Here is a 72089-nt window from a genome sequence, read left to right on the forward strand (position 1 = left end):
ATTATTGAAATAGTTTGAGAAAGACTGAAAGAAGCAACTGATGTATAGAAGTGAAGATTATAAAAGTTTTATCACTAACATACTAATGAAAAAACATTTTTTACATCACTAATCATTTAATTATATATATATTCTTTTGATGCTTCATATATTATTGCATCATATCTTATTATACCATATCATATGCTCTATTTATATTATATTTGTATAAAGTAAAAACAAATTTATATTTGTGGGTCTGACCGAGCCTAATATATGAAGCTCAAGGATTTAAAGCTTGTTTCATAAATAAGTTACAATTTAGGCTTAAACTCGGACTTAAACACGCTTAAGCTAGACTGGATTCGACAAATTCTTGAAATGATTGAAGAAACACTCGTATGGGGTACCAAAATATGGGTTTAAATGTTTAATGCCCATAAAAATTTGATGGTTCCTTTAAAAATGGGGTCATTCATGGTTGACATCCATAGACAACAAAACATTTCCTAGTTTCCGGATTTACTAAACTTCTGTCCTTTATAGTTTTATTCGATTTTTTATTTCTATTTTCTTGTTGTCTTGTTGATCAGAATGATCATCTTGGCACATTGTGTCCCATGAGTTCGTAATTTCATGTTCTAATTACATACAATTTTTATAATTTTTTAACGAATAGCGAATTAAAGACCGAGGGATGCTAATTGTTATATTTGAAGATGATAACCTTTCTATGATCACAAATTGAACATTGTTCATCAGCACGGCCATGAAAGGTTTATTAAAAGGCCTGCGCTACATCTCTGAAATATTTGGTATATTTTTTATGTTTTTTTGACCGTTATACGATATGTGTGTCATTTGTATATGTTTTGCGTTATGGCTCATGAATTCTTTGGAATTACAGAGGCAGATAACGATAAGGAACCCGAGATACAAATTGGGGCGCCCACTGATGTAAAACATGTTGCACATATCGGTTGCGATGGACCTTCTTCCAGTGCTCCAACCTGGGTAATACCCTGTGTCTATCATATAAGTTGTGATCGTTCATTTCAATGTTTTTTTTTTCTTTTTGGTACAATACTGTTTCTGTGTGTTTGACAGATGAATGAGTTTCAAGGATCATCAGACGGGACTTCAGGTATATTTACATGGTTAATTGTTTTTAATAAAACTAATTATTTCATAACATGATTATTCGCCTTACATGTTCACTAGTTAGACCATTCTTAAAAACTATATAATGTTACAAATATATAATAATTTTATATAGGTAAATATTCAATATGTTAATTATTTTCACTTGTAAATATATAGACTCGATGAAAACTCCAGATCGTCATGACAAGTCAAAGCAATCCAGGAAACAAGGCTCTAGCATTTCAGTAAATTCTTCAGACTCAGACGCAAAGCCAAAAAAGAAAACCTTGAATGATGAAACTAGCCATGGTAGGAGGGCGAAAAACTCGACCACGGAGTCTGAGTTAGGGTCACAAGAATCAGGGGCGAAAAAGAACCGAAGGAAAAAGAGAACATCAAGCCGAGATCCGTCTATCGCTGATGAAACCAATTGATAAAGTAATGAGATGTAGTTTAAACGACAAACACCCAAAAAAACATCATGTTTACAACATCATAACATGATTTGTAACAAACTTATATTGTGTTATAGGACTGGAAATTGTTTTAAACTTATATTGTGTTATAGGACTGGAAATTGTTTTATGTATAAACCATTAGAAGATGATCGTCATCGAGCTTTATATTTCCCTTTTTTTTGTACGTATGCAACAATGAGAATTGTAGCGTTAATTTTAGTGGTTAAATATTAATGTGTAATTTCCCGTTCACTATTGCAATGGTTAGATCATTAAAAATCGGTCATAAAAAGATACATGTTAGCGACAAACATTATATCTATAATTTACTATTTTTATTAGTAAATTGTCAAAATATATCTATGACTTAGTGGTCTAATGATATTGAATTATTGATACGGTGTTTGTCCCTTTAAAATAGAGATGATGAGTTCAAGTATTTGCAAATACAAAATTTTAAAGATTTCAGAATTACAAAAATGTAATATATTGTTTGAATGTTCCATGCATGTGTAACATTTTTAAAATAATAAATTAATTAAGTTCATATAGTCACGTCAAGTTTTATATTCTATTATTTGTTCTATTGAATATTTGAAAATCAATTTACTTACGTAAGATAAATTTTGTATCCATGTAAAAATGTTTTTTTCTTATGAAACAGAAGTTGTCCTTGTCAAGCTTTACATGATATTATTGTTTAGCTTAACTTATTAGTTTGTCGTCGATATAAACTTTTATCCAACACAAAAAAGAGAGTATACTATCAATCAAATTCCATTTTATAAATATATCATCCACATACTTAAAACTTATCAAAGTTTTAATTATAAAATGAAATGCTTATTAGACTATCATGGGAGAGGTGAAATGTGAATCATGTGGTAAATGTAAAATTTTTGTCCACACTTTCTTCGTATTCGGCATCAGTTGGGGATGATCTTTATTTCCCTTTGTTATTCATTTAGTGAGGATGAACCAGTTCCTGCTCGGTTTCAAACTCGGTTTCAAGCATCTGAGCCACCTTGGATGAGTTATACTCCCCGTATGTTGATGTTTTGGTACGAGCATCTGAGCCACCCGTCAAAAGGATAATCACCCACTTTGTTGATTTCAATACAACCTCCCACACCTGATATTGACTCACAACTCACAACTTTTTTTTATCAACTATTGCATATCTAAAATTAAAACCCAAGATCTGTATGACCCTTGGCCCATGGGCCACACTTCAACGCGTTATAAACGTTCAACGTGTAATAACTTTTGTTCTCAGAGGTGTTTGGAATTGGGATTGCTTAATTTCACCAACTTATAACTTATAAACTTTTTGAGAAGTAATAAGGTGTTTGGGATTGCTTATATTGTGAGATAAAAAGTTTCATAAGTTATACTTTTATAACTTATTAACTTAATAAAAACTTATAAGAAAGTAAAATAAGTAATCTCAAACATCCCTTCAATATTGTTATGCCCATCCAACCCAATTGCTTTGTAATTTGTATGTTGTATAAAAATTAAACAAATATATCTACAAACATATTTATTATCTAAAACTAAAATCTCAAAACATTTAAAATTTCAAAACTTAAAATAACCAACCAATCACGATTCTTCCCAAAGCACAATAGAATTCATTCGTACACTACAAACAGTTTAGTATCTAATATGACAAAATGTCATATGCTCACGATGGTTCCACATAGAAGAAATCATATTCTAGCTTTCAATCTTTCACACTCATCTTTATACTTTCAGTTACATCTTCATTGAACCGTATTATCATGACACCAAAATATAAAGTCATCAATCTCTCATCAAGTGTAACAGGCGACATGTGTCCATTGGGTTTATTTTTCTTTTAACGGGCAACAGACAGATAATTGCCTAGATACTTTATATGAGGTGATCCAATGACAAAAGACCACCGCTAGCTGGCTCAACACAGTCGTACAAAGCCTTTAAAAGACTAAAAGTTATCTGCGGTTAAACCATGCGTAGTCAAAACTAAACACCCAATTAAATTATGTTATGTAACGTCCAGTCAACATTTCAACACTAAAAAAAACAAACAATTATGGTGGTAAACTATCCACAACTTTTCTATAATCATTAATTAGCCCCCTTCCTCATATCTCTCTCACACACAAAGTACCTCATTCATCACGTTGTGTACACAAAGTTCATCACCAAGATGCTAGCCAAAACGCCATTCACAATTTGTCGACTACGCTTGGTCTTACAAGAAAACCCATCAAACTGAAGGTCCACCGGTGGTAAAACTCAGTTGTCCTCAAGAACGAATTAGATATCACAAAGATCTTGTTCTTCCTTCTTTGCGCCACCCATACCCTCTCCAAAATATTATTTATAGGAATCAAACCCGAACGTCTATTGAAAAGAACCATATTTCACCTCATTGAAAAGGACGAAATAATAATAATAATAATTAAAAAAAAGAAAAAGAAAGGAAAGTCACGTGCAACCATATAACACGTCCATGTCCAAATCCATCTAACCGGGTACCCAAAAAGTTCAAAATCCAAAACACATTTCCCGCTTAGAATTAACCTCTTCAAACCCTAAAACAAATAACCACAAAACATCAGTATCCACTCAAACCCTTCGCAAACTCAGCGATAAATTATTATTATTATTATTACTATTATTCAATAAAAACACAATGTCATCATCCGTCGTACGCCGGCCAAAAGATACCGTAACCGGCACCGGCGCCGCCAAGTCCACCTCATCAAAAACATTCAGAAGCACAACTCCGGTATCAGAACGAGTCATCTGCCGTGGTGCAGGATCTGTAAACATGTCCGCCGGAAAGGAAAACATTAACAGTTGCAGAGCCACTTCAAGGACACGTGCTGCCGTGAAGCCGCAGAAACCGATCGTTCCTCCGATGGCTCGAGCCGATAAGGATGGCGCTGAGCCGCGTGCCAGGTGGTCGACTGGTGGCCGTACAGCAGGTAGAAGCTCTAGTCCTTCTGAGTTTAATAAGATTGCTTCTGATATTCGTAAAGTTAGGGTTTCTAGGGTTTTGGGTGACCGAAATGAGAGAAGTGAGAGAAGTGTTAGTGCTGGTAGATCGGTTAGGGTTAGTGATAGGGTAGGTCAGCAGAATAAGGTGTCGTCTAAGTTTCCGAATTCGAAGTATGGGATAGAGAGTAAAGTTGCGAATTTGAAAGGTTCGGTTGCGAGTTTGGATAAAAAGAATGAAAGTTTGAAAGAAATGAAGCCGAAGCTGGTAAAAATTCAAAATGTTAGTGAAAAAGAGATAATATCACATTCAGAGGCTTCGAATACTCAGTCGAATTCGGATTCTGTTATGAAAGTTTCAGAGAGTGTTAAGTTGTTTGAGAAGTTTAAGTCGAAATCGTCTGGTTTAAGGTCTAGTTTTGCAAGTGAAACGGAAGATAATGGTGTTCGTTTGAGTTTTAGTGGCTCTAGTGGGAAGCTCGGTAGTGTGAGTTGTTCTGATGGTCTGAAAGAGAAGGGGACGGGTGAGGATGTTACGAGTTCACAATCGAGTGTTAAGTATCCGAGTAAACTGCATGGGAAGCTTGCGTTTTTGGAAGAGAAAGTTAAGAGGATAGCTTCAGATATTAAGAGGACAAAGGAAATGCTGGATTTGAACAATCCCGATGCTTCAAAAGTGATGCTTTCTGATATTCAAGAAACGGTTACAGGGATCGAGAAGGCAATGGGTGATGTTGTAGGTGGTGAAAGTGGTGAGAAGGAGAAAAAGGGCTTATATAAGGTACATGAAAGTGAAAGTTTGCAGATTACTGAGGAAAAGAAGGATAGTTCAATTAAGGAATCAAGTGATACAAAAAGTTCAGCTAAGGGATTGAATACTGATGAACTAGAAGCGAGGTTCTTTCCTCATCATAAGTTACTCAGAGACCGGTCAACACTAAAGGCACCTTCAGGAAGCAATGAGACTCTTAAAACTGAAGTTTTTTCAGCTGTTACTGAAACAAAACAGGAAGGTAAACTGTTGGGTGCCACTGCTGAGAAATGTATCGCACCCAAAGTTACAATCAAGGGTGATTTGGAGATATGTGAAGTTCAAGAAACGGGTGATACTGTAAATCCAAAAGGGCGTGATTCTTTTAACGCTTTTAGTGGAAAAGGTAATATTGACACAATGCTCACAGCTAATGAAACACTTGAAGATTGTGATGAAGAAGAAAATAAGGCAGTTATGATATATGTAGAGGAGATAGACGATAGTTTCAATAATCAATTGAACGAGATCGGGCACAAGGCTTCTACAGGTGGATGGTTTGTATCAGAGGGAGAGTCGGTTTTGCTTGCTCATGATGATGGTTCATGCACATTTTATGATGTTGCCAACTCTGAGGTACTAAATGTTGATATATTTTATGTGCTAGCATGCTGCATTAGTTGTAGATGACATATTTTAAAGTAACTTCTTTTGATTGTCATTTTCTTACAAATCTGATTATTTTTACATAAATAGTGAAGAGAATGAGAATCATAATAGGTTTTTGCCAAATACTGTCTTCAAGTTTTGATAATCGATTTTAACCCACATGGCATCATCCAAACACCCCCTTAGTTTGTCATGAATATTAGAATAGGCAAAGCAGGGTTGCTATATATTAACTCCAAATCAATTCATATGTTAAAAATCCAAATTGTCCTTTTGGAACCCTAGATAGTAAACTAGAAATTTAATAATGAGTGTTTTAACTTGTCTGCTTACATGGGTATAATATGCTTATTAACACCTTATTCTTTTTCTGTCAGTTATTTACTCTTATTGTTGGAGTAAAATGATGACCAGTTTAATATATATGGTTGATAATTCCAACACATCTACTTATGAATACATCAACTTAGGTAATTTTTCATCTCCAACAATGTCATACGGGTCAAGCTATAAAATTTAGCTAAAAAGAGAACGTGTCATACATTTGAAAGCCATCATCTTTTTATACATTCATCCTTTTAAATTTCTTAAATTTGAAACCTTTATTACCATGGTATATAGACTATAGTTGCTATACTCATACTTAATGCATTGTATGTAAAAGATGTACTAAAACTACCACAACTTGTCTGACCGCTCAATTTGCTATCTCTAGTGTCCACATGTGGGATTTACTGGGTATGGTTGCTGTTGTGGTGTCCTCATGTTACAATAAACTATTTTATATAATATTATTCATCATTTATTCAGGAAAAATCCATATACAAAGCACCAGCTGCAATTTCACCTAACCTATGGAGAGACTGTTGGATAGTTCGTGCACCGGGTGCAGACGGTTGTTCTGGAAGATATGTTGTGGCTGCATCTGCTGGTAACAGCATGGAATCCGGCTTTTGTTCATGGTACTTTTACACCCAAGAAATCAAATAATTTCACATAGAAGAGGGATTCACCAACACAAGAACTGCACTCGCTTCAGTATCCAACAATGTTTTAAATCGAAGACACGATTTATCAAATCTGACACCAGAAAACCGACAATGGTGGTATAAACCTTGTGGTCCACTTATTATTTCAACGGCTAGTAACCAGAAAGGTGTACGGATATATGATGTTCGTGATGGAGAGCATATTATGAAGTGGGATCTGCAGAGTGTTGTTTTGGAAATGGAGAATTCGAGCCCAGTGCAATGGAGGAACCGGGGGAAGGTGGTTTTGGCAGAGTTGGATAGTGTTTGTTTATGGGATGTCGGGTCACTTACGCCTGAACGGTTGCTTTCGGTTTCTGCTAATGGTAAAAAGATTACAGCACTTCATGTGAATAATACTGATGCTGAGCTTGGTGGAGGGGTTCGTCAAAGGTACGTCTTTTACTGATTTTTGGTGTGTTTGAATGCTCGTGTTTCTTTGTTTAACTTTAACCAAACGAACAATCAAACACAAAGATTTAAATTAATTGAGTTTCTTGTTCTTGTTTGTTTATTAAGAAAATGAGTGTGTGTTTGTCTATATTCGTTTGTTAATAGTTTAAACGAACGGTTCACGAATTTAAACGAACACAAGCAACGAACTTAATTGAGCAAAAGAAACATGAACATCAATACGTTGGAACAAAAAGTTGATAAATCTAGACTAATTTTGTAATTGGTGATATATTAATTTTATATAACTAGACTAAATTGTCACCGTTCTTTTTTTTATTGAATATGTAAACAAATAAATATAAACGAACATAAACAGGCAAATATAAACAAACATTCACAAACATAATTAAGTGAAGGAGACGTGTTAATGTTCTTTTGTTTAACTAAATGAACAACAAATTTTTTTCATGTTCGCTCGTTTATTAAATAAGCAGACTTAAACAAACTTCCCACCTAACGGCTCAATATTTGTTCGGTTGGTTTACAGCCTATATTGGGTTGTGTTTTATTTAAACATGCCAACCCTGAACATGACCCATGTTTTAAATGGGTTACATATGCCAACCCAAAACCCGATTTAGTGTCGTATTGGAAATTGCCACTCTTGTATACATGTATGTATATAACTATATATATATGTACATGCAATCATGTGATGACTCAATATTTTGCAATACAGAGTAAGTTCATCAGAAGCAGAAGGCAATGACGGTGTATTCTGCACATCAGATTCCATAAACGTTCTAGATTTCCGTCATCCATCTGGAATCGGGCTCAAGATTCCCAAATACGACATTACTGCCCACTCGGTTTTCTCTCGTGGTGACTCCATCTATATCGGATGCAGCGGCTCCTCCTCATCAACAGCAAGAAAACCACCATCATCCTCCCAAATCCAACAGTTTTCTTTACGCAAACAGAAACCTTTAACCACCTACAACTTACCCGAATCTAACTCACACCCACATTACAAAGCCATAACCCAAGTCTGGGGCAACTCAAATGTAACCATGGGTGTGTGTGGCTCCGGGCTGTTTGTGTTTGATGCATTGAAGGATGATGGAATGAAACCGTCAACGAGTGGTGAAACAGTTAGAGAGACTGTTGGGCCGGATAACTTATACTGTCCTACGTTTGATTATATGGGATCACGAGCTTTGCTTATATCGAGAGATAGCCCTGCGTACTGGAAGTACTTGTGTTAGGTGATGTTAGTGGTATTTAAGTTTGTGTAATATATGTTTGTCACCAAGTGTGTGTTTGTTGCTGTTTGATGAACTGTTTTTTGGTTTTTTTGTTACATTTTGGTATGTAATGTCCAAGACAGTTTAAGTTATCTGTTTCTATAAGTTTGGGCGTTTTGCAGCTTTGTTCTTGCTTCATTTTATTAGTCGAGGTTAAATTATTTACTAGATTTAGTTTGTGTTTTATCTATATATAACATAATAGTATTATTTTTCCTAGATCATTTTGTTTAAAGAATTTGAATGTTATTAATAACAAGCTTTATAATTATACAGGCACCACTAGCTAGTAGTTACCGCCGAGAATAACCTCAACTTTCAAGAGGCAACGGGACTTCGACATTGATGCTACGTTACAATCAAATCCTAACCATAGAATATACGTGAATAAACATGTACAGTTTCAGTACTTCAAAAGTTCAAATCATTTAGATTTACAAATCTAATGGGATAAATAGTTAAATAAAAAGACCGGGTCGGGGTTAGACGATAATGCGTTCTCTCAATTATTTTTTTAGGGCATTCATGTTAGAGTTTAGAGCCTATATATCCATCTTTTCTATACAATATTGTAGCAATTATATGTAGAGGTGGACAACAAAACCGGTTCCAGGAACCGGTTCGGTGGAACCGAACCGGTTCCTACCCGTTTTTCGTAGGAACCGGTTCGGTTCCGTTTCAACCCGACGATCCGGGACCGGTTTGACAAGTTTGGAGGTGGACCGGGTAGGAACCGGAACCGAACCGGAACCGGTTCTGGAACCGGTTCGACCGGAACCGGTTCGGAACCGGTTCTAGCCGTTGGAGTAGTTCTAGCCGTTGGGAAACGGTTTTATGGCCGTTTTTTGACCGTTGGGGTCAAAAATGGCCGTTTTTTGGCTCCCCAAACACCCCACTACTAGTATAAATAGGTATTTGGTGTAATGGGTTCATCACAACACTCAAAACGCAAACCCGAACGCAAAAAAATACAAAAAAACGCTATTACAACGTTCTGAGTTCTCTAATCTCTTGTTTTCTCTTCTTCTATATTCATATTTGTTGTTATGGCTGCCTCACAATCATCGGTTGGTCAAGGTTCCACCGCCGGACCAAGTTTCGTTCGTATTGTACCTCATAATCGTAATCAAGAGATTTGGTGCAATTGGGATTTGGTTGAATTGAGTGACCATTCATTGAAGGCTCGGTGCAAGTTTTGTGGGATTTATTTAAACCCACTTTCGAATTCAAATTTGAAGAAACACATCGAAAGACCGTATTGCAGAGCGTTGAAACAGAACGTCGAGTCGCAACAAACGCAAATGGATAGTGAAGGCGGAATATTTACATACCAAATTGATCGAGTTCAAGATCGTATGGCGAAGTTTGTGATTCAAGAAGATTTGCCGTTTAGCCACTTCGACAACCCTCGCTTAACCGCCATGATTCGAGATACGCTTCAACCACAATACACTCACGTAAGTCGTCATACTCTTAAACGTTATTGTTTAAAATTGTGGAAGAAGGCCAAAGAGGTACTAATTGCATATTTTGAAAATATAAATACGGGAATAAACTTAACTACTGAAGTTTGGTCGGCTCCACATGGTCTACCCGAATCTTATCTTTGTGTCACCGCTCATTGGGTAGACCCGTCATCGTGGGAAATGATGAAACGCACCATTGCTTTCGAACTCTTTGAGTATCCACATACGGGAGATAATTTGTTTGAAATTTTAGATTATGTTATAAAAACTTATAAACTAGAAAATAAAATATTTTCAATTGCATTTGATAACGCGTCGAATAATACATCGGCGGTTGATAAATTAAAATTAAAATATACGCCGATTTGCAATGGTGTATTTTTTCACTCAAGGTGTGTTGCACATATCATTAATTTAATCGTGCAAGACGGACTTGCTTCGGATGAGGTTACATCGGTTATAAACGATTTTAGAGTAATGCTACATGAAGTTTTTAAGAAAAGTAAAAAAAGACAAATGGATTATAGAAAATTTTGTAAAGATACGGGAAGAAAAGCTTTGGGAGCTAATTGGGATGTACCTCATCGATGGAATTCCACTTGCATAATGTTTCAAAGTGCTTTGAAACAAAGAGAAACTTTACAAATGTTTCATTCTAGTCTTGCCGAGAATGATTTGGCAATCCCCTTTTCAAATGAGAAATGGGAAATTATCAATGACTTATCGACTTTTCTTGAAGTTTTTAAAACATCAACTACGAAACTATCGGGAACGTATTATCCGACAAGTCCCTTGGTTCTTTCGGAGTTATTTTTAATCGTTAACAATCTTAAAGAATTTGAAAATAAAAGTCCAATGTTTTCAAACATCATATTACCAATGAAGTTTAAATTAAAAAAATACTTTCTTGAATTGCCACCGATTTTTACTTGCGCCGCCGCTTTAAACCCAATGTTAAATGTTACGGGGGTTGAATGTGTGATAGACGAAATTTTTTCAGCCTTAGATATGCATGAAGTTGACCCAAACTTTTCAACAGAGGCACAAAATGATTTTAACTTGAATTTTAAATTTATGTATGACTTTTATATAAATAAATATGGGTCAAACATACACATGCCTACGCCGGCGGGGTCTTCATCAAGTTCAAGTGCTACTAGAGTACGAGACCCCATGATTAGCCTTATGAACACCGTTCGCAACGTAACGGCTAAAAAACAAAGGGGTAACACCCCTTTAAGCGAACTAGGAAGGTATAGTGCATATGATTTCTCTACCGGTTTATCCGAAGAGGAATATGGCACTTTTGATGTTTTGGCTTGGTGGAAGGTAAAGGAAACCGAGTTTCCGATTCTTGCCACCATGGCCCGTGATTTACTAACCGCCCAAGCTTCTACGGTAGCTTCGGAATCTGCTTTTTCTCTTAGTGGCAGGGTAATATCGGTGAGAAGAACAAGACTGAATTCGGAGTCGGTGGAGATGTGCATTTGCTTGAAGGATCACTTGGACTCAATCGATCGTGTTCAACACGTAACCACTCTGGAAGACGAAACACCACTTGATGTTCGAGTGCACGACGAACAAGAAGGCGTTTCTACAAGTAATTCTGATGAATAAGTCGCCACTCAATAATTACGACGAACAAGAAGGCTTTTCTAGAAATAATATGTCACAACTTTATATTTATAAGTTTAATGTTTTGTTAGTTTGTTTTTGAATATTTTAAAACATGTAACCTTTTTTTTTTGAACTTCTTAAAGTAAATAGAATGAATTTTATGTTAATTGTTTTTTTTATTTAACATGTTATACAAATACGAATCGTATAACACCGCTCTTGATTATAATTCAGCATTTGACTTGCATAAGCCAAAAGACTATAATACATAGCAAACTCAACAAATGTAACACGATACAGATTTAAGTTCACCATTACACGATACACGATACAGACTAATCAATTCAAACACGCTGACACTCATAGCATTAAGTTCAATATGTTGTTTACCATTATTGCTCTGTGGGTGAACAACAAAAGTAGCATGAGCCTCTTTAGAAATCAGAAGAACACAAATCATCACCTACACAAGCAGCGGAAACGAAAAACGAAAAAAAAAATAATATTTTACACTGTAACCGGTTGGAACCGGTTACAGTGTAAGAACCGGTTTAGGAACCGGTCAGAACCGGTTCCACCGGTTCCGGGTCCGAGGGTTGGGGAACCGGTTCGGTTCCCTAACCGGTTCGACCATGGAACCGGTTTAAACAGTGATGTTGACTAATGGAACCGGTTCTGAACCGGTTCCGGTTCCTTTGACTAACCCGATTTGATCATCTATAATTATATGAATCAAATAAATCAAATTTCCTAATATCCGAAATAACTTAAACCTTTGTAACCGAAATATGTTGGTTATGAAATTTTAAATCCCAAACAATGTCATCGCCAAACTTTAGCAAATCCTTCAATTCGTACGATTATTATGTTTATTTTCTTGCATTTGATTTAAACCCAAATAATATTATTTAGTAACTTCTTATAGTTATATATAATGAGGTTGGATCAAATACAAATGAAATTAACGTGTTAAACGTGAGAATCAATTAGAGTAATCATATATACATATATAATTTACTCTATTTGATTCTCACGTTTAGCACGTTAATTTCATTTGTACGTTAACCTTCCTATATATATAATAATATTTAATTCTTTTGATTTATTCCTATATGTGTCATACCCAATACATGCGTGTGGGTAAGTGCATATATTATTACTAGACGGGTGCTCGCGCGATGCAGCGGGTGTTTGACCCTATTAATCACATAACAAATATGAGTGTTTATGGTTTAGTTAAAACCTTGAAACCCTTTAAAGCGTTCATTGGTTTGGCTTCTTTTTTCTTCTTCTTTTTTACTTTCGGTTAGTTGGTCGGTTACAAATATTGCAAAACGTAGTGAACGATTGGTTCGCGGTTTATACCGGCAATCGACCATATGACACCAAACCAGATATGTTTAGTTATATATATATATGATTAGGTTCATTTCAGAAGTATTTTTAGTGCGAGAAGTGCGAAAAATAATAACAACCAATAATATCTTTTCTTTTTATTTTTGCTTTAAATTTAATATGAGGGTGTATTGGTAATCTATTCCTATTCTTACATTTGGTAACTTTTAATTATAGAATTGTTACAAATATTATTTTCTTTGGAAAATATGATATGTTTATCACCAACATTAATCGATCAAAAACAAAAAAGACGACCCTTCTTCACGTTTCCTGATTACTATCAACACAATCGTCCATAAACTTCTACCTAATCCTACCCTTTCCACAATTCCATATTTCAAGCATCACATAGAAGCAAAAATGGCTAATTCCATTCTAATCGTCATCAAAAATCGCTTTTCCTATTTAGATTCTGACTAATTCAGTGTGCCCTAATTTTACCAACATGTTGATATATCGAATCAAACTCTTCAAAATCAGGTTTCATTTACTTAGCTTATATCAATTTCAAATTTGTATTATCCTTCGTTTTTATTTCCCAATTCGTATAAGTATTTAGATATAATTATGATTAAAAAACCTTTGTTGCTTTGTTCGAGTATAACAATTTGAATATTATTGCATTACCTTTACATTGATTCTTATACATGACTAACAATTAGTAGTCATTTAATATGAATTATATTACTTTTCAACTTGATCTCTATTGAATATACTTATGTAACTGCCTAAGGAAACCAGTTTATGGTTCATGAAAGTTATCTAAGCTTGTTGTTCATTGTGTTATTATTAATTATGTTATGTGGTAAATTAACCATGTAGGTGACTTGGATAAGTACGATGGCGGGTGATCCTACTCTAGTGGAGACAACACCCTTCTTCGCCACCTACAACCGTCACATCGTATAAGAATGTGTATGGTGATTTGCATAGGTGTTGTAAGTGTGTGCATATGTTTTTGGATTCAAGCCAACATTGTAAATTTAATAACTATAATCGCAAAAGTAGTTAGCTACAATAAAAGAGAGATGTAAATGGAAATTTTGGGCAATGTAGGTGTTTGATTTGTTGTGTATGTATATGCAGATTATTAACATTTTTATTCAATATGTTTACTGACTTTTTTTTGTTTTAGTCTGGATACAGATTGAAAGAAATTGGGCACTTACAAAATTACACCACAAAAGGGGAGGTTCAGATGATAAAAATATTAAAGTCTAAATTATGACGAGTCTTGCATGAGGCTATATCAACATATGACTTGGTTTTCTTCCTAATTCAATTTATGGATCATCGTTTTTGATATGTTTCGATATGAGAATAGTAAAATTTGTATTGTAGTATATGATATATGTATGTGCACTACATGTAAATATACTATTTTAATTTTTGGGTTAATATACTATTAGTTTTTCTAAAGCATGTTTTGGGTAACCTAGTAAGTTGCATAGTGTGTATGCCCACTTAACACGACGCGACCAGTTTGACATGTTCTATTTTAATCCAATGTTATACGCGAAGACAAATAGTTGAAATAATTATTTGTAGTGTATGTATGAATTAGTGTATAATGTTGCGAATGCATTATTTTATCAATAGACAAATTAGTTATACAAAAAAGCATTAAGAAATTATATAAAGCCATATCATTGATCAGACTCCAACAAATACCAATTAAATAAACGGGTTAAAAACACTCATCAAAACATCACATAAACTATTTAGTATAGGAACATTGATTTATAACTATATAAGGTTTGGTTTTAAAGTTATTAACACATTAAAAAAAAGTATATACACATTTTAAAAAGTAAACATACATTCATTCCAAGTGATTACGTTCCTACAGTTCACTACACATAAAGTAAATACATAATTTTATATTGTATTTACCTGCATAGACTAAGTAGAAAATTAACACAAAGAAAGTACATCACACACACCTAAAATTTTCACCAGTCAACTTTCTTCATTTAGGTCAGTTTGCAAAGTTTATGAACATATTACCATCACTCAACAAAATGGTGGATAACATTGACATGCAAGATAATATTCATGCTGCACTGTGAATAATAGATAGCACAAACAACTAATACATAAGAGATATAAACGTAATTAATACATCTAAACTGTAACTAATTATAATAAGTAATTAGTACAAGTTAATTAACCAACAATAGCTTCCAGCTACCTACATTTCTTACTAATTGTCTTCCATCACTATGTGTAATAATCATCTACACACACACACTTAAATGACTAAAAAGCCCTTTCACTATATTTTCCTTTTCTACATTTGCATCCCCTTGAATAAGTTGTTCTGTTGTAGCAGCAGGGTCAGGATCCCAGCACCTATCTGGAAAGGTTCATGCCTTGACCTTTTAAAAAACAAGCTAGAACCTGGTGCGAAAGCTGACCCATTTATGTTCTGGTTAGTTGTTCTGATACACGGTCTTGTACCTTTATAATTCAGTCAAAGGTGTTACACTCCCAGACTTTTTTTATAATAATCATCAAGAATATCCACCATTCCATTTTGTTTCATTCATTTCTTAAACTTTTTATTTCAACCCTCTGACCAGTTACGATACGCCGTCAACACATCGCCTTGTTTCTGGTATATGTTGCAGGTCTGTAAAATGAAACAACATATACTGTAATTTAGTGAACATTAATTTTGTGTATGATATAATATACAGTGTAGAGAAGTTGTGTTCAGTGTAGGACTTAGTTTATAGCATATAACAACATACTATATTTAGCTACACACAAACTACACACTCTATATTATGGTGGAGATAACCAATTCCCAATTTTCAGATAAACCCTACACAATTTTTGGATTAACCAGGTACCGTTTTGCAGATAACCAAATATACAATTTTTATATAAACCTTACACAACTTACACAATTTTTAGAAAAACCTTACCCAACTTACACTTAACATAAAATATACTTAAATTAACACCTACCGAACCTACACAATATGCATAAAAACCCTACACAATTTTTAGATGAACCCTACACAACCTACACTTAACATAATATATATTTAGATTAGATGAACCCTGCACAATACGCTGAAAAACTAAGTACCAATTTTAAGAAAAACCAACTATTGGTATGCATATAAACCCTACATTGCTTGCACATAACATAACCTAAGGTAACATATATTCAAATTAGAAGAACCCTACACAATTAGCAAAAAAATTGAGAACCAATTTTTAGAAAAATCAACTATCAATTTGCATATAAACCCTACACGGCCTACACATAACATAACCTATTATAAATTCAAATTAGATGAACCCTACACAATTTGCAGAAAATCGAGTACCATTTTCTAGAAAACCAACTACCGATTTGCATATAAACCCTACACACCCTACACATAACACAACATATATTCAAATTAGACGAACCATCAATTTTTAGTTGAACCCTACATAATTAGCAGAAAAATAGAGTACCAATTTTCAGAAAAAACAACTACCAGTCTGCATATAAACCCTATACAACCTACACATAACATGACCTATTATAAATTAAAATTAAATGAACCATGCACAATTTGAAGAATTAGAAAAATCAACTACCAATTAGCATTTAAACCCTACACAACCTACACATAAACATAACGTAACATGTATTCAAATTAACATGCACACCATACACATACATGATATATACTGAATTTGCAGATAATTTTCACCTAGAATATACAATTTACCGATAAAACCTACACCACCAACACATAACAGAATACACATTTGGCAAATAAACCCTACACAAAAAGCCCTAATTTTTCCCCAAATTAATAGTTTCAAGAAGTAAAATTTTAAATGTAGCTACGTCCAATATAAAATCCCGAATGTTTTGTGTTATTCCTAACAAAAACAATACACAAATTAGCCTACATACCTCGCATTCTTGTATCTTGTTTGGTCACCATTAAGATTGAAAGAACCCAAATTATGCTTGACAGGAACACGGGCCTAACACTGATGATCGATTCTTGTACACTTGAAAACACAATCGGTGTAGTCAAACTCGTCAATTTGTTGTATCAATTGCTTGCGGTGGACAGATTTGGGAGTGAAAATAGGGCTTGAAAGATGGGAATGCTAATGTTACAACTTTTAACCCTACATCTTTAGACAACTTTGCCCTTTTTAACATAAATCAATAGATTACATTGTTAAGATAATTACAAAAATACCATCCTTTATTTTAAACCATTGATGTGTTTAATCAATGGATGAGATTCACTTCTCGTGCTTCTCGCTGTAATATCACTTCTCGCATAAACCATCCCCTAGATATATATATCAGATGATATTGGATCATTTCAGAAGTTTTTTTACAGCGAGAAGTGCGAGAAGTAAATATGTAACTCCATTAATCCTTAATTTCACTCCTTTTCTTACCTACACAACATTCAAACCTACCTACACAAATACAAACATACCGAGCCACGTTCAAACCTACATATCTACACACATACAAATATACATACACATATACAAAAATACGTACCTACACAATAAGAAAATGAAGTGAAATTAGGGATTAATGGAGTTACACCTTCACTTCTCGCACTTCTCGATGTAATATCACTTCTCGCAAGATCCATCCCCTATATTAGATATAGTTAAAATGTAATTGAACATAAATCTTTTTATTACAAATAACTTGGCTATACAACTTTAAATTAACCTAATTGCAATATGATTATTTTTGTGATATTTGTTGTTATCATTTCGCGTCCTAGATTTTCCATTAGTATTTACCATTTATGTAGCTAAAATTATCATTTTTATTTATGATCCTCTCAAGTATCATATTATGTTGGTGTTTAGTTATAATTGATGGTACATTTAAATTAATAATTATTTTAAACTAAATTTATTATTAAAGTTTAAACTATGAAATCAAACTGTAACCAAGCCATTGGTAACGATTCGGTTTCAACTTTCAATGGTTGAGCTTGGGTTTGGACGACAAAAAATCAGTATTAATGGTTGGGCTCACAAGTTTAACTTGAAACATCAAAACTGACACTAAACACCCATACGTAACATATTAATTTATTTAAATTGAAAAAATTATAACAATATCATATTCAAATTAAAGAGAATAAAATGCTCGTTTTTATGATGTAATTTTTTTATAAAAATATTAACGTATGAAAAGGCTATAGTCGTTTAAAAATCATAGGTGTGAAGTTAGTTTAAAGTTTAAATTAAAAACATAATATGGTTAAAGATGACAGACCAAACTTGTAAGTTAAATGAATTGTGTTTTAAAGACAAGTTTACCCTTACTAACACATGTACCTTATGCATTAGCAATTGTAAATCCCTTAAAATCAAGTGTCTTAATTTGCTATTGTTTGGTGTATTATATATAGTATAGATTATAGCCATATGTTCACTTTCGTAATGTTTGCATCGCCGCCATGAGGACCAATATTATTATTTAATGCTTTAGACCGTCCATAGTGGCAACGTTGCCACCTGCATTTTAGAGGATAACGCGGGGGTACACCCCCCCTGCGTTTTGTAATTTTTTTTGGCTACGTTATATATACAACACGAGAATTGGCTCCAATATAAAAAAGAGCCGTTATATATTACCTTGCAGTGGGTTATGGCCACGGCGGTTTTCTGGTTGCCATGGTGGTTGTGGTGTTGGACAGAGCATTGGACGGAGTTTGGTTGGTTTTCTGGTTGCCACGGCCGAAGCATTGGACGGAGTTTGGTGGTGGTGTTGCCATGGCTGCTGGTGATATACAGATGGTGTGGTTTTAGGGTTTTGATTGGTATATGTAAGTATGTAATGAATGGTTTTTTATGGGCCGGTTTTTAGTGTGTTAGTTTGGGCTTATATGACCTTGTTTTGTTTGACTCATAGTCTCATAGTACTCACTAGAGGTGTACAAATCGGGTTTTTCAAATATCCGGGTTTGGGTATGATCGGGTTTTGAAAAATTGGCTATTGGCAATATCCGGGTAGGATTAATGTAATTTTTATTTAATAAAATATTATTGTTATTTGATTATTCTTATTAAAAAAATTTAAAAAAAAAACAAAAAATGTAAAAGTGACTGGGCGCCACGTGGCGCATAACGCCTGGGGGTAGAGAGTTATGACTACACCCTGTTTTTGTAAAAAACCATAACTCTGACTGGGCGTCACGTGGCGCATAATGCCTGGAGGTGGAGAGTTATGACTACAAATGGTCTTAGGTATCGCCAGCGGGGTATTTTTAATAAAAGAAACCTAATCATGAACGGATTATTATCTTTGCTAAATTACAATAACATGCCCGTAAATATATACTTTCTTTTGTAAATAAAAAGTAATACAGTTTAAAAAATTAAAATAGTATAAGTTATAAGTGGTTGTCAAATGAAGTATTTCAGAAATAACGGACTCAACATATACTCTTTTTTTAAACAAATATATATATATATATATTTTGTGTTTAGAACAATGTACTCTCCATTATACTCTTAACATATATTGATAAACATATATCTACTTATTCAACAAAAAAATTATAGGGAAAATCACCAAATTGAAAATTGACTATTGTCAAAAGTAAACATTTCCGAACGCATGGATTTCACAGAAAACAAGACAATTCAGTGTATGGCACTCGACGAATTTTTGAGAAAATGTATATGTCGATGCAAGAGAGATGAAAACGTGTAAGTTGACGTTTCCCTCCTACATATACAGGGCCGGCCCTATGGTATTAGTATGTAAAGCTAGGGCTTGAGGCCTCCAAAAATCTAAAGCCTTCGTTAAAAAAATACGTATTTATATATATACAAAATCGATGTTATTATTATAAATAATTGGCAGATTATATAGTCTTGTAACTTGGTCTAGTGGTAATCCCTGTCGTATCATTCCACCCCAATTCCAAGCCACGCTGGTTCGATTTCCAGCCTATTCAAGTGTTTTTTAATTAATTAGATGATCATTTTTTATTTATTTGTTTCTAATTCTTACTTTTTATCTATTTGTTTCTAATTCTTTTTTCAGTTGTATTCAAATCCTTCTTTTATACTTGTAATATATATATATATACATTAAATTCAATTTTTAAAATAAATAATCTAAACTTTATAATTCATATTTGAAAAACGTTGCTCGGTAAATCAAAAATAGAATGAAGAGTGTGTGTATATATTCCTTTGATTTGTGTCATACATAAATTATTTTTTTTTTTAAAACAAAACTGAAAAATATTGTACTTTTATATACAAAACACAGCAAATGCTCGATGAATTTAAAAATCAAATTTATATATTCTACAATTTCATCTTTCTAACTTTTTATAAGGGCTCAAAATTTTCTCTTGGCTTTAGGCCTCCAAAATAGTTGGGCCGGCCCTGTACATATAACTAGAGTGGTGGTGTAATCTCTTAACCGTAGACTTTTCTTTTACTCACGATTTATAAACGCTAAAGTGGTGATCTAACCCTTTAACCGTAAACTTTTCTTTTACTCACAATTTTTAATCAGGCACGGTATTTTCATACAATGATATTTTCTTTTAAACAATTACATCAAATTAAAAAAAAAATAAAATACCCGTTATTATGGTATAATCTATCGGTTATTTTCCCCTTTTAAATCAATATACACCTTTTATTTATATAGTCAACCGTTAATTTGACGTCACTTGGACAAACACAAGCAAGCTCACGCACAACTGAAAGTAGACAATTTCAACCACAACTTTTTTTTTTATCAGAATATTCTTCTTATAAGACTGAATTCAACCCTAATTTCACATCATCATTTCAAAATCAACAACACGAACGAATCATCAAAATGCAGCATTAGCATTGATATTAATATTACATTCCAATCCATCGATGAAGCTCTGTAGGATTGACAATACCTGACACATGATCTCCACCGTCCGTTTTCATCATCATCAGTAAGCTCGTTACCTCCTCATACCTCTCCTTTCCATTCACCTTCATATTCATATCATTATTATTATTATCAGTATCTGATCCTTCAGCTTCCAGTTTGTAATTATGACCTAACACTGTTCCTTTCGTCAGATACTCGTACGCCATGTATCCAGCTAACACCTTATTCGTTGCGCTTTTCGAATTCGTTACTCGTGTGGATGAAGCAACCGAAGCACGCGGCGGCGGTGGCGGTGGCGGTTGCGGTGGACGTTTCGCCGGAGGAAGTGACGAGTCACGGTCCTTACGCTTTAATCGTGATGCTCCGTGAGGTAAGCTTCCGTACGGACGTTGATTATTGTTCATTGTATTGAGTTTGTTGTGAAATTAGTGAGAAATGTGAAGTGATTATTATGGTGAAAGTGAGATGAGAAACAGAGGATGGCAGGAAAGGTAAATAAATGCAAGTGTGAGGGGTAAAATGGTAAAAAAACGAAATGAAAAGTTGAAAATTAGGGTTTGGTGAGAATCTGGGAGATCCGGTAGACAGACGGTTGATTTGTTTGGATGAAAGTAATATGCGATGGAGGCGGTGGTGGACGGCGGTGATGGGTGGCGGACGGTGGCGAAGAGAATTGGGGGTTTAGATATGGAGATGAGATTGGAAGAAAATGGGAGAATGAATGTTGTTGCAATTTAAGAGGAGTGGGTTTTTATTGAGTGGCAACTTGGTAATTATTATTATTATTATTCAGGGCCAAGTTATTCTACAAAGGGTCATAAAAATGAGAAGTGTGAGAATCCATAAATAATTGACATGCGTCAAGTGTTGACTAAAAGGAAAAGGGTATAGAGGTAATTGTATACATTTTCTCTCTCCACATGCAAGGCACATGTTAATACCCCCATCATTTTAAAACGTCTATAACTTTTTCGTATGATATTTTTTTTTTAAAAAAAATTCATCATAATAACAAGCGTTTTTTTATCTTTTATATGAGTATGATTTTGTTATATAAAATTCAAAACAAATATTACGTCATTGTGTCTTTTCGCAAACCATTGTGTCTTTTCGCTTATCATTGTATCTTTTTTCGTCATTGTGTCTTTTCGCACACCATTGTGTCTTTTTTCGTCATTGTGTCTTTTCGTACACCATTGTGTTTTTTAGCTTATCATTGTGTATTTTCGCACACTATTGTGTCTTTTCGCTTATCATTGTGTCTTTTTTCGTCATTGTATCTTTTCGTTTATCATTGTGTCTTTTTGCTTATCATTGTGTCTTTTTGCTTATCATTGTGTCTTTTCGCACACCATTGTGTGTTTTCGCTTATCATTGTGTCCGTTTTCGTCATTGTGTCTTTCCGCACACCATTGTGTTTTTTCGCTTATCATTGTGTATTTTCGCACACTATTGTGTCTTTTCGCTTATCATTGTGTCTTTTTTCGTCATTGTGTCTTTTCGCTTATCATTGTGTCTTTTCGCACACCATTGTGTGTTTTCGCTTATCATTGTGTCTTTTTTCGTCATTGTGTCTTTCCGCACACCATTGTGTTTTTTCGCTTATCATTGTGTATTTTCGCACACTATTGTGTCTTTTCGCTTATCATTGTGTCTTTTTTCGTCATTGTGTCTTTTCGCACACCATTGTGTCTTTTCGCTTATCATTGTGTCTTTTTGCTTATCATTGTGTCTTTTCGCACACCATTGTGTGTTTTCGCTTATCATTGTGTCTTTTTTCTTCATTGTGTCTTTTCGCACACCATTGTGTCTTTTTTCGTCATTTTGTCTTTTTGCACACCATTGTGTCTTTTCGCTTATCATTGTGTCTTTTCGCACACCATTGTGTGTTTTCGCTTATCATTGTGTCTTTTTTCGTCATTGTGTCTTTTCGCACACCATTGTGTCTTTTCGCTTATCATTGTGTCTTTTTTCGTCATCGTGTCTTTTCGCACACCATTGTGTCTTTTCGCTTATCATTGTGTCTTTTTTCGTCATCGTGTCTTTTCGCACACCATTGTGTCTTTTTTTCGTCATTGTGTCTTTCCGCACACCATTGTGTCTTTTCGCTTATCATTGTGTCTTTTTTCGTCATTGTGTCTTTTTTCGTCATTGTGTCTTTTCGCACACCATTGTGTATTTTTATCTAATACATAAAACACAATGCTTAATACATGTTACACAATAACTTGAAACGTAAAACACAATGGTGAATATGTATAACGCAATGACCTAAAACGTAAGACACAATGGTGAATACGTATAACACAATGACTTGAAACGTAAAACACAATGGAAACAACATATTACACAATGACAAAATGAACAACAAAAAAACACAATTAAAAAAAAACCCATTAATTTTTTTGTATTTTTATATAACAATATGATACTCATATTAAAGATAAAAAAACGCTTATTATTATGGTGAATTTTTTTTAAAAAAATAATGTCGTATGAAAAAGTTATGAAAATTTTAAAATGATGGGGGGAATTGACATGTGCCTTGCATGTGGAGAGAGAAAGTCAACAAAGGTGAGTTATTATCTTCATGCTCTTTCCATCAATTTTTATTTATTAAATTAATCTCAGCCATTCAAATCTAAGATCAATGGACTAAATTCCTTCTCACCCTTCTCATTTTTATTGTCCTTTGTATTTTAACTTTACCCTATTATTCAATAGGGGGAGCAGTTCCGTTTTGTTGATTTTATTTTATAAAAATATTAATTTTCATTAATAAATTCATGTTGTTAAAAATCAAACATTACATATCTTTACTATAAATCCAATATACTTCTACCAGTAAGGTTGTGATGTAGTTGTAAAAAAAAATACTTTGTGTTTCATGTGACTCATGTTTAGCTATTGTTCTCAACATTTAGTTTCAGCGGTACCAGGTTGATGATAAAAGACTAGACGACTAGATAAATTTCACTAGTTGAATATGCAATGGCGTGCCTTTAGGCGAGTGTTCACAGGCGTTGACCCTAGATGAAACTTTTCACCATATCAAAAAACAAGTGTGTCCCAATGTGATAAATTTAACAAGTAGCCAATTTATAGGATTCATTATTTTAAAGATAAAAACACGTATCACAAGCTTTCAACTAGTACACGTAAATTAAAACAAAGAATAGTAAAAATCGTCCAACATTTTTGCATTTGCAAGCATCCAAAATCCTACGTCAATTTTAGCCACAGTTCTATTCTTCACGTTGTAGATATTCTAAATTGCATAATGCTTAAGGTACGTATATTGCGGTTTTGGTTCTTTTCTCGATAATTATGGTTTTGGTCCCCGCTATTAGTAAACATGTTTCATACTAATAGTTAGGGAGAAGCTTGTATTGTGGCTTGGGTGACTCTGGTTACCCTTGTTTTTCGCTAAGTAATGTAAATTTATTTGTTTTCGTATGAAAATATTTATACGTAGAGTAAATGCACTTGTTTCATTTGAAAATTTTGAGCCTGGTCACCCTAGTTTATGAAAATTTTTATACGTATTAAGTCCAATCATCCTGTCGTTTTCATCCAAGTTTTGTCACCGTTAATATTGGATTATCATATGTAAAATAGGCTATCAAGCCTAGTCTTCACTTCTTACTTGGTTTTCATTATCACACATTACTCAATCATGAATATGTGTAACTTCCCATCTTTCTTCACTCAAACCATTTTTATATTCTTTGAATAAAAAAAAGTTTATCACGTTGTCACACAATATACGTGCAACTAATATTATTATAAGACTAATATTGTTGCAAGAATATAATCAAATTAAAATTAAGCATTTACACCACTCCAAATTGAAAATTTTTCATTTTCGTCAGGTAGTCGAAGTGCGTAAATATGTTTCACCAAAGTTGGCGATCCAAACACATGCCAAAGCCTCTTGCAAGATCAAAAAATACGTTATATTCTAACAAACTCGTGACTTTTTTAAAATTAATATCGGAATGTAAATAAAAAATGAAATCATAATCCTAATATCATTTTTCTATCGTTTACAGGATATACCTTTCGTATTAGCCGTATATTAGTCAGGTATACTCAATGTGTTGTCCAAAATATATATGTATAGCATATTAAAAAGATCAAACATCTTGGCATCACATCACGTCACGTCAAAGTTTTCAATTTCTATCAACTCTTCTATGGTGCCAAACGAAGCTTCAAATTTACATCCCAAAGATGGCAAGGGGAACAAATATAAGGATATAAAATAGACAAGAGGAATAGGTTAAGTAGCGTATTTAGATAAGTAAGGTCGACTGATTGTTAATTTTTGTAAAGTTGCTAAATTCAATATTATTTTAAAATATATCAAAAGTGATTACAAAAATGATTAGCCTATAAGAATAATTACCAACTTTTATGTAAAAGCAATTAAAAGATGATAGTAGTTCAGCTAACATAAACAAATTGTTGAGCTTGTCACATTTTTAACATAAAAACTAGTAATGTTCCCCACACCTGTTGAGCGGGAAACTCAAATCTAAATTAGTTTGGGAATTTACTTAAACCCGTTCCATTGTCATCTCTACTCAAATCTAATCAAGAATAAAACATGATACCACGAAGTCACACAGTTACATAATAAATATAGGCATGGTTATACATAGAATTATGTTAAAAAAATTAACATAAATAAATAGCATAAGTTTCAAACTCTCAAACCACTATATACACGACCAACACTAAACACACTATAAATAATTGAAGCAATAACTAAAAAAAAGTCGCATTTAAATTTGTAAGCTTAAATCAAACGAGTCTATGAAACTTGCTACATAAACCATACACCACAAATTATTAATACTCTACTAAATCAAAAGTCACAAAGATATGTAAGTTTGACAAAAACAAAAAATCCAATGAAACAATACAATACATCCTTTGTTTCCATCTTAAGACTACTTAAAAACTAGCCCACGAATATCAATCGACTGGTTAGACGAAAATGACCCTCAAAAATACTACAAAAAACTCACTTCTGAAATTTGGTCCGATAAATATCATATGCAACATATTCTACACTCACATTTCTTCCATCGAAAACCCGACCATGTAAACAATGTGCAGCCGTGGAACAAGCTTCTGTTCTCTTGTACTCCACCAATACACATCCCACCTCAAAAGCATCAATAAGATCAGATATGTTGTTCATAGTATCATGTGATTCTACTCTATTTTCTGTCTCAATATTATCACATGTTTCATCTTCTCCCGTCTTGTTTTCATGTTTATTACCAATGATGCCATCGGCCCCGTTTCTCTTTTCAGGTTTATTATGAGAGTTATTTTTGTCTACAGATTCTTCATGGCTCTGCTGTTTATTGTCACTGCATGGAGGCTCGGTTTCTTCATCCGCCATGGGATTAGCTTCTGTGGTTATTTCATCTAGCACGGGACTAGCTTCTTGACTTATTTTGACCGCTTCTGAGGTTGTGAGCGTGTTGGTTTGCTTAATGATGTTGACTGATTTGACCACACCGAACCTGCAAATTATTTTTGAAAATATCACACAAAAGATTAAACCTAACCCATAAGGCCATAAGTCTACCTTTTCCCTTCGCATGTTGCTTAACGCATACATGGTACAACTAGGTTGATTAGGGTTATCTATTGTCCCAAACATATTATATTGACTTAAGTCGAAATAACAAAGCTAAAAAGGGAATACGTCAAATGGATCAAAAGAGGTTGCAAGTTACACAGTACACTTTTAATGCGTACAACCTCCTTAATTATTTTATTTAAAGATTTTGATTATCATTGTAATGGTACTTTTATAATCAAAATAATGATCCATTCATTATTCATAGTTTCTAAAATTGACATAAATAAAAATTTTAGCTGATCAACCCAACCCAACCCAGCCTGACCCGTAAATCGTAATAGAAAACTCAAAAGATATAAAGTGTGTTTGTGTTAGACCTGGCACACTCTAAGCGTATATCCTCAAGTAACTCTTCCAATTCCGACTCAGAAAGTGATGGTAGATTGTGTGGGTCCAGCTGTTCCACATCAAGAGAACAACCATATAAGAATAATAAGTATTTAATATCATAAACAAAAGATAGTCAAAATCAGCATCAAACGCGGAAACACATACCAGATTATTGAGTTTTAGGACTTGTGTTGGTTTCTCAAGAAGTGGCCGTGCGTGCACTGGAGTTCCATAGGACGGTTGGTCACCATGATTTCCCTAATAATGTTTTGGTCATTAAAGATCTCATATAGGTCAAACAAATGAGTCAAACCCCACGGACAGTGCTGACTTAAAATACCCTTTGTCCAAATTTTTGTTTTTATTATACGTATATACATATAGGGGTGGGATCATAAAAAAAACTCTTCTTTGTGAGAAAACTAAAAACTCCATTTTACATATATGCAATATTCCGACCAAAATTGCCACCTCTATATTAAAACATATATTAAAAAAATGATGGTGTACCACTAATGAAGCATCAGGAGTTGCTTGAGTTACAGTCAGAACTTGCCCGCCCAATTTCATACCACTAAGGCCCACACATGCTTTGACAGTCACCGATTGATCAACATACTGCAAAATAGTAAATTTGATAAAAAAAATATTATATATGAACCACCGGAAATAAAAATAATATAATAAAAGTTTTATACCTCAACAAAAGCACATGGACATGCATTATCCTCAAAATGGTATGCCTTTAGAGGTCCAAAAGCACTAGCTATCTCCATGAGCTATGAAGCAGAATCCATAGCTAATTAGATGCTTCAAAAAGAAAGTGAGAAAGAAAAACAAAAAAACAAAGACAATGATGCTTACCATTTCAGATGTAATAATCTTTGAAATCCCACCTATAAATATCTGCAAGACAAATCCATATTAGGTTATCACAAGCAAGAATAATAATACTTAGTTCCTATGTACAATTCTTAGTGCCTGCCAAAATGGATCAGGTCAAGTTGATCCCCAAACACCTTTTTGTCTATGCTCTAAGACATTTATACATAATAATGACCCAGATGTGATTAAAAAATAAATACTGCAATAATCTAAATTTGTGAACAGAACGTGTTAAGAGGTTGTATGCAAAAATAATTAGTATCAAAGAAATATCACTTATCTAAGATATAATACAAAAACACGTTATATATAGGACGCGCTATTTCTAGAACCAGTTTTATGATGAAACTGTGAGAACCGCATAAAGCATTTGCAAGTTGAGCGTTAATGATTTAATAAGATAGTGGAGCAGGTGTTATGCAACCGTCTTCTGTATAACAAACAAAAGCAATAGATACAAGTGCATTATGCAGTTCTCGCAGAGTAGCAGTTCTGAACATGTATACACACACACGTATGTGTGTGTGTGTGTGTGTGTGAGAGAGAGAGAGAGATTAGTGACTTCGCAAGCAAACCTTGTTAGAAGAGTCTTCAACAATGTTTTTAACTGGAACAGCTGCAGCCACAGGTTTCTCTGATACACCAGTCTGCATGAAAATAGCAACTGTCTGAAAACCTGCTACATCAATAGTAACCTCAGCAACCACATCTAAATTACCAACAACTACTCTATGTTTAAATACTGACTATGTTATGCTATCAGATGGCATGACGACAAAAAACAAACAATATCCATACTAATATAAAAACAACTATAGAGAAAGAATATATTTACTGGAAGTTTAAAGCTTTAATATCGATTTGTTAGTTCCATTATATGCTAGAAAAATACTTAGGTCTAAAATTGTAAAATTATAAACAACGCTGAACAAAAGGCCAACTATAGGAAAAGGATATAATTACTGGAAGATGTACAAATCTAAGTTCGTGCATACAACTTTAAAAGCAATCTGACAGTTTCATTACATGGCAGAAGATATTTAGGTATGGCACCAGAAACTATTAAAGAAGAGGCATCTGCAACCGCAGGATATAAATATTGCCATTACAGTGAAATTTTTTTGTACTCACCAAAAAGAATACTACACTACACCTGAAAATCTTCTTATGTTAGGAGTCAGCTTCATCATCATCAACGTGAATTATGATATACCCAACATAAACAGCCTATTAAAGAATCCAACATGATGGTCAGAAAGATAATTTTCTAAAGAAAAGATGAAATTATAAAAACTGACGAAAAGGGAGATGGCACTTATGTTAAATCTAATTAAGCTAAAACCAACAATAACTTGTATCCACTACTCACTAGGCATGAAACAAGTAAAAGAAATCCAAAGTAGATTCTTTTAACAGCTTTTTTGTCCACATTCTACAAATTAGAAAAAAGAAGATAGCAAGTCTAAGACAGCAAAAAAAAAAAGAAACTGTTGTTCAACCCATGTTTCCCTCTTATAAGTAGCTTACCTTATATTACACCAAAAAAATAAGGCCTTAAAGTTAACTTCTATGTCATCATACTTAGAAAGCATTCACCTTGACACACCTAATATAATACATGTACATTTAAAACACACTGAAAAAACACTCACATATAACACATACATCTTCATAATCTCATATAGTTGAAACAATCCATGGATATCAATGTCATCTTATAATACAAGAAAGAAACATTCACACATATGGCATTGTGTTTTTAAGAGATTTGATCACCTTTTTTTTCAAAAAAATGAATATAGAAAAAAAAATTTCAGAAGAAAAGAAACATTAAACAAAAGCTAGTAGCGTGACATACCTCATTACTGTCTCGGCTCCTTTAACCAAGCATTTTAAGGGGAAGTGGGCTGATGTTTTTTGTCACCAACATTGTAGGTACTTAAAATTAGGTACTCATAAGATATTATGCTTGAAACTTAGTAATCCTTCTATTGATCTAAAAAACTACAAACTAAAATGACACACTCGTTGCCATTACAAATATACATTTTCCTTTATGTCCATATCTTGGATCAGCATCTAGCTATTAAAGGCCATTAGGAATTGCATGCATCTAATACAAGAATATTGACAGGTTCTAGGTACACCGAAATGGATGGGCTTGAAAATAATATTATTCATCTCTAGAAACTGGTCAATATTAGTTCTCTAATAAACTTACTGATAGGGATCATTATATAGTTTAGCCTTTAAGTGTCACTTGTCTATTCTAAAAGGGTATTAAGTGTAATTTCTTTTCTATAAATAGGTTAATAACTTCTTAGGGAAGTAAGAATGATTTTCGTAAGTTTTTAGGCTCGTTGCTTTGCAATTGAGTAGGGCTACGCCCTGGGACCACTTGTGGTTGTTATGAGTTTGTAGATCCTTTGAGGTCATCTTCTTCGTTGCAATTTAATTCAGTTTTCCGTTCTTATTATTATTTTGAATTCAATTGTCAGAAATCAGATTCGAGTTCCCATCATTGGTCCGACCTGCCGCCGGATCTCTGCTCTCCTTTTGATTTCAATTTCCAGATCTGAGCTTACGTTTAGATCTCAGATCCAATTCGATTTCAGTTCTACTTTTAGGATCTGAGTCCGATTTCTAATTCTGGTTCAGTTATGGTGAATCAGAATTCTCGTTTGGACATTCACGAACAACATATTCAACAACTTCAATCTGATGTTACTGAAATTAGGGTTTCTCTCTCTGCGTTAGAAGCGGATCGAGTAGAATCGGCTGAATTCCGCAAGGTGAATGCTCGCTTGGATGAATCTCAAGAGAAGAAGCCTGTTACTGACTCTTCTGGATCTGGATCTTCTGGTATGGTTTTCACCTCACCAGAGCCGAAATCCGATTCAATTGATGCTCCTCCTGGATTACCGTGGGCTGTGAAAAAGATTAAACTCCCTGAATTCTCGGGATTTGATCCAGAAGGCGAATCTGTATTTTGATCTCAACAAAACTCCTGACGACTCTCGCATTCGGATGGCTCAAGTGAGTATGATTGGCGTTGCACAACATTGGTATACAATTATCACTCAGGTTCGTACGTCTCTTACTTGGTTAGAGTTTCAATCGGAACTGTTGCAACGTTTTAGCGGCTTAGAGATTCAAAATCCGTATGAGCAATTGGCTACCATTCAGCAGGGTGATTCGATTTACGATTATATAGATGATTTTGAGCATTTGTTATCGTTGGTTCCTCGCTTGCCGGAATCTCAAGCGTTGGGTTATTTTGTGGCCGGGTTGAAACCCGATGTGAAACGATGGGTACGTTTGCATCGACCACAGTCGCGGTTGGATGCAATGTATTTGTCCAAGGATATCGAATTGATGCTCCGACCAACTTCCGGTACTTCATCGTTGTCCCGCTTCAGATATCTCAATCCGGGTGGGTCGCAAAGGTTTGGAGTACCTGCTGGGCTTAATGCTTTGGGCCACTATGAGCCCAAAACTTCACTCAACATTAACACATTGGATAAGGGGTCTACATTTGCTCCACTAGTTTCCACTCCCAAATCTGTTTTGGCTTCTTCTTCTGATTCCGGGCAGGTGTTTCACCGTGATCGAGGGTTCGTTCGCTGTCTCATACGAAGTGGGAGGAACGTAGGAAGAAAGGGCTATGTTACAAATGTGGTCAACAATATAGTCCAGCCCATAAATGCCCGGAGAGTAAACTTCGCGTGATGTTGCTAGGAGATGATGAATCGGATGATTCCGACGGGTTCCTTTTCAAATGGAGTCAATGGATGTTTTTCAGTCGGACGGGGCCATTAACACTGCTGTGGGCTCTTCTACCAAGTCTTGAGGACAAGACTTGTCTTAAGGAGGAAGTATTGATAGAGATCATTATATAGTTTAGCCTTTAGTGTCACTTGTCTATTCTAAAAGGGTATTAAGTGTAATTTCTTTTCTATAAATAGGTTAATAACTTCTTAGGGAAGTAAGAATGATTTTAGTAAGTTTTTAGGCTCGTTGCTTTGCGATTGAGTAGGGCTACGCCCTGGGACCACTTGTGGTTGTTACGAGTCTGTAGATCCTTTGAGGTCATCTTCTTCATTGCAATTTAATTCAGTTTTCCGTTCTTATTATTATTTTGAATTCAATTGTCAGAAATCAGATTCGAGTTCCCATCACTTACTGTAAGAGTTTAAGAACTTTAGTCAAAGAGAGTTAACAAACTAAAGCATATGCTGAAAACCCCAATGAAGTTTCACTGAGTTCACAATTTCACATACAAGCCCATGGACTTTATTTTTTAAGGATGTGATCCTTTAACCATAAAACTTCACAAAAAGAGATCACTCTTAACTATAAAAAGTACTTCCTTTGCTTAAGAACATAACTAAATCCTAAACCAATAAAACCTCATTAAAAGTTCCTTTTTGGCATGACTAAGTCCCTAAACTTAGTAAAAAGGGCATTCTCGTTATACATAAAAGAAGTAAATCATATAAATATCAAGTTCATGGAGTTATATGCTAATTCAGCAAAAGTCTAATGGGTTATCTTCACATATTCCCAAAAAACTAAGTCCATCCTAAATTCATAGATCTAAAAATTCTAGTGTTGTTCGCTTGACACACTAATAAGTTAAAATAAGCAACAAGTACACATGAGTAAATCGTAAGTAAAAAATCTATTGTTCTTACACTTGCTTTTGCTTCAACGTAGTCTTTGGGACGCCTGATTTTAACAATGTTTCCGGAGAAAGACTTCCCATCAAAATTGAGAGCAGCAGAAGCATCTTCAGGTGTGAGAAACTCCACAAGAGCCTGACCTTTTTCCTTGTTCACCTGCAGTAAACCATGGTAATCAATAACTTCAAAAACATCCGTTTTCATAGACGCAAATATGAAAATATATTGAAATTTGGAATTATATACTTACAATACAGCTAATACAAGGACTCGTGCTCTGAACGTTAGTAAGTCCAAATGGTCGAAGGTAACCAGTTAGCCATTGCATTACTTCAGCCTCAGAGGCTGAAGATGGTAAATTTTCTACATAAATCCTCCTTTTAGGTCGTGTTGCTTGAGTCAGTTGAACTGAGTCAACAGAGACATTCAATGTTGATGCAATGCTGGATATAACACCAAAGTTCGGCAATGGGATGCTTGGAGTGATGGGCAAACTGTTATTAGAAGGTTCGGTTTTGTTTAAAGAAGGCAAACTGCTTTCCATCTTGACAGGTGGCGAAGAATCCCATCCAGCGTTCTTTTTCTCTGGAGTTTTAACAGCAACTTCAGTTCTTTTTCTTGGTGAATAGCCACCAAGCCGACTTGAAGATGTATCGTGTCTTTTAATCTTATTATCTGATCCATTATTTGAAACCTTCTTCACATCTTTTGACGAATGTGAGGATGGCTCTTCGTGCCCTCGTGCATCATAATGTCTTTGTTTTTGTCCCCTTGGTGAGGGCGATTTAGACCTTTTACTTTTGTCTCTCTCATGCTCTCTACTCCTAGAACGTTTACTTCTTGACTGTAAGTCATCATGACGAGACTCCTTAGTTGACCTTTTTTCCTTCTTCTCTGAAGTAGTGGGATCATGCCACTTTATTGATTCATGTTTCTTCTCGATATCATCATATACATTATGACTCCTCTTACTAACATGTTCAGATTTGCCTCTATCCCTATCCCTGTCTTTAACGGGATAATCCTTACTATGTCTCTTTCCGTGTTCATGGTCAAAGTCATCAGTCACCCTATCTTGATTCTTTCTCTTCTCATGACCACCTCTTTCTTTCCTACTATCCTTCGCACCATCATCATCAACCCTGGATCTTCTATGAGTACTATAACTTTCTTTATATTCATTTTCCACTACTTTCTCTTTCGTTCGTGAAACTACCTTTAAATGCTCCTTGAAAGCATGCTTTTCACCACCATCAACAATGTCCCTACGTCTGTATCTATCAGATTCATCATAACTATAGACCCTCTCCGAGACAACTCCTTGATCTTTAACACTTTCAGATTGCCTTTTGTTTTTGTTTTTCCTTCTAAGCATAATCTCATCAAAACTAAACGGTCTCGTCCGTGCAGCAGTGCCGTCATTACGGTCAATCCTCGAGATCTCAGATTTAACTGAATACCTCTCCTTTTGCCCAGTAGGCCTTCTCATCATGCTATAAACAAAATGTTCAGACCTAGCACTATCTCAGCTAATCCAGGATGCTTAATGTTCAAGTAAACCCTAACCCAAACCCTAACACTGCAATTCATGTGAGTAATAAACTAATGATCAGAATTGATACCAGATACTCTAATCAAATTCATTATCTAACATACAATATCATTAAATTATTAAAACATATATAAAGAACTGATGGTAACTAATATGAACATAATAGAAAGAGTATACAATGAAATGATTGAAAGGAATCAACAGGTTACCTAATCCGACGGAGGATGAAGCGGCGGTGGCAGCGATTAGAGGTTTAACGGTTGTGTAACTGCTACGTGGTCGCCTCCTTATCGCTGCTGTCTGTCTGGCCGCAATCGTTTAGGCTCGTTGCTTCTTTAGTTTTTTTATTTATGTCAATTCAGGTACTTGTACTTTTCTTATTTTGGTACTTTTGATAAATGTACTTTTAACTGCTTTCACATTAAGACCATGTTTCACTTATCTAGTTAGTTTCACTTATCTAATTAGCTATATTCATAGAAGGGATGAGCAAATTCGGTACCAGTATCGAAATCGGTATCAAATTTTTTAGTACAATACCGGTATTTCCTAAATTTGTTCATTCAATATTGGTACTGTCTCGGTACCGACCACACCTGAACCGAGCTCATCCCTAATTCATATTTACATTTGCTCGTCGAGATTGGGTTTATAGCTCAACGGTATCAAAACAAAATTTAACGTTTGGTTGTATGAAATTTTAATACCTAAAAAAGGTGAAACTGTTAGAAAAAAATCATTAATTTGTCACAGCGCTGAAACATCACAACACACCATCTTATTAAATGATTGAAAGTTCATATTTTATAGGTTTGATTTACTAATTGAAGAAACATGAAATGGATCCGGGTCGGATCCATGTCCAGATTCCCCGGTCTTCAATATGAACGAACCACCGCCTTGGTATTCTTCTCCGGTTGCTCAGATCTGCCATAGAAAAGTGGGGGAGTGGAGGTGACTGCTAAGAAAATGAACTCTTGTTTACAGACACAAAAATATGTGGGAGCCAAGGGTGCGAGAGAAGGTCCTTTCAATGAATGATTTAGGCTCCTTATATAGGGACTCCATGGCTACCATCATGAACCCTAACCTTTATTGGGACAGGCCCGGTTAGGGGTTACCTCCACAAACCCCCAGTCCAATGGGCCTAATTAGTAGATAATAATAATAATGTAATAAACATAATATATTATGTAATAAATAAAAGGTCGTACCGGGTTTGACGTACCCTACACCTACAAGTCCCCCCAATCCAGTGCTTCTCTAGGACGTGCAAGCGGTTTGGTGAAGTTATGAACTTATGAGGAATGTTCGGGAGTGAGGAGTAGTGCTTTTTTGACCCAATGCTTTCTATATGGACCTTTTTGCACGTGCGTCTACTTTGCTTTGGGTTGTAAGAGAGTTAAAACCATGATGGAGATTTTGGCATGCGGGCCTTTTTATCATAAGATGACACGCATGTAATTAATTCGGCGTGTGGCCATATGGGTTTATAAGGATTCCCAACCTTTGAATTCGGCGTGTAGCCGTATGGGTTTATAAGTATTCACAACCTTTGATTTTGGCGCGTGGCCAAGTATTCCCAACCTTTGATTTTGGTGTGGCCGTATGGGTTTATAAGGATTCCCAACCTTTGATTTCGGCGCGTGGCCGTATGTGTTTATAAGGATTCCCAACCTTTGATTTCGGCGCGTGGCCGTATGGGTTTATAAGGATTCCCAACCTCAGGCGGATTATGAGGTGTGCCCAACCTAAGTTGGCGCGTGGCCATGCGGGTGTATTATAAGGTTCTCATCCTCGGGCGAATTATGAGGTGTGCCCAACCTAAGTTGGCGCGTGGCCATGCGGGTGTATTATAAGGTTCCCATCCTCGGGCGAATTATGAGGTGTGCCCAACCTAAGTTGGCGCGTGGCCATGCAAAGATGACACGCGCTAATGTAGTGGTGATATACCATAATAGTCCCCCAGTTCATTGCTGTTAAATAATGTTAGTGGCATTGAACTTGTAATAATAAACTTGTTAATAAAGTTTTAATCACATGCACGGACGAGTATAAACAACTTTTTACATCATCTACAAAAATGATATTTGTTGTTTTAAGATGTTATATGAGATTAAATAATCGTTCATAGTCATATTTACTAATAATCGTCCCAAGAATTTGGTAATACTCACGTTTATTAGTAAAGTCTATGACAACTCCATTTCATTTCATAAACTAGTATCTAATATTAGTTTATTAATAAAAATGGAAATTGTGTCAAGACATGACTTGAGCACCGCGCACTTTATAACGGTATGTTTGTATATCCGCATATGCGCAAATATATATATTTACGTATAATAAAACGTCAAGAATGAAGCGTTGAGAAACTTACTTTTTTGTGAACCGACACAATTAAAAAGAGATGGCCTTCTGTAGTAATTTTCAACCCTTGTCACATTTTGATGTACGGTAAGAGGGGCGGAGTGTAAATAACTCAACTCTAAACTTTGTTTCATGATAAATATGACATAATAGTTGAGGGGCCCCTTGTGAAATTGAAAATTATTTCTCTTTAAGGAGTAAGCCATGTGCTGTGCTACTGACAATGCTTACGTCAAAGGTATTTCATATTTGAATGGTATATACCAGTTCTCATCATAACAATAATACACAATCTTCCTCTTTCATTTTCTTTTTGCTATCTTGAAACAGAGCAACAAACGGACGAATTATAATTTCGTCAGAGCATAGTAGAAACCTGCAGTGGCTGGAGTTTAATCCACCGTCATGCATAAGTGACCCGCACCATTCATACACGGCCCGCAGTTTTGGTTCAAACGTGACCCGCATGGTTCATACATAACCCGCATGGAGTTTCGCGGAAGCCGTGGCTGACTGGCCGAAGCTTTCCTCGCTGTCTGAGGAAGCTTAAATTAACCCGCCATTGTTTTGATCGGAGCTCACATGGGTCCACGGAAGCTATGTCACGGAAGCTAAAAACGACCCGCCGGACGTTCCGTGGGGCGTGAGTGACCCGCCGGAACTTGCATGCGGGTGTTGGGTTTTGACCCACGAATGTTGTTGGTGACTCACCGGAGTGCATAAATGAACCGCGGATGACACTCATTTGGCGCGTTTAAACGTCCGCTTGGATCGTATAAGTGACTCGCATGGCACCCATGCGGTTCGTGGTGGCTGGGTTTGGCTCGTAGGGTTTGACGTACCACCCTACACCTGTGTGCACCTACACTAATATAATTGTTTTTGGCTCGAAGTGTGTAACTCAATATTGGAGCTAGGGTGTCATAAGTTGATTTTTGTCGTAATTAGTGGCGCATATGTGTATAACAACGTGTCTAAGCTCTTAACACAATTCATCTAGCTTCCTTAATCAAATTATAATCTTTTATAAAATTTTTAAAAATATTTCCTTACTTTCAATGTACCTTTATTTCACTTCGATTAATAACACTTATACTATTAGATTTTAATATGATAGGAGGCGTGTTGTATATTAAGAAAATTATATTTGTATTTACTTTTTGTATACAATCGTGCATTAGTGCATCAAACCATTTACACCAGTGGATTGTTACAAAATGCGGTGTCAATTGTCAATGGCTCTTGCGACAAACTTGCTAGACATTTAGACATTGTATATCACGAATGTTGGGTATAATGATGGGTATAATTAGAATGTCTAATGCCACAAATTTAATCTGGTATCTTTTAACCCATCAATGGTTCTTCCAACTTCTTTTTGCAACGGTTTAAAGTATTAAACAGAGTAAAGTTTCTAGCACACACATTAAAAATTAAAAGCAAACTATTATATAAAATCTTACAAAACCTCCAATTCACCAAGATGAACATCAAGTTCAATTTAAAAATTAAATTAAATTAAACCATACCATATAATAATAACTTCAAAATAAATAACATAATAAATTCATCTTTCTTCATCACACTCACTAAACACGAAACGGCGGTGCCCATGCCTTCGGGTCTTCCTCCACCGCCACCTTCCCGCCGGTAGTGCGGCCACATTCAACAAACGCATAATACCTCAAAAAGAAAGCAAGTGTCAAAACCAACCATTCCAAACAAAACATCAACACACAAAGCCCACCAGCCATCTTCAATATCACAGCAGCATCATCCTCCCTCACATAAGACTTCAACGCGGTTAAAAAATTCGAAGTGGTTGTGAAAATCAAAACCGAAACAGACCCCTGGAAGATCGCGGTCAAGACCGTGGCGGTCATGTGGACCGCGTACCATTTATGTGACCCTGCGGACACAGCGTTGCAACCCGAGATTGCTCCTGCGATTGTAATGGCGTGGAGGAGGACAAGCAGTGCGCCGACAGCCGAGGGGAATAAGCGGAGGGAGAGAGTGAGGAATATGCAGCTCGAAGCGGCCCCGAGTAAAATGTAGTTGCAAATTAGGAAGAATTTGTGGGTTTTGTGGTGTGATTGAGCTTCGATTGAGAAACCCATGTTTGTGAATTGGTTGATTTGTTTTTCTGGTGATTGGTGTTGATGGATGAGATGATTGTATACAAATATATACAGGATTTAAGGTATGAGTGTATGACTGACTATGAGCTGGGTAATGACCGTTTGAAGGGTAACGGATAGTTTTCTCAAATAATTTCCGAACGGCTACTTCCTTTTGTACTTTTATTTGAAGAGTGTTATTCTTGTTTTATTATTATTTTTTAAACATGTTACTTATTTATTAAGTCAAAAGCATGTAGACATTAAAATATTGTGATTATTGTCAAGGGGTCAAATAGTTTATTATTATTATATTACACGCGTAACTGATAAAAGTTTTATACTTAACCATTAAGTGAAATATAGTTAACAAAATGATCATATATTTCATTCAGTTACAATTTACATTAAAATTACACAAATTATATAATTAAAATTACACAAATATGTTACAAATAAAAAATATATATGTTTCTGAAGCATTTTAGTCTGAGTTATAAAAGAAAATATTGAAAACTAAATATTGATTATCTTATTGCTAAAACCTTTTATACTACACAAAAAAAAATCTTAGAAATAAATGACATATACAGTCATATAGTAAATCGGTATACATATAGATTATAATTATAATATTCAACTTCAATAATTTAATGCTAAACACCAATATATATATATATATATATATAAAAGGTATATTACATGTTTGCAATATTTATTAAAAACATTTGGAGATAATTAAGAAAACACACATATTCCTAGAGTTCAAATGCATATGAAAATTTTTAAATCTTAAACCAATCTTATATAAAATTTATGCACTGTTGCTCGAATCTCAGTTTAAAAATCAATTTTTAGTTTACCATACAAATCCAAATTCTTCGACAATGATGCATCTTTTATTTGCCTTAACTTGCAATTACCTATGACTTTAAAATTTTATTATAACAAACCTGCAACTTCAATTTTAATATTTTCTTATATCACCATTAATGTTAATGAATGAATCGATTATGATTTACATGTAATAAAAACAAATTTGAATTCGTATATTGAAATGACTTAAAAAATAATGACCATGTATTAAAATAAGTGGGGAAAAAAAGTGAGGAGGGCTATGAGATTTAAAGTGACAAAACAATATAGTCTTTCATTAGAATAGATAGATTATTATTATTATTATTTCTAGTAAAACTTTTCATTAATTTTGTAATAAAATAATTCAATTATAATAGAGAGACAAATATTAAGTGGGCAACCCCTGAATGGTAAATCCGATTCTTGTTGCCCCCTGAATGGTAAATCTGATTCAATTTAATATTATTTTACTTTTGCGTAATTATTTAGACAGACTTAATGTTCATTTATGTTGTAAAAGAGGATGACGATGGAACTTGTTACACACTTATCTGTCTCTTTGTTGTAACTGGATTATTTTGTTTGGTGTCAATAAAATTAAGCTCTATATATGTAAAAAAATCATGTTTTATTATAAGATTTTAGATGGGCCATGTCACACCTCGACCAAAGGCGGCGGAACATGTCGGGGTGCAACCGATTGCCCAAATACACAAGACACTATTTAAAGTGACAATATTTAATCAACTCATTTATTTCATAAGTCAATAATCAACACCTCTCGTTCACACAAACAAATTTAATACAAGTAACATTTATATTGTTCGTTTTACTAATACCCTAATAGTCTTGGTAACGTTTCTCATCAAGTCCTCGAGTCAAACAAAAGTCAAACCTGTAACATTTCATAAAATAAAGTTTGTCAACACAAAGGTTAGTGAGCAATTCATAAGTTTGAGCATATAAGTATATAGTAATAAAAAGCCACAAAACTTGTATACAAAACAATAAATAAAAGCTATAAACTTGGATAAAATAGCTATCGCTAAACAAGTTAGCGACACCCAACTATAAGGGGATGCCAAATATTTTAGGATTTTATAGTTATCGTTAATTGCATTACGTTAACGACACCTTGCCAAGAGGAGTTGCCAAATGGTCTAGGATTTATAGTTCCACCATCCAAAAGCTGTAAACATAGTTATCGCTAACAAGTTAGCGACACCCATCTATAAGGGGATGCCAAATAGTTTAGGATTTTATAGTTATCGTTAATTGCATTACGTTAACGACACCTTGCCAAGAGGGGTTGCCAAATGGTCTAGGATTTATAGTTCCACCATCCAAAAGCTGTAAACATAGTTATCGCTAACAAGTTAGCGACACCCAACTATAAGGGGATGCCAAATAGTTTAGGATTTTATAGTTATCGTTAATTGCATTACGTTAACGACACCTTGCCAAGAGGGGTTGCCAAATGGTCTAGGATTTATAGTTCCACCATCCAAAAGTGATAAACACATAAGCACATAATCATGTAAGCATAAAACACCAAATCAAGCATTTATTCAAGTAAAGTATACAATCATGTTTGTGGGATTTAAGATTCAAGTAAATAAAACATTTAGTTTAATAAGTATGAAATGTCACCCCAAAACGAAAGATGGAAAAAGGTGTATGAAAGTACTCACCTCGATTGATGAATTCAAAACTAATTAAGTGATCGACATATAGAAAGCTTGTGAACGAAACGAACGAATCCGACTTGAAACGATAAACATCTTAGCTAAAAATAAATAATGTAATATATTAATGAACTTGAAACCATGATGAAACTATATTGGAAACAATGAACGATGAGGTTCGGTTGTAAATCGGATTACTGGTTAATTTGTTAATGATTAGGGACTCGTACTTAATTGATAATTTAAAATAAAATATTATTATTTTATTGGGCTTTTAAATAACTAAACCAATATTAAAATAAAAACTAGACGGGCTTAATTTAAGAGTTCGGTTTTCATAAAATGAATTGATAATAAAGTCTATAATAATATTATTAATGATAAAAGATAGTAACGATAATAATAATTTTAAAATATGTTATATATATATGTATATAGATATATAAGTTAATGATAATAACAATAACAATTACTAATAATACTAATATCGTATAATAATTATAACAATAATTATTATTTATAATACTAATAATAATAGTTAAAGAGTAAAATCTTGGTATAAATTTAAAGTGTTGTTGATAAAATAGTAATAATAATAAGTAATGTTGATAGTAATTAATGTTACCATACTCTATGTTGGTTCGATTTCTAAACGAGTTCACAAAATAACTATAATGATATTATTGCTAATGATTAATGATAATAATACGATTTTAATAGATAATAATAATATGATCTTTTAATAATATTAATAACCACTTTAATATTTATAATAATGATAATAATAATAACATTAATAATGAATATATATATATATATATTAGTAAGTTTAATATAATAATACTAATAACAATTTTTATCTAATAATGTTAGTACTAATAATAACCGAAATTTGTTAAGTATAAAAACAACACCAAAACCGGTTTAGGATGAGACTCGAACCCGAGGCCTCTAGTCTAAATCACTAACGTACAACTCAACCGAAACCAAGGTAAACAATTGTTAATTTAAACCCATAAGAAAATAATATAACCATTTCCCGGGTGTTCGTCTTTTACCCAAATCAAAAATGTAACACCCCGGCCTCTCGTACCACCAATATTGTCCGCTCTGCCCACGAAGAGCTCACGGATTTGTTTTGGTTGCCCAAAACCCGTTGGTGATTGAAGAGGCAGGACATTACTTATGAACCAGTGATCTCTCTTGTCCACGACCGATGTGGGATAGCCTAAGAATGGGACAATGTTGTGTTTGCCAAGGGTGTTACAGACAACCCCCCTTTGGACTCATCGTCCTCGATGAGGCGTGTCCCAACATCCCGAACGGCACAAGAGTGGCTTTGATACCAACTGTAACACCCCGACCAAAGGCGGCGGAACATGCCGGGATGCAACGTGATTGGACAAATACACAAGACACTATTTAAAGTGACAATATTTATTCAACTCATTTTAGTTCAACAAATAATTAAACAACACATCTCATTCACACAACCAAGTTAAATACAAGTAGCGAATATATTGTTCGTTTTACTAATATCCTAATAGTCTTGGTAACGTTTTCGTCAAGTCCTCGAGTCAACAATAGCCAAACCTGTAACATTTCATAAAATAAAGTTTGTCAACACAAAGGTTGGTGAGCAATTCATAAGTTTGAGCAACAATAGTATATAGTATGATAAGCCACAAAACTAGTATACAAAACAATAAATAAGAGCTATAAACCTGGATAAAATAGTTATCGCTAAACAAGTTAGCGACACCTAGCTATTGGCAATTAGTCTAGGATTTTATTGACAATTGCTAATAAGCTTACATTAGCACCACCTAACTACAAGGGGTTGCCAAGTAGTCTAGGATTTTATAGTTATCGTTAATTGCATTACGTTAACGACACCTTGCCATTGCCAAATGGTATAGGATTTATAGTTCCACCATCCAAAAGCTGTAAACACATAGGCAAATAAGCATAGAACACCAAATCGAGCAATTATTCAAGTCAAGTATACAATCACGTTTGTGGGTTTAAGACTTAAGTTAATAAAGCATTTAGTTTGATAAGTATGAAATGTCACCCCAAAACAAAAGATAGAAAACGGGGTATGAAGTTACTCACCTTGAAATAATAAAGTTAACGAGAAATTTAAGGATGCGGTTAAGCGAGCTGACTTGTCAGAAAATAATTAAACCTGAAACTTTGAGGGAATAATATACAATTAAAAACGAGAACGTAGCCGCTGAAATCAGGTCTAACGGATGTCTATAACTTGAGTTATGAAATAAACAATATTTAAGCGAGCTGGTACTGTTCAGAATCCGAACTGGGAGTCTGGAGTCGGGCTCTGACCACTACACTTAAAATATTATGACGAACAGAAAAGTTTTCTGGTCCGAAAGCTAGTTCTAACCAGAAGATAGAGTATTCGAATTATTCTAAAATTGACTAAAATGCCCCTTAACGGGCCGGGATCGATTTGACCACCGAAAGCTCCAAATTTACAGATTTGGATTTAAGGCTTACGTTTATCATGTGAAAATGTACATCTTTTATGAAAACAACTTTACCCAAAAGATGGTGTCGGGTTTAAATAAGTTAGAGTTTGTTATTTATATATTTACGATATATACATACATATATATATAGATATATATACACATATATACATATATAAACACGAAAACCTTGAAACGAGATCGACATAAAAGTGTCGGTTTTTTTTATAAGTTTATTAGAAACTATTTTTAATATTTATTATGATTTTTAGTTAATTAAAACGTATCTATTAAACATTGTATAAATATATATTTATACATATATACACACATATATATATGTATAGATAAAATTAGTTTAACGAGTCGAGCTAGGAAAACAGGTTATAATGATGTTCGGTTTTAATACGAAAAAGTTTATTTATATTTAATATTAACTTTTATAAGTTTTATAACCTTTAAAATACTTAAAAATAGATTAACAAAAAAAAATAACGAAAATTTGAGTTGAGCCGGTATCGAACACGCGACCTGAGCCGTGCAACCCAAGTGCACTGGCCAACTGAGCCAGTGGCTAATTCAGTAAAGAAATGGAAACTAAACTTTAAATACATTAACCCAAAACCCTCAAATTGATTAAGAACCCTAGAAAATCAAATCGATCAATCCGTTTATAGTTAATCAAAACGAGTTTAGGGGTTTTGATCCTCATGTAAACGTGATCAAAACTATGTATTTAATTACCTAAAACGATGATGGATTGATGGTGAACAAGGTGAAGAACGTGGCGGCTGGAAGTGGGTTCAAATCGATATCAAACGATCTTGTTAATTAGATTGGTTATAGGGTTTTTGATCGTTGGCTTGAGAGGATGTTGTGGTATCAATTAATTGAGTTATGATTTAGAATAATTAGTCAAACGGCTCGTTTGTATGTTTCCGACGAGTCCGTGATGTCGATCCGCGAATCCCGGCTGTGTAACGTGTTAAATCACGTGAAAACTGACCTAAACTAGCGGACAAACGTAATGGAATAGTTGTTTGGAGTTTATTGCATGTGATAAGGGGTTGCCGGAGGTGGTGGTGTTCGCCGGAGATGGTGGCCGGAGGTTCGCCGGAAACGACGGCCGGCAGGGGTGGCGGGTTAGAGAAAGAGATGGATGATGTATGTTTTTGTTAGGTTTAGGTTTTGTGTTGGTGGTATATGTAATGCATATTTTCAAAACAAGCCCTCCAAGTTTCAATCGTTGTTTAACACGAGTTTAAAGGTTTCCAAAGTTTATAACGAGTTTACGAAAATTCGTTTGAACCTCTTCTGTTTTTCTTAATAACACTAAATTATGACAAACATCGGTTTATTTAAGATCGAGGTCTTTAATAATATTATACAATAATTAAATAAAGTTCTAAAAAAAATTTGAGTCGGGTTTGCATGATAAAAGTTTTCAACACGAGTACAAATCGAGATTCGAATTTTGACGAATGTCACAAAAAACAACACTATATCCAAAACAACTCGTTTCAAAATATATAACCAAACAATGTATCCGATTATTAACAATTTAAATCCGACAATTGATATATGAAAAATTAATAATAACAAAACCCAAATTATATTGTACCTATTAGCCGTACACGAGTTGTGGTTCTATACCGAGGAATGAAACGAGTCGCACCTGCCGGAGACGGAAACCGCAACCGGAAGGAGAGGGAGAGAGAGAGAGAGCCGAGAAGAGAAAGAGTCGGAGAGTGAGAGGCCGAGAGAGAGAAAGAGAGATGCGGGGAGGGGGAGAGAGAGACGAGAGACAGAGAGAAGAGACGGGGAGAGTGCACGGCGTCGGAGCTCGTCGCCGGAATATCCGGGGTCGCCGGAAAAAACGGCACGGGGTGGGGAGGCCGGAAAATCGTGTGGAGAAAGGGAGGTGGTGGTGGTGCGTCGGAGGTACATGGGGGGAAGGGGTGTTGCGGCGGTGGTGGGGTGGCTGAGATGGTGGTGGTGGGTGGTGTTCGGAGTTCGCCGGAGCTCGCCGGAGCTCGCGGCTGCCGGAAAACGGCAAGGGTTATGGGTGGCGGCTGAAATAATAATGTGGTTAAGGTTAGGGTTGTTAGTTTATATAGGTGGGTATAAAAGTTACATTTTTGGTCCCTCAAGTTTCAATAATGGTTTAATACGAGCTTAAAGGTTTGTACAACTCGTAACGACTTTATGAAAATCATTTTGAACTCCTTATGTTTTTTTTTCTTAACGATAGTATAATATGACCAACATCGATTTATTTACGGTCGAGGTATATTATAATATTATATAATAAATACATAAGGTTCTAAAATATTGAGTTGGGTTTACGTATTAAAAGTTTACAAAAAATTGAATATAATTCGAGATCTGAATTTGACGAATGTCACAGGCCATAACCTTTTTACTTTTAAAATTGTGATATCCATTATACAAAGAAACTTCTAGTCAAGTTAACTTACTCTTCCCTTTACTTTTTTTAATGAATAATTTTTTTACACTCGATAAGGATTGACCCATAACCTCATATTTGACACCATAACCATGTTTATGCGTTTTACCCTCCGTTTATGCGTTTTGATCTCCCTTCGGGCTTTTTGGATATGTTTATGCGTTTTGGCCTCCGTTTATGCGTTTTGACCTCTGTTTATGCGTTTTTACCTTCGTTTATGCGTTTTGGCGTTCATTCGGGCTTTTTTGACCCATTTATGCGTTTGGACATTCGTTTATGCGTTTTGACATCTGTTTATACGTTTTGACCATCGTTTATGCGTTTTGACCTCTGTTTATGCGTTTTGGCCACCGTTTATGCGTTTTAGCCACCGTTTACGCGTTTTGACCTTCGATTATGCGTTTTGGCATCTATTCGGGCTTTTTTGACCCGTTTATGCGTTTGGACATTCGTTTATGCGTTTTGACATCTGTTTATGCGTTTAGACCACCGTTTATGCGTTTTGACCTCTGTTTATGCGTTTCGGCCTATGTTTATGCGTTTTGGCCACCGTTTATGCGTTTTGATATTTGTTAATGCGTTTTGACCTCCGTTTATGCGTTTTGACCTCTGTTTATGTGTTTTGACCTTCGTTTATGCGTTTTGGCGTCCATTCGAGCTTTTTTGACCCATTTATGTGTTTGGACATTAGTTTATGCGTTTTGACCACCGTTTATGCGTTTTGACCTATGTTTATGCGTTTTGGCCATCGTTTATGCGTTTTGACCTCCGTTTATGTGTTTTGACATCCGTTTATGCATTTTGACATTTGTTTATGCGTTTTAACTTCCGTTTATGTGTTTTGGCCTCCGTTTATGCATTTTAACGTCTAGAAACCAGATTTTTCAATTTAGCCCTTGGAGTTTAGAACCTGTCATTTTGGTCCTTTAACTGTCAAACTTGGTATTTTAAACCCGAAATTTTCACGATGTTACACTTCTTTATACATTGGTTTTTGAAACTTGGATCTTTGAGTGAAATCAAATACGTACTTAGCATGTTTTCTTTCAATCTAATTCTTTGAAGATCACGACCTACAACGTACTTCATTCTAATGTTGGCTCATGTACCAGGACTTGCTATCTAAAGGCAAACATTGTATAATCGGCTCTTGGTCCTTGTAAATGTTTCACAAATCTTGTTTCATGTGAATCTCGTATCCACCTTTCATTGTTTGACCAAGACTTATGATATAGTTATGTAAGCTTGGATTGTAGTAAACGTAGGCCAGTTAGCGTTGCTCTCTCGTTTTTTATTCAATTAAGACTGGCCCATTTCCCTGAATATCAAAACAAAAACAAGATTCGTCTCCAAACTTCACCTTTCCCATAACCCATCCGTTCAGTTCTCAAAAATACATTTTTATCCGTTATATGATTTGATGCTTCGTTGTTGAGATACCAAGTGTTTTTATCCATTCGCCCAGTCTTGAAACGCTTTGGAATCACCTCGTATTCATTTAGATAAAGTGCTTATTGATCACCCTTAATCATAAAAAAAAGCCAAATCCATATTTAAGAACCAAACGATCCAAAACCGGTGACGAGAACACTGGTGACGCGAGCTACGATGGCGACCCTATGAACTTCGTCGGTTGTCATGATTTATTCACTGCGTGGCTTGGTCTATGAGATGTAAGTGAGCAACGACAATCTTCTTCCCGCGACGGCTGTGACCAGTACCGATCATGAGTTGTAAGTGAGCAACGACAAAGTGGTGTCAACGGCTTAGTCAGACCCTAGTACCGATCACAAATTTGGTCTTGACTTCAGATTAGGGATGAGCTCGGTACCACGGTACCGAAATATTCGGTTAGGTACTGGTATTGTAAAAATTTGGGAAAAACTGGTACCGTACCTTTCTGGTACCGGTATCCGAAACTCAAAACTTTGGTACCGATTTCGGTATAGTACTGGCACCAAACTTCAAATTTTCGATTGAAATATACCTACTCGATTTTCCCATCTCTACGAACACTGCTTTGGAATGAACACAAGTGGAAAGAGCTTAACCACTATCGATTAAATCGAACACTAGCAACGAAGATTTGTGAATTCTTGACTTGAATCATCTAATAACTTCAAAACTAATTACAACTCTGTTGATGAATTCTTGACCTGAATCATCTACATATATAGGAAATAAACCAACTAGTCTTACTCAAACCGATTTGTCGGCTCGTTTCTTAGGCCACGCAACAATTGAGTCAACAGGAGTTTCAGTGGTCACATTACCGGTACATGTATTATCTGCTAATAGCTCCTAGTTCTTCACTAAAATGAAAATCCATGTCGTCTTTTATTTAAATAAACAAATTACCGGTACATGTATTATCTGCTAATAGCTCCTAGTTCTTCACTAAAATGAAAATCCATGTCGTCTTTTATTTAAATAAACAAATTTTTATTGTAATATGAGCTGTAACCACTATATGTAAACGAACCCGTGACTGGTGTCTTATCATTTCAGGAAACATGTTCTTAATCATATGAATCAAATCTGCAAATTTGACATTAATTATTATTTGAGGTTTTCGTACCCCTTTATTTTATTTTTTTTGAATTTGTTTTCCATAAGAAAAATGCTAGGCACATCAGGTTCGATTTTACTAAATTGTAAACAGAAACCATTTCATAAGAAAAACACTATACACACACATCAAGTTCAATTTCAAAAAATAAATTAAATTAAACCATAGACAACTTCTCAAAGAACATAGAAACAAGTTCAAAATAACATAAGAAAAGAATTGAATTCATTCTTTTCCAATTTCCCATATCATTCTCTAAACATGAAAAGGCATTGTCCGCATCATCGTATCCTCGGCCGACACCTTCCCGCGGGCCCGACCGCCTTCGACAAACGAATAATATCTTAAAAAGAAAGCAAGAGTCAAAACCAACCATTCCAAGCAAAACATCAACACACAAAGCCCACCAGCCATCTTCAATATCACCGCAGCATCATCTTCCCTCACATAAGACTTCAACGCGGTTAAAAAATTCGAAGTGGTTGTAAAAATCAAAACCGAAACGGACCCATGGAAGATCGCGGTCAGGACCGCGGCGGTCATGTGGGCCGCGTACCATTTATTTGATCCTGCGGACACAGCGTTGCAACCCGAGATGGCTCCTCCGATTGTGATGGCGTGGAGGAGGATTAGCAGTGCGCCGACAGCCGAGGGGAATAAGCGGAGGGACTGAGTGAGGAATATGCAACTTGAAGCGGCCCCGAGTAAGATGTAGTTGCAGATTAGGAAGAATTTGTGGGTTTTGTGGTGCGATTGGGCGTCGCTTGTGAGACCCATTTGTATGATTTAGTTGTGTGATCAGATTGAAAACAAAGCTTGAGATTTGATATAATGGTGATAATTTCGCAATGGCTATTTATATATAAAGGACTGAGGGTCTGAAGTCTGTGAATTGTGATGACCGTTTGAATTACAACGGATAGTTTACTCAAATAATTTCGCAACGGCTAGTGCTTTTTGTTGATTTTGTATAAAGGAAAAGTATGCAAAATCTTAAATTATGTTAAAGTATTAATTCAATTTTAATTTTACTAAATTGAATTGATCAGGGAACAAGTAAACTGTAAACTTATTTTAAAATGTAAATTTTAACAATTTTAAGTTTCTAATACGGTTAAGTATTAAAAGTTTAGTTATAATTATTTTTATGATTAATGTTCGCATATAAAGGTACAAACTTGAAAATTTTCATATGTATCTAACAAACATTACCGTGGCAAAGGTGGTTTAGTTTCAAAGTGTTGGTCATGGGTTCAATCCCCACTATAGGTGGTGTGTAAATAATAATGTATTTGACTTTTTAAAAAAATCTAACAAACATTAAAAATATTATTTACACCCAAGTTTAATAAATCTTTATTTGATGAGAGTGTTAATATTTTCATTGTTTAAACATATTTTTTATTTGGATTTTAATCTACATTGACGATAAGCAAGTTAACCGAATGGTCGTCTCTCCTTTTTTGTTCTCTCAACAGGTAATTGAATCTGTAAATCAGATAATCAAACTAGATTTAATCGCTTGATAATCCAATGATAAGCAAGCTAATATAAGCAAGCTAATATTTTGAGAAAGTAAAAAACCAAAAAAAAATCAAATTAAAACGAGTAAAACAATTTTTAAGCTAAAATGGACAAATATAATAATTTAAAGATAAAGAAAAATAGAAATAAAATAGTCATTTACTAAAATTTTTCTTAAACGTTCGACAAGTTGGTTTCAATGTATCTGAATTAATTCAATCGAAGTTCGTTAAATCCTCTTTCACCAGTTTTTAGTTGACTTATCTTTGATTTGTGTAACCAAAATCAGACCATTGGAGGCTTTTTGGGTTATGGTTTAGTTTAATGGGAAAATTTTTAAAATGGACATACTTTGAAAAGAAATTTCATATTTGTCTCTCAAATTTTAGAATTCTAAAAATTTTAGAATTCTAAAAATGTTCTCTTTAACTTAGCGTTGATTATGTGTTAGAATTCTAAAAATATTATGTTCTCTTTAGAATTCTAAAAATGTTCTCTTTGAGGAGTTGTTATACAAACATATCATCAAAGACGTGTTAGATTTCCTATCACATTGTCAAAGTTGAGTTAGGCCTCAAAACACGCGGTCAACCGCGTGTTAGCATCCAAATAGTCAAAAGACTCAAAGACATGTTAGCCCTTTATTTGTTTTTTTTAATGTTATATTACTACAACTAATTTCACTTATATTTTGTTTTTCTTTTATAACTTTTTATATATAAAGTTTTATATTATTTCAAATATACCGATCAGACATGCTTATTTTTATCTAGTTAGGCTTCAAAACATATGGCCAACGACGTGTTAGCATCCAAACACATAGTCAAAGATATGTTAGCCTTCGTTGACGAGTCTAATCAAAAACAACAAATGTCAACGGGTTGTCTGATTGACATTGTGTAGAATTATATCCACAATCCACCCCTGCCGATCTGAACAAGCCTAAAAACAATGCTACATGATGTGAATAATCTGCCGGCATCAGTCCACGTCATACCCTATATAGTCAAAGATATGTTAGCCTTCGTTGACGAGTCTAATCAAAAACAACAAATGTCAACGGGTTGTCTGATTGACATTGTGTAGAATTATATCCACAATCCACCCCTGCCGATCTGAACAAGCCTAAAACAATGCTACATGATGTGAATAATCTGCCGGCATCAGTCCACGTCATACCCTATATATCCGATCTTCGCCTCCTTCATCTCCTGTAGTCAAGGATTTTTGCGTAATTTTCGTGTCCATGTTTGTTGAACATTAAGGAATTGAGCTTGTTTGTGTTCGTCCGTGCTCGTTCATTAATTTTGTACACAGAAGCAACGAACACTAATGGACACTAATGGACACTATTAACATAAATCAACACAAAATCACCCAAAAATCCGGAAGTAAACCACAAATTAACATATGTAACCAACTTTAATGAACTAAACGAACACATTACCGACGTGTGAGGACACAATTGAACAAAGGCAGCGTTCGTGTTCGTACGTTAAGCCACAATTGAACAAACTGAGCGAAATTCTACTCGTTTAGAATGGGGTAAGTTTGAATTTTAAGACGCAGCCACATCAGTTTCAACTTACATTGAGGCTAATTGAGGTTCTCCAACTTTAGTTTCTTTCCTTTTGCACATAAACATCAATTTTAAATAAATAAATTAAATCATATCATAAGTTCAAAATTAAATAACAAACAAACGAATTTGATACATCTAAACACGAAACGGCGGTGTCCATGCCTTCGGGTCCTCCATCGACACATTCACATCAGTGGACCGGGCACCATCGACAAACGCATAATATCTCAAGAAGAAAGCAAGAGTCAAAACCAACCATTCCAAGCAAAACATCAACACACAAAGCCCACCAGCCATCTTCAGTATCACAGCCGCATCATCTTCCCTCACATAAGACTTCAACGCGGTTAAAAAGTTCGAAGTGGTTGTGAAAATTAAAACCGAAACAGACCCCTGGAAGATCGCGGTCAAGACCGTGGCCACCATATGGGCCGCGTACCATTTATGTGACCCTGCGGACACTGCATTGCAACCCGAGATTGCTCCTGCGATTGTGATGGCGTGGAGGAGGACCAGCAGTGCGCCAACAACCGAGGGGAATAGGCGGAGGGAGAGAGTTAGGAATATGCAACTCGAAGCGGCCCCGAGTAAGATGTAGTTGCATATTAGGAAGAATTTGTGGGTTTTGTGGTGCGATTGAGCGTCGCTTGAAAGACCCATGTTTGTGTGATTTTGTTGTGTGATTAATTACAGTTAAAGGCGGGTTCGATGAGGATGAGATTGTGAAGAGAAAGGTTGTGTTAATATATATATACAGGGCTGAAGGTTGGACTTAGGCCCTTATGAGCTGTCTTATGACCGTTCATGGTGCAACGGCTAGTTTGCTCAAAATAAGTTTCAACGGCTAGTGTCTTTTGTAACATTATTGAAAGCTTTTAATCAACATTTTATTAGAAGAATAAATATTGTTATTAATACTTTCAACTTATTATTATATTTACGGAGAACCGCAGTTTCTATTTTTGTGGTTTGTTAAAATTTGATATTTAAGTCTAAAAGTTTAAAATTTGCTATTTTCGTCCATAAGGTTTTATTCATGCTGCAATTTCGTCCATAAGGTTTTGTTTAGTTGTTATTTTCGTCCCTAAGGTTTTATTCAAGCTGCAATTTCGTCCATAAGGTTTCATTTCGTTGCGATTTTCGTCACATGTTAACAAAAATTGCAATGGTAACAATGAAACTTGCAAAAATGGTGAAAATTGCAATAAAAATGAAACTTTAAACTTTTGGACTGAAATAACAAATTTAAACAAATCACATTGAAAAACCGCATTTCACTTTTTAATTTATTAATAGTCACTTGATGGAGTTTTTAATAAACCAACCAGTATATTTAACCCGCGTGTATGCTCGGTACTCGACAGATTTTGAGCCGGAGAAGCAAAGTTTTATAATCAACCCACCTCAAATCTGGGCCCATTGCTATCTTTAATCAAATCATTATTTTCTGTTGTTTCAATTCAAACATTTTTATTTGAACAAACTTAATATGCATTCTTGTTTTATTAAACTTATGATAGGTTTATTCTTTAAATAAATTAACATTGGAAAAATCAATAATAAATACAATAGTACTTACAACAATAGCAAAAATAACAATAACAATTCAAAATGAAATGAAATGGATTTGAACTTAAAAATGTGTTGTGGCAGTTGTGGGTTGGTGCGGAACACTGGAGACAATCAATATCTCTTTTATACTTGTCTTTTGTTGCTTTCGACTTCTATATCCTGAATGGTAAAGCTTAGGGTAAACCACAGGGATCCGGTTCATTATGACACTTCGGGTCAATGACAATGCTCCGGATGGATGCAACGTTTTGAATCAATGTGGATAGGTAACAAGCGTTACTCACTATCAATTATTGGGCCCCACTATAGCAAACTATAACAAATTATTTAAAATTATTGAGCATTTGGGTTTAATGGTTAACTAGGGTATAGCCCGTGTTACACACGGGTGGAAAAACATGTCAATAAACATAATAAATTTAAACAACAAATTCAAGCAACACAAAACTTCTTCAAACTTTCGGACCAAAACGTTAGCCATTTACATGTTCTAGATATTAAAAGTTAAAAGTTACAATAAGTTAATGTACATCGAACAATCAAAAAAATCAACATAAAACATAAACATGTTCTTTCATATTAAACCATCATCAACTTCTTCAAACATTCTACCAAAAGAATCTCATTTTGCTTCACCACCTGAAAATATAATAAAACAATAGCATCCAAATTAAATATATTTAATAATGAGTAACATTTGAACATTAATAAAGTTGTTTTTATTAAATTGTTGTTTTTATTAAAGCAAAATAACATACAACAGCAAACAAAGTAAAATGACAACATAAAACATTTTTATAACTTAAACTATTAAACCGAAAAGATATATCAATAAAAACCTTTTTGGTCGTAATTTTATAGATAACAAATTTGATACTCTTTTAAAACAACCCGTTTTGAAATATTTCAAAATAGTTACAAAATATTAAAAAAATGGAATTAGTCAACTTCAAAATTATGATTTTTTTTTAAATTTTTTACCAATCTTGCAACAAACTTTTAAATCAATGACATTAATATTTTGTTAAACTTGCAAAACATAAAAACGTTTTACAATAACTGAATTTTCAAATAAATTTGGAAAGATTAAAAAACTTTATGTTGAATTTAAAAATATTTAAAGGTGAAAAAATATGATACAAAACATATAACCATATATACACGTATTTTAATTAAAAATATATTAAAAACGTGAAAATTATTTGTTATATTTAAATGAGAATATTATTAAAGACATTACCAACGAACGTATATGAATATACCGTAAAAACAGAAAATGTAATAGACACGTATTTAAGAAATTGACATTTTATGTTGAGTTTATATTAGAAAAATGAATTAAATTAGAATATATTAAATGGTTATTTAAGTTATAAATATGTTTATCAAAATTTTAGGAACTATCAAAACTAATAGTCGGTCAACAATATTAAATAAAGTTATTAACTTTAAAACTTTTAGAAAACGCCGAACCACATAGTCAATTCCAAAAATAAATAAATTATACTCAACTTATTTATTTGATATTTGAATTATTAATTTGAATACACGTAAAAAATAATAATTACAAATAATGACTTACAACTTTATTATATGATTTGATTAAATTATAATATAATAAATTTTTATTTAAGTTATAAATTTGCTTACCAAAATTGTTAAACGAAATTTGTTATAGTCAAAGATCCTAAATACAAAAAATATTACAAAAACCAAGGCATAATGTAACCTTGAAATTATTACCTTTTTAGGCGATCCATAATTAATATTATTTTATTACAGTCTTTGAAATTTGCATTCAATTTTGTTACAAACTCATTATCATTAGTTGTGACATTTATGTCTAATTATAAATTAGTCAAACGTATAAGATAGAAAGATTGTGGAGATTGAAAACTAATAAACATAATAATATTGACAATGGAAACAAAAATTTCCTATAACCAATTGTAATATATCTTTTTTTTGAATTTAATTTCAAATAATATTTCAAATTTTTATAGTGCATTAATTGTTAAACAGTTTCCATAACCAAATGATGACATTCATTAGCATTAATTGTGACATTTATATCTCGTTATGTGTGAAAATTAGGAAATACTCAAAACTTAGGAATTTAAAGTTTGTGTTGGTAATTTTAGACATTATGAATGTATGTTTAATTAGCCATTTAAAAAGTTCAACTTAAAGTTAAATTGAACTTTAATGTTTGACCAACTTAAACGTTTGACCAACAATTAAATAAAAAAATCAACTTTAATTTAAATTTGGAAATTTAAACTTTTTAATCAAATCGTTTAACTTACCAACTTAAACGTTTTGACCAGCAATTAAATAAAAAAAGCAACTTTAATTTAAATTTGGAAATTTAAACTTTTTAAATCAAATCGTTTGGAAATTTAAACTTTTTAAATTAAATCGTTTAACTTACCAACTTAAACGTTTGACCAGCAATTAAATAAAAAAATCAACTTTAATTTAAATTTGGAAATTTAAACTTTTTAAATCAAATCGTTTGGAAATTTAAAATTTTTAAATCAAATCGTTTAACTTACCAACTTAAACGTTTGACCAGCAATTAAATAAAAAAATCAACTTTAATTTAAATTTGGAAATTTAAACTTTTTAAATCAAATCGTTTTAGAAAATAATAAATTGTAATGATGGTAAGTTTAGACGTTTTGGAATATTGACTTACCATTTACAAATTTCAAATTTAACTTAAATTTGGAATTTAAAATTCGAAATTGTAATCGTTTTAAAAATAACAATTAAAATAAATATAAAACCATATCGGAAAACCTTACCGGAAAAAGATATTACCTTGCCGGACAACCCAATATTCACCTACAACAAAGCCAAATCAAACTCTATCAACAATGAACAACAGTGGATGGACTCTTAATCTTGGATTTATCATTACTTAAAAAAACAAAATTGCCTCACAAAGATATTACCTTGCTCGATTTTTGTTACGAGGCATTTCAATTAATGCTCGATTAGCCATGTACAGCCGCCGTAAAACACCACCGAAGCACCACCACCACCTAGGGTTTCCAAAGAGAATCCAAAAGCAGTAGATAGGTCGGTCGCGTACAGCCGCCGGAAAACACCGCCGGACCACCACTGCCACCCAGGGTTTCCAAATAGAACCCGACACAGTAGGTTAGCCGGAAAACACAACCAGACAACCACCGCAACCTAGGATTTCTAAATAGAACCCGAAAACTGTAGGGCGGTTGCGTATACTCGCCGGAAAACACCACTGGATCACCACCGCCACTTACGGTTACCAAATAGAACCCGACAGCAGTAGGTTAGCCGGAAAACACAACCGGGCGACCACCGCCACCTAGGGTTTCCATAAAGACCCCGGTAGCAACATGTGGGATACCAAAGATGGAGTCGGCAGTGGAATGAATAAGAGAGGACATGGTAAATAGTAAATGGTGTATGTGGTTTATTTTGAGAGAGAGAGAGAGAGAGAGAGAGAGAATTAAAATGATTAAAATGATGGTGAAAAATTCTAAGGTTTAAATAGTGTGTGAGATGACACATGGCAGCATATTAGAGGGTCTTAGAATGGAAATGAGATGACATGGAGGCCTAGATAGACACCCTAGTAGAAGGATATGTGGCAAAATTGTATTGCTTTAATAGTATTTAAAGATAAGTTTAGTTTAAAACGCACTTAGTTATTTTATATATGTTAATTAGTTTATAATAAGTTTGCACTATAGTTTTAAAATCTTATTTCTTGAGAGTTGATTTTAAAATTTCATGGGTCAATTTTAAAATTTTAAATTGCACGGGGTCAATGTCAAAATTTTTAAAGAGAAGCTCAAGATTAAATCATATATATATACTAAAAAAAATAAAAATTTATGGGGTGCGACCACACCTCATTCAGGTACGCCCCAGGTGTGTGTACATGATTACGAAAGATGTTTGGCTCTTAGAGTTCTTGATTTGACATGTTAATAAACCATGAGCTTAGAGATGAACATATGCTAGGAAACTGTTTACGAAACATAGAAATGATTGTGAAAACTCACATTAGTCTACACCCATCTAACGTAACCCACATTAGCCCACACCCATTTTATAAAGGGGCATTTACATATATCCCATTCCTAAAATCATTTATTACATATTTCCTCAAACTAAAAAACTAAATTACATATTTCCCCTTTCTAAGACTCATATATTACATATTTCCCCTTTTCACTAAAATTAACCTATTAAATTCTCATTTTACCCTTATATACACAAAATGATTCTTTACATACTTTCACAGCCAAATTTTCTAAATGATTTGATTATTAGTTATATGTCAAAGCCTCAAAGGAATCAACAAAATAGTTTCTTAACCAACCATTTCTCAAGAAACAAAATAGATTATATTGTATGTTGCAGACCATGCCACTACAGCCAAAGACTACTAATACCCTACAGTTCATCGACAGAAACAACCGTAGGATTTCGTTCATGTGGTTAACCAACATCCATCTCTCCGCCTTGGTTCGCCACGGGTATTGCAGATCTGAACAGTGGTCCAACAATGGTGGAGCTTGTGCAGATCTGAACATGGTGGCTTCTTGTGTGGCGGTGGCGGCTCGTGATATCCATGGCTTCTTGTGTGGCGGCTCGTGACGGTGGATAAGGAGGTAGTGGTGGTTCCGGCTGGTTATAAACAAACCCAACTAAAGATGCTCAGATTTAGGTTTGACATGAAACATTCCAATTTGGTTGTGGGTATTATATATTGATGAGGGTAAATGAGTAAATTTATATGAAAATGGGATATATGTAATTGATTTGTTAAGGTTGGGGATATATGTAATTATGTGTCTTGTTAAGGGGAAATATGTAAAAATCTCCACAAATTGCCATTTGAAATTTGGGAAATCAAATATAATGAAATTACCCATCAATAACAATGTAACTTTTTTCTTTGTAAGTTCGAGGACATTGTGGATTCGCACACATGACTTGGCGGAGATGTGGAGAACTACTTGTGTATAATTATGATATCATTTTGTTTGTGAATTACACATTGTAATTGAACTAATACACACCAATAGTCTATAGTGTGACAGGAAAAAAGATTCTGAAAATAATACCCATGGCAGACCAACAATAAATTAGCAACAACATAAATACGAATGGAGGAGGTTCAAGTAAGGCGAAATTTGAGAGCGTTATACCAGCAAAAAAGAAGCATGTTTCCACCATGATGGGTGAGTGTATTGCTGGTTCTGTCTCAAAAGGAGTGACAAATGTGAAGAATAAGAAAAAGATAAATCCCGAGGCAAATAGTTCACGGTGATTTAACTCATAGTTATGTGTTTTTCTACGCCTTTAATATATGTGTTGTGTTGTAGCTTATAAACTATGTATTTGGGTGTATAAATTGTTTTTCGTTTATGTTACAGAAATATATTTTATATGTAACTAGTTTTTATCCCCCGTATTACGAGGGTTGTTTTATATTGTTTGTTCTAATATTTATTTATTTTTTGAATTTGTATTTTATTGTATGAAAGTTAATAATATACTTATGGTTTGATAATAAATTGTTTCACAAATAAATGAGATATTATAACCCGGTTTAAAAGCTATATGGTTTTGATGAGACCCAAAACCCGTTTATTTTTTTTATTATAAAATTGGTTTTTTAATTATAAATAATATTTATGAAAGTTAATAATAAACTTATGGTTTGATGAGACCCAAGACTCGTTTATTTTTTTACTATCAAATTGGTTTTCTAATTTAAATAATATATATATATATCTTTTTTAAAATAAATAAGATATTAATTTTTATTATATCCTATTTTATAGGATTTTTAAATCAATAATTTGGTGAGAATAATTTTTAATTTAATGAGATGTTATAACCCGATTAAGGAATATCTGGGTTTGGTAAGACCCATACCCATGAATTCGGGTCAAATGCATGAGAATGCTCCATTTAAAAATAAAGCAAATCTGGTGACTTCAAAAAAAGGGGGAGCGACCACATCGCGACACATAAGATTTTTATGTCTTCGTTTATATATATTATAGATAGTTTATGTGTTCAGTATGAAAACGAATTCTTATGGTTTAAGGCTATTTATTTTCTATTCTGTCTTAAAAAATTTGCGTAAACTCCAATCGATGCATCTCATCCTTATACAATTCAATTCCTATATAACACACGCTATGTAAACATTATGATCAATCGATTTGCAAACATCTGTTAGTTTTAAAAGATAAAATTACTAATGTGTGTTTAAATCCATGGGCAACCCTCTTTTAAGTTTCGTTGTTACAAAACGTGACTCACGTGTACGAGTCTGGGACCAACAATAGTAAGTTATAAGTTTTTTATAGAACTATTGAAATATTACATTAGTGAAACATCTTCTTGTTATGTATTAATATATACTACCTCCGTCCAGGGCCGGCCTAAAGGCATGGCGAGGTAGTCGACGGCCACATGCCCGACACCCCGCTAGGCCCGGATTTTTTTTTTTAAAAAAATATGATTACTTTTACCAAAAAAAATATATATAGTCAATGTTTCAACACAATTACATAACCACTAATTTGGTCTAATGGTAAAGGGGTATGACATTTTACCAAAAGGTTGTGGCTTCTAGTTTTATTTTAAGACAATTTTAAGTTTATTTTTGTACAAAAGTTTTTTACACAACTTAAATCATAATCAAGTAAGTTTATATAAAATTAAATTGTTTAAACCCAACAAAATGTTTTTTTACTTAAGGCCCACAAAATTTTTCGCCTTTGACCCAAAATTTTTTTACGTCTTTTCAGTGCCGGCCTTGCCTCCATCCCATTAAAATTGTCCATATTTCCTTTTTTATTTGTCTCATTATAAATCTTTACTTTTAAAATTTATTAGCTAATTTTGAAGTTTACATTTAAACACACACAACTAACATTAATAAACAATATTGGTGTACCCAATTTCCAAGAACATTATTGCCATTTGATAAATAAAAAAAATAATCATTCAATCTAACTTGAACTGAAAGTGCTATTTTGATTTATTATAGTAAGCTTAACGTAAACTAGTCTTACCAACATTTTACTTACCGAGAGTTTGAGAGTGATGAAATTAAAAACTAGATAGTACTTAATTTTTTTTGTTCCACATATAAAATCTGAAAATTCAGATTTTTTGTTAAAAAAGTAAGTGTCATTAATATATAATACAAATTCAATGTATATAACAAAAATTAATTAAAAATAAGAGAAATTAAAAGTTAATTATAATAAATTACTTAATGTTTTTATTCCAGTTTAATGCAACCCACATTAGGCCACACCCATCTTATAAAAACACACACACAAATTGCCGGCCATATGATATTAGAAAACTTTCTAATAGCAGCCATGAAATTTAAGACTAAGTTCCTGTAGGAATCGAATTCGTGAATTGAGTAAATAAACAGAAAATTAACAAACAATTTTATTACTTATACAATACAATACAAGAATCTGAAATACAATACAGAATCAAAGAAATAAACCAAATACAATACGGAAAAAAAATATATAAACGGTTTGGCTCAGGATCGTGTTGAACACGGGGCCCTTAAAACAATATTTCGAGTCTCCCAAGAGAACTCGTTGTTCCCCAGGGTACAACAGCCGGAGCAGTAGTACTGCCGGAGTTAACCGTAAACCTGAAAAATGTTCGAATAAAAGAAACAAGAAATGTAGAAGAAGAAGAAGTTGGAAAAACCTTGCAACAATGCTTGTGTTGTGTGTAAGGTTTGGTGTGTGTTGCAACTTAGTTTACCTCTCTATTTATAGAGGGAAAACAAGGCACAAGTTTTTCATCCCACAAATGTGGGATACACCATTATAGTATTTTCTTTCAAATACACACAATCACACATCGATATCTCATTCATCAATGTCTATTAGTGTGCATTTGTTGTGTCATAACAACCTACTAATGCACATGTAACAAATTTTCCAACAATCCCCCACATGAATGGAAATCGATTCTTCGAAGTAAGTTTCAGCAGTTGAGTATTGCCGGATAGGTAGGTGTTACCCTTTGAACCTTCCGTTGTGAAGCATACTTAGACTCCTAGCGGTTTGTAGTCGCGATGACTTTGAATAGACCCCCTTTTGTGTAGACGACAATATGCCTTCACACAATACTCTCCCTGGTTTGGTCAACCCCTCATTCTTGTGTCCGTTATGGTCATGGATCGCGGTCCTGGTTCTGCGAGAGCTCTAGGAAATTGCGCCTCCCCACAATTCCATTCGAAGCGACCACACTTCTCTCTAACATAGGTGATTCCCATGAATCATTAAAAGCATCATGGTTATTGCACTTAACCTTAATATGCTTAACCTCTCCCAAATGTCACTGGTTTTAGGGTACTCCCCTAGGAGAAAGGACTAGGAAGTTCAAGACTCCCTTTGGTTTTGGGGTACTCCCCCACAGTGACTGCCTCTGGTCATATGATTAAGTTTGCCTATTGAACTTAGCTCTTGGGATCTCCAGTCTGCTAAGTTAGGTTTCCCTCATACTTCCTTTATCGCGGGCGTTAGTCCCATTCCTCTCGACAACTTATAAAATTTATCCGTACTTAAGCCTTTTGTTAACGGGTCTGCAATGTTATCTTCTGACCTCGCATGGTCAATCGTGATAACACCCGTTGACAGTAGTTGTCGTATCGTGTTATGTCTACGTCTCATATGCCTTGATTTGCCATTATACATTGAACGTTGAGATCTACCAATTGCAGACTCACTGTCATAGTGTATGCAAATTGCCGACAACGGCTTTGGCCATTGTGGAATGTCTTCCACGAATTGACGTAACCATTCTGCCTCTTCCCCAGATTTGTCTAAGGCAATGAATTCAGACTCCATTTTGGATCTAGCAATTACAGTTTGTTTGGATGATTTCCAAGATATTGCTGCCCCACCAAGTAGGAACACGTACCCACTTGTTGATTTGGAATCTTTCATATCCGAAATCCAGTTCGCATCAGTATACCCTTCGATCACAGCTGGATGGTTGGTATAATGCAAACCATTGTCTCTTGTATATCTCATGTACCTAAGCACCCTTATAATAGCTTTCCAATGTTGAACACTTGGATTGCTAGTATATCTACTTAGCCTACTCACCGCGTATGCTAAATCGGGTCTCGTACATGTCATGAGATACATTAGACTTCCAATGATTCTTGAATACTCTAATTGAGCAACCAGCTCAACTCTATTTTTACATAGATGTAGAGTAGTGTCAACAGGAGAACGAGCCACTCGCTTGTCTTCCTTGTTGAATTTTTCAAGAATCTTGTCGACATAGTATGCTTGACTCAAAGTAAGACCTTCTTTGGTTTTAATGATTTTTATTCCAAGAATAGTATCAACTAAACCCATGTCTTTCATGTCAAATCGTGCCTTTAACATGTCTTTTGTAGATTGAACCATTTTATCATTACTCCTAGTGATAAGCATGTCATCCACATAAAGGCATAAAATAACATAACCTCCATTTGTGTTTTTAACATAAACATATTTATCACACTCATTAATTTTGAAACCATTGCTAATCATGACTTGGTCAAACTTTTGGTGCCATTGTTTTGGAGCTTGCTTCAAGCCATACAAAGACTTGATGAGTTTGCATACTTTGCCCTTTTGACCAGGGGCGGAGAAACCCTCAGGTTGCTCCATGTATATCTCTTCTTCCAAATCACCATTTAGAAAAGCCGTTTTTACATCCATTTGGTGCACTTCCAAACTTCGTAAAGACGCGATTGCAAGCACCAACCTTATAGAGGTTATACATGTTACAGGTGAGTAAGTATCAAAATAGTCTAGACCTTCCTTTTGTCTAAAACCTTTGATCACTAGCCTCGCCTTGTATCTATCAATACTTCCATCGGCTTTCATCTTCTTTTTGAATATCCAACGATATCCAAGTGGTTTGCAACCAACTGGAAGATCTACCAATTCCCAAGTATGATTTTGTAAGATCGAATCAATTTCATTCTTGATTGCTTCTTTCCATTGAGGTCCTTCAGGTGAGGTCACCGCTTCATGGTAGGTATTAGGTTCACCTTCAACCATAAAGCTTACGAAGTCAGGACCAAAGGATTTTGCAACCTTTTGTCTTTTGCTTCGTCTTAAATCACCATCCTCAGTCTCGAGCCGTTCACGTGTTCCTTCATGAACCAAGTTGTCATTTTGTGTTGACGAGCTTGCACCTACATCATTCGCTCGTGATGATGAGGCCTCATGTGTGTGTCCTAACTTAGGAAACACGTGATCAATATACGAGACAGTATTGGGGCTCGCCTCCATGAAAGTGTTTACGTGTACATTTGGATTTTTGGATTCATGTACCAAAAACCGATGTGCACTACTATTGTGAGCATATCCAATGAAAATGCAATCAACAGTTTTGGGACCAATCCTAAGAGCTTTAGGAGGTGGTACGGTGACTTTAGCAAGGCACCCCCACACTTTCATGTATTTGTACGAAGGTTCTCTTCCCTTGCATAACTTATAAGGAGTCTCGTCCCTATTCTTGAGAGGTATCTTATTTAAAAGATAATTTTCCGTTAAAATGGCATCCCCCCACATGTCATGGCTCACCCCAGAACTAACCAACATGGCATTCATCATCTCTTTCAATGTACGGTTTTTTCGTTCCGCCATGCCATTTGATTGTGGAGAATAAGGAGGGGTTAATTCATGTATTATGCCACTTTGTGCGCATAAATCCGCAAATTGTGAAACGTATTCACCTCCTCGATCGCTTCTCACACGTTTAATTTTCTTGTTAAGTTGTAACTCAACTTCATTTTTAAACAAGATAAATTTTTCTATTGCTTCATCTTTACTTTTAAGTAAACATACATAGCAATATTTTGAGCAATCATCAATAAACGTTATGAAATATTTGTTTCCCCCTTTTGTTGGGCACATTTTTAAATTGCACACATCGGTGTGAATTAAATCAAGTGTTTCGGTTATTTTTTCAACCGATTTGAAGGATGATCTTGTAAGTTTGGATTCAACACATGATTCGCATTTCGAGTTTGTATCAATGTGGAATGTTGGTATGCTTTTTAATTTAATTAAACGACGAAGTGAATTGAAATTTACATGTCCTAATCTACCATGCCAAACATTTGAATTTAAAGACTCAATAATATAAGCAGAAGTAAATGCCTTATTCATTTCATTTCCAATCACGGTTACATCAAGTTTAAACATACCATTGAGGGCATAGCCCTTACCAACATACATTCCATGCTTTGTCAAGGCAAACTTGTCCGACTCAAACACTAAACGAAAACCAAACTTATTAAGCAACCAACCCGAAACCAAATTCTTACGAATTTCGGGCACATACAAAGTGTTGCTCAAAGTAAGCTCTTTTCCCAAAGTCATCTTCAAGATCACATTCCCTTCACCCTTGATGTCGGCCGTTGCTTGATTCCCCATAAACAACTTAGCATCACTAGCAGCCTCCTTAAAGGTGCTAAAGAGGGTCTTGTCACCACACACATGACGGGTCGCACTCGTATCAATGACCCATCCTTGCGGTTTGTCCCCAACAAGATTGATTTCTTCAATCATTGCCGAGAGCTCGGTGATCATTGCCACCAACGGTTCACCATTTTCATCCACCATATGCGCACGCTCACGCTTAGGCTTCTTGCATTGGTTCGCACGATTACCATTCTCATTACAATTGTAACAAACACCTTGGAAGTTTGAAGATTCAGGTTTCTTTTTCACAACCTCCTTCTTCGGTCCAAGGTTCACCTTTGCCTTTCCCTTATTCATTTTACCCTTACCCTTATGCCCCCCCTTAGAAGATTGTCCAAGTTCAACCATGTTGGCCTTAGCCATTGGCTCCACACGAGCTGATTTTTGAGCCGTTTTATTGTCTTCCTCAATTCGAAGAAGAACAATTAATTCATCAATAGTCATCTCCTTTCGTTTGTGCTTAAGATAATTCTTAAACTCAACCCAACTATGAGGCAACTTTTCAATTATGGCTGCAACTTGGAACGATTCACTAAGTGTCATACCCTCGGCATGAATTTCATGAAGTATAACTTGTAGTTCTTGGACTTGTGTGATCACAGTCTTGGAGTCAACCATTTTAAAGTCCAAAAAACGGGCTACAACAAATTTCTTTGTTCCCGCATCTTCGGTTTTATATTTCTTGTCTAAAGACTCCCATAGTTCTTTGGCAGTCTTTATCCCACAATAGACGTTATACAATGGATCCGCCAAACCATTGAGCACGTAATTGCGACATAGAAATTCAGAATGTTTCCAAGCGTCCAAAGCACTCACACTTTGGGCATCATCTTGGGCAGTGTGGGTATGGGGGCTGTTTTCTCCAAGAACTGTTCTAAGTTCAAGGTTGTCAAGTAGAAAAACAATTTCTGCTGCCACCTCTTAAAGTGGACACCCGTGAACTTTTCGGGTTTTTCAGCATGGTTAGCCATTGTGGTCGCTCCCATATTGGCTGGGGTGGTCAAATGGACAGCAGGGGTAGCATTAGAAGTGTATGGGGTTGGTCCTGTCATTCTTGCACATAGAAAACAGACCAAGTTAGTAACTTAGAAAAAAAATTCAGAAAATTCTGAAATTTGCCAGATAAATTTATCCCGTGCGAGATAACTTTATCTCGTGCGAGATAACAGGACCAACCCAAAAAAGAAGCCTTTTCTGATTTCAGAATGCTAAACCAAGAACTAATCTGTCTAAGTCCAACTTTGAAGATCCAATTCTTGATTCTGAGACCAAAACAGAAAAGAAAAAATGTTTTTAAAACATATACTATTTTGAAACAAAACTGGTTTGAATCAAAATATAATAGTTTCTTAAAATTTAAACAAAGTTTTCACGATAAGCTATCTCGTGCTAGATAGCCAAAAACAGCCCAAAAAGGAGCCTTTTCTGATTTCAGAATATTAAACCAAGAAAGAATCTGTCCAAGTCCAACTTTGAAGATCCAATTCTTGATTCTGAGACCAAAACAGAAAAGAAAAACTGGTTTTAAAACATATACTATTTTGAAACAAAATTGGTTTGGATCAAAACAGAATAGTTATGAAAATTTAAACAAAGTTTTCACGAAACGGTTTTAAAAATATTGTTTTAAGATTGTAGGAACCGAATTCGTGAATTGAGTAAATAAACAGAAAATTAACAAACAGTTTTATTACTCATACAATACAATACAAGAATCTGAAATACAATACATAATCAAAGAAATAAACCAAATACAATACGGAAAAAAATATAAACGGTTTGGCTGAGGATCGTGTTGAACACGGGGCCCTTAAAACAATATTTCGAGTCTCCCAAGAGAACTCGTTGTTTCCCAGGGTACAACAACCGGAGCAGTAGTACTGCCGGAGTTAACCGTAAACCTGAAAAAGGTTCGAATAAAAGAAACCAGAAATGTAGAAGAAGAAGAAGTTGGAAAAACCTTGCAACAATGCTTGTGTTGTGTGTAAGGTTTGGTGTGTGTTGCAATTTAGATTACCTCTCTATTTATAGAGGAAAAACAAGGCACAAGTTTTTCATCCCACCAATGTGGGATACACCACTATAGTATTTTCTTTCAAATACACACAATCACACATCGATATCTCATTCATCAATGTCTATTAGTGTGCATTTGTTGTGTCATAACAACCTACTAATGCACACGTATCAAATTTTCCAACAGTTCCATGATATTAATAGAAACATTAAGCCATTACAAACTATGTAAATTACCCATCAACAACAATGAAACTTTTTAGTAAGTTCAAGGACGTTGCGGACTCGCCCACATAGGGCAAAGATGTGGAGAACTACTTGTGTATATATATGGTATCATTTTGTTTGTGAATTACACATTGCAATTGAACTGTTACACAACAATAGTCTATAGTGTGACTGGGAAAGAGATTCTAACAAAAAAATACTCATGGCGGACAAAGAGCAACAATTTGACTACCTCAAAAACACAGAGGGAGGAGGGACGAGCAAGGCTAAACCTGCAACCGTTATACCTGCAAAAAAGAAGCATGTTTCCACCAGGATGGGTGAGCTTCTTTCAGGTTCTGTCTCCAATGCGGTAAAAAATGCGAAGAATAAGAAAAAGATAAATCCATAGGAAATGGGTGATTGAACTTATAGTTATGTATGTGTATATATGTGCCTATAACTTGTTTGTTGTATTTTAGCTTATAAACTATGTATCGTGTATAAATTGTTTTCTGTTTATGTTACAAAAGTGTATTTTATATGTAATATATAGTTACTCGATGTTCAAAATGAAATTATATCTCTTGATTTAAGGTTATTTGTTTTCTTTTATTATCCTAAAACGAGTGAACTGCGGTTTTGTTCAGATGGTTTGTCCAAATATGCGATTTTAGTTCAATAGTTTCAAATTTGTAATTTTTCTTCCTGTAGTTTCATTTCACTTGCAGTTAAACCCGACTCCACTAACCCAGTTAAGTTAAGTCTGGTTGTAAAATGCATCAGTCCCTCAAGTGAGGGGCAGTTATGCCCTTTTTCTCCCCAAAAAACACCAACCCTAATTCGCAAGTCTTTCACACGTGAGGGGTTGGAGTTTTGTTTGGCAGATCGATTTATAGTTGCTTCGGGTGTAGCGGGATCTTTCAACAGCAGGAAGGTATTTTTAATCTTTGTTAAATAGGTGAGCCTATCCAATATCCATAAGTCATGCTAAATAAGTATTGCATGTTAAACATAATCTTTCAGTAACCAATTTTGCACTGATATATTTAATGGTTGTAAGTTGTGCAAGTGAAAATGTCAATTCAATTCATCTTATAGAAAACCCATGACGATTGATCAACGGTTGAAAATGGCAAAAATAATTATGTATTCATTTGCATTGAACTAAAAGTTCTACACAAAATATAAGCTCAATTGATCTATTGATGAATATTTTGAGCCATGCATATATCCTTGATCGCATATATTTGAGTTTGAATCCACGACCTGGTCCTACACTTTACTTGGGTGGAAATTGCTTCCGGAAACTAGTAAAAAACTAAAAGAAATTATAAGTTATATATCATAATTTAATATTATTAATCCATTCTAACTAGTATATAAATGCCTTACAATCATGTATCCTCTAACGTACATAACCCACATTAGCCCACACCCATCTTATAAACACACACTAATTGCCATTTGAAATTTTCCTACAACCACCATGAAATTTAAGATTAAGATCAAGGATATTGATAGATAAGTGTTCTCACAAAGAGTCCTTTTGAAAAATCAAATTCATAGAAACACACCAAGCCCACATAAACATGTAATTTACCTATCAACAACAATGATCTTTTTTTGTAAGTTCGAGGACGTTGTGTACACATGAATTGGCGGAGACGTGGAGAACTGCTTGTGTATAAATATGATATCATTTTGTTTGTGAATTACACATTGTAATTGAATTGATACACAACAATCTACAACGTGGCAGGGAAAGGATTCTCAAAGAAAAAACACCATGACTAATAAAGAGAAACAAATTAGCAACAACAAAAACACGAACGCCCTGTTCTTGAGTTTTTTTTAAGAAGGGAAAGGAAAGGAAAACTAAGGATAGTTAAAAAATGGGAGTTCTTGAGTTTTTTTTAGGATTTAAAGGAAATGAATAGGATGAGTTAGGAGAGATTAAATTGATCTATTTTTCCAATAAGTTATCCTCTTATTTTTGGCTGATTACTAAGGATAACAACACCTAATTACAATATTACCTATTTTATAAAACTTCGATCGGTCTTTCATCTAGCTTTTCTCATGCTCAAAACTGAAACTTTATTATTAAATTGCAGAGAAAAGAAGGTGATGAAGATGACTGAAGTCTGAAAACTGGCAGGAGATAAAGATTTGAATACGTGTGGTTGGGTTCACCAAATTTAAGAATTTGTGAGCAAAAATTGAATGCTTTCGTGGGTTTGTTTACACACGGGAAGATACAGAGAAGCTAGCAGGTTCGTTTTTACATTTTTAATGTCTTTTATTATTATTATTATTTTACGAAATATTTTAAAAAGTTTCACTAAGGTCATCGGTCATCTAGGTAACTCTGAGTATTAATTTGATTTCTCTATACTAAACTGTTACTTTTTAAACTTATAGTTATAGGATGATTAAAAAAAAACTCATAGATTTACCAAAAAGAATTAAAACTAGTTGGTTATTTTTTAGAGACGATTGCTTATTAAAAGTGTGTGTTTTTGGAGACGATTGCTTATTAAGGATGAGGGGTAAAATTGTAAAAGTGTGATTTTCCTTTTCTTTCCATCCAACTTAAGAACATAGTTATCATTTTCTTTCCTCTAATTTCCTTACAACTCAAGAACACACCTAATTAAAATTTTTTTCCTTCCCTTCCCTTCTTCCCTCTCCTTTCCTTTTCTTTCATTGGTTAAAAACCTCAAGAACAGGACGGAAGGGAGGAGGGACGAGCAAGCTAAAACATGCGACCGTTATACCGGCAAAAAAGTGTTACAAGCCAAACAGAAGAACTCAACCCAAAAGACCAGTCTGATAGGTGAGGGAACTCATTTGGCTTATAAACCCCACATCAGTTGCCCATACAACCGATGTGGGACAAGTCCAATACCTTGCAATGGTTTCAGTCCGTAACAATACACCCTCCTTAAGGGTCAACGTCTTCGTTGGTCACGGCTGGCTCACTCCAGGCCACCACTCCGAGGTTGGCTCTGATACCAATGTTACAAGCCAAACAGAAGAACTCAACCCAAAAGACTAGTCTGATAGATGAGGGAACCCATTTGGCTTATAAACCCCACATCAGTTGCCATACAACCGATGTGGGACAAGTCCCATACCTTGCAATGCTTTCCCAGCAGCATTCAGAGCAGTTTTAGTGAAGCCCCACGGTGGGCGCTAGTCAAGGTTTGTTAGTGCACGGTTTTGCATCTCGAGTCTTTGTAATTATCGTTAATGTTTATTTGATTATTTTAATGTAATATTTAATGTTTGTTTATCTAATTCGTTATGTTATGTCTAGTTCGCTAGGAATGTTAGCGAACTAGGACTTTATAATGTATACCCTCCTGATTCGTTAGGGGATGTTAACGAATCAGGGGGTGGTTCGTTAAGTTAATTTAAGTTAACGAAGGAGATTCTGGTTCGCTAGGGGATGTTAGCGAACCAGATCGTCTTCTATATATAGTGACCACTGTTCACTTGTATAGAGTTGAAGTTTTGAGAGAATTAACATTATTCAGAAATATTTAAAGTATTCTCTCTCTCTCAAGCTTCACATTAATCTTATATTGATAATATATACATTACATAACAATCAAACTGAGGTTAGAAAGAGATAGATCCGTATAATCAATATCAACATATAGATCTGGATCAGATCTAAGTTATTGATTAGAACGAGTGTAAGACAGGGGATCAAACAAGTGGTATCAGAGCTTTCGGGGCTCAATTCACTTGGTTTTGATTGTTATTATTATAATTTTTGATTTATTTTCTGTTTAGTTTGAATTTGAATCAATTTGGGTTGATTTGGATTGAATATGGATGGATTAGAGTGAAACTGGTTTAGTTAAGATATAATTGAGGTTCAATTGTGTGGAATTGAATTGTGAATTGGATTTGTGATGTGTATTGAGTTTTCGGTTTGAGTCCGTGAACAGGGGAGTGGTTTTGGTTAAAATTGATTCGTGTATGGTGTTAATCGGTTACGAGATGTGTTGGGTTGAATTCGCTTTGCGATTACGAGCATTTTGGTATATTATGTGTTGAGTTTGGTTAAGAATTGTGTGTGTATTACAGATCTGGAATTGATGTTTTTCTGGGTTTGAACTTCATATTTCTGGAAATTTGTTCTTGAATATTTGAAGATTTGAAGATGATGGCAATTCGCTATAAAGTTTCAAGCGATTCGCTAAGTCTTTAATTTGATTCGCTATCAATTCTTGTCATTCGTTAATCAGTTCGCTAGCTGATTTGTGTGAGTTAATCAATTCGTGTTATCTAGTTCGTTAACTAGATAACTGATTCGTTTGACACGTGTTTGTCTTGGAATTTGTGCCATAACAACATTTTTCCACGTGGCAAAAAGGAATCAAGTTTGTTACAAACGGTTGTAACAACCTGATTCGTTATATTATAATTCGCTATAGTGTTGATTCGTTATCAACTGTAGCTGATTCGTTATCTTAATTCGCTAAGCATTCCTTAGTAATTCGTTAAGTTGACTTGGTCAATTCATGTGATCAATTCGTTAAGTTGACTTGGTCAATTCGTGTGATCAATTCGTTAAGTTGACTTGGTCAATTCGTTTGATCAATTCGTTAAGTTGACTTGGTCAATTCGTTTAGTCAATTCGTTAAGTTGACTTGTGATTCGTTAAGCCTTTATCACATTCGTTATCTGTTTCGCCATTTGGGTGATTCGTTAAACTTAGTTGTGATTCGTTAAGGTTGACTCGCTTAGTTGACTTTTGATTCGTTAACCTATTCTCCTCATTCGTTAAGACTTGATTCGTTAAGTCTCAATTCGTTACAACTGTTCACAGTTCGTTACAACTAATCACAGTTCGTTA

At 34.5% G+C, this 72089-nt stretch overlaps 5 protein-coding genes, 1 long non-coding RNA gene and 1 pseudogene across 7 annotated transcripts; 2 read left to right on the forward strand and 5 right to left on the reverse strand.

Annotated features, from left to right (window-relative positions):
* The first annotated feature begins 858 nt into the window (after positions 1 to 858).
* Positions 859 to 1556, forward strand: LOC143537341 (uncharacterized). The gene is made up of 3 exons (XM_077031130.1): positions 859 to 993; positions 1087 to 1123; positions 1300 to 1556. Exons 1-3 carry the CDS (start codon positions 859 to 861, stop codon positions 1554 to 1556), a joined length of 429 nt encoding a protein of 142 aa, XP_076887245.1.
* Positions 1557 to 4241: 2685 nt separating this feature from the next.
* On the forward strand, positions 4242 to 8845 carry LOC143537352 (KIN14B-interacting protein At4g14310-like; annotated as a pseudogene). Its single transcript, XR_013136041.1, has 3 exons — positions 4242 to 5955; positions 6799 to 7409; positions 8152 to 8845. The product of XR_013136041.1 is annotated as a KIN14B-interacting protein At4g14310-like (transcript).
* Positions 8846 to 22979: 14134 nt separating this feature from the next.
* LOC143537338 (uncharacterized) lies at positions 22980 to 23231 on the reverse strand. Its single transcript, XR_013136037.1, has 2 exons — positions 23189 to 23231; positions 22980 to 23139 (listed from the first exon to the last, which is right to left on the reverse strand). It is a non-coding gene; the product is annotated as an uncharacterized LOC143537338 (long non-coding RNA).
* Positions 23232 to 25929: 2698 nt separating this feature from the next.
* Positions 25930 to 34518, reverse strand: LOC143537353 (uncharacterized). The gene is made up of 10 exons (XM_077031139.1): positions 34418 to 34518; positions 32907 to 34229; positions 32669 to 32812; positions 28550 to 28621; positions 27954 to 27995; positions 27788 to 27868; positions 27600 to 27707; positions 27255 to 27347; positions 27077 to 27156; positions 25930 to 26637 (listed from the first exon to the last, which is right to left on the reverse strand). Exons 2-10 carry the CDS (start codon positions 34146 to 34148, stop codon positions 26127 to 26129), a joined length of 2373 nt encoding a protein of 790 aa, XP_076887254.1. The 5' UTR covers positions 34149 to 34229; positions 34418 to 34518; the 3' UTR covers positions 25930 to 26126.
* A 3639-nt stretch (positions 34519 to 38157) lies between these two features.
* On the reverse strand, positions 38158 to 38735 carry LOC143537339 (uncharacterized). The gene has a single exon (XM_077031129.1). It carries the CDS (start codon positions 38693 to 38695, stop codon positions 38168 to 38170), a length of 528 nt encoding a protein of 175 aa, XP_076887244.1. The 5' UTR covers positions 38696 to 38735; the 3' UTR covers positions 38158 to 38167.
* Positions 38736 to 49021: 10286 nt separating this feature from the next.
* LOC143537342 (uncharacterized) lies at positions 49022 to 49543 on the reverse strand. Its single transcript, XM_077031131.1, has one exon. The coding sequence runs from the start codon at positions 49541 to 49543 to the stop codon at positions 49022 to 49024; it is 522 nt and encodes a 173-aa protein (XP_076887246.1).
* A 2464-nt stretch (positions 49544 to 52007) lies between these two features.
* Positions 52008 to 52532, reverse strand: LOC143537343 (uncharacterized). The gene has a single exon (XM_077031132.1). The coding sequence runs from the start codon at positions 52530 to 52532 to the stop codon at positions 52008 to 52010; it is 525 nt and encodes a 174-aa protein (XP_076887247.1).
* Between the last annotated feature and the right edge of the window lie 19557 nt (positions 52533 to 72089).

Source organism: Bidens hawaiensis, unplaced genomic scaffold (assembly GCF_021521415.1).
Source record: "Bidens hawaiensis isolate Kalapana, Puna unplaced genomic scaffold, B.hawaiensis_p1.1 tig00011184_1, whole genome shotgun sequence".
Lineage (NCBI taxonomy): Eukaryota > Viridiplantae > Streptophyta > Magnoliopsida > Asterales > Asteraceae > Bidens > Bidens hawaiensis.

What these genes read in the sequence shown, in the direction of transcription:
- LOC143537341 (XM_077031130.1), top strand. Translation starts at nt 859, where the DNA reads ATGGCTCATGAATTCTTTGGAATTACAGAGGCAGATAACGATAAGGAA. An exon ending in CTTCCAGTGCTCCAACCTGG is followed by an intron (nt 994 to 1,086) that starts GTAATACCCTGT and finishes TGTGTTTGACAG; the next exon opens with ATGAATGAGTTTCAAGGATC. An exon ending in ATCATCAGACGGGACTTCAG is followed by an intron (nt 1,124 to 1,299) that starts GTATATTTACAT and finishes GTAAATATATAG; the next exon opens with ACTCGATGAAAACTCCAGAT.
- LOC143537353 (XM_077031139.1), bottom strand. Translation starts at nt 34,148, where the DNA reads ATGATGAGAAGGCCTACTGGGCAAAAGGAGAGGTATTCAGTTAAATCT. An exon ending in AGATTATTACATCTGAAATG is followed by an intron (nt 27,869 to 27,953) that starts GTAAGCATCATT and finishes TCTGCTTCATAG; the next exon opens with CTCATGGAGATAGCTAGTGC. An exon ending in TCCTAAAACTCAATAATCTG is followed by an intron (nt 27,157 to 27,254) that starts GTATGTGTTTCC and finishes GATGTGGAACAG; the next exon opens with CTGGACCCACACAATCTACC.
- LOC143537339 (XM_077031129.1), bottom strand. Translation starts at nt 38,695, where the DNA reads ATGGGTTTCTCAATCGAAGCTCAATCACACCACAAAACCCACAAATTC.
- LOC143537342 (XM_077031131.1), bottom strand. Translation starts at nt 49,543, where the DNA reads ATGGGTCTCACAAGCGACGCCCAATCGCACCACAAAACCCACAAATTC.
- LOC143537343 (XM_077031132.1), bottom strand. Translation starts at nt 52,532, where the DNA reads ATGGGTCTTTCAAGCGACGCTCAATCGCACCACAAAACCCACAAATTC.